This window comes from Artibeus jamaicensis, unplaced genomic scaffold (assembly GCF_021234435.1).
Source record: "Artibeus jamaicensis isolate MK-2021 breed Jamaican fruit bat unplaced genomic scaffold, CSHL_Jam_final contig_3150, whole genome shotgun sequence".
NCBI classification, from domain to species: Eukaryota; Metazoa; Chordata; class Mammalia; order Chiroptera; family Phyllostomidae; genus Artibeus; species Artibeus jamaicensis.
The window spans coordinates 211334-275892 of record NW_026521728.1 but is presented as its reverse complement, the minus strand read 5'-3'; the positions used below and the strand labels follow the sequence as shown (position 1 = coordinate 275892).

The following is a 64559-nucleotide window of genomic DNA, read 5'->3' as shown; positions in this document are numbered from 1 at the left end:
CCTGTTATTTTTCCTAATTTGCCTTTGCATAGCCTTCACTTCTTCCTCTATTTTGTCACCAACTCAACCATTTCTGTGACTATCCTGATTACCAGTGTTTTGAATTCTTAATCCGATAGTTGGCTGTCTCTTCATCCCAGTTCTATTTTTTGTAGCTTTGATCTCTTCTTTCATTTGGGTCATATTTCTTTGTCTTGGTGCACCTGACATGTTGTAAGGGGTGGAGCATTAGGTATTCACCAGGGCGGGGCAACCCATGTGGCTGCAATGTGGCACTGACTGTGGGAGAGGAGTCTCAGAGGGGAAAATGCTGCTTGATCAACTCTTGGTTAGCTTTCAGTCACTTCTCTTGCTACCCACAAGCACAATGGGCCCTTCTGGAATAGATTCCCAGGTGGGTAGGCTTGTGTATGTTCTAGGACCCTGTGGTTCTCTTCAACGAACTCTCCTGTGAGGCTGGATGTTTCTCCTGTCACTGCACTCCCCGCAGATTTTTACAGCCAGAGGTTTTGAAGCTTTATTTCCCCACATTGGAACCCTAGTTTGCATGGTCTATCCTCCCTTCCTAGTTGTTCCTCCCAGTTTATCTGCACGCAAATGTGGGACAATCCAGTCCACTAGCCACCGCCTTGCCGCAAGTCCTCTCCACCTGGGCTGCCTGTCTCTGCTCCTACCTGTCTGGATGGATGTTTCTTCTTTAATTCCTTGGTTGTCAGACTTGCAAACAGTTTGACTGTCTGGCAGTTTTGGTTATTTGTTTTTAAATTTGTTGTTGTCCTTCTTTTGGTTGTGAGAGAAGGCAAAGTGTTTCTACCTACGTGTCCTTCTTGGCCAGAAGCCTAAACATTTTCTTTTGATAGCATTATTAGACCAAGAAACCAGATAATATATACCTTGATTTTAATGAGAAATTTGGTACTTCTTAAAACTTTCTTGGATAAAATCAAGAGATGATAGTTGATGATACTATACTATAAACAGGTGAATTCATAACTATTTAAATAACTGTAACCAGAAACATTTAGGATCTTGCTCCTCAGTATACATATATCATTAGTTTTGGCTCATATAAACTGTTGGAAAACTTCTCTATAGGTTTGGATGTTCTTATATCGACATAATAATGTATTCATTTCCTCTATGCCTATAGTGGGTTGAATTGTGCCCTTCCCAAAACAAACAAAACTATAACCAAAGAATATTAATTAATAATACCAGCCCCGGCTGGTGTAGCCCCGTGGATTGAATGCAGGCCTCTGAACCAAAGGATCGCAGCTCAATTCGCAGTCAGGGCACATGCCTGGGTTGCAGGCCAGTTCCCAGTAGGGGACCAATGAGTGGCAACTGTACATTGATATCTTCTCCTTCTCTCCTTCCCTTCCCCTCTAAAGATAAATAAATAAAAATAATCTAAAAAACCCCAACAACATTGTTTAATAAGTTAATGCCAATTAGTACAAAAGAAAGAGAACTAAAAATTTAGCCATTTTTGGTGCCATGTACTTTTATAATTAGATTAATGAATATTGATCCCTTTGGTCCTGGATCATTCTTTTAAATTAAAATTTGGCCTTGACTGGTATGGCTCAGTGGGTTGGGTGTTGTCCTGCAAACTGAGAGGCAGCCGGTTCAATTCCTAGTCAGGTCGCATGCCTAGGCTGTGGTCGTGGTCCAGGTCCCTGGTTTAGGCCATGCAAGAGGGAACCGACTGATGTTTCTTTCCCTCTTCCCTCTCTACCTCCCCTCCCCTCTGAAAATAAACTCTTTCAAAAAGTTTTGATAAAGACATAAAATTACAAATGTCTACCACTCTGTACAAGTAACTAGTATAATAGTAAATGCTATATGATCAAATCCTATTTCTATTTTTTTAAAAGATTTTATTTATTTTAGAGAGGGGAAGGGAGGGAGAAACAGGGGGAGAGAAACATCAGTGTGGGGTTGCCTTTCATGTGGCCCCCACTGGGGACCTGGCCCGCAACCCAGGCATGTGCCCTGACTGGGAATTGAACTGGCGACCTCTTAGTTCACAGCCTGCGCTCAATCCATTGAGCTACACCAGCCAGGGCTGATCAAATCTTATTTTTAAAAGATATGAATGCTCTGGGCTAAAACTACCTATCTAAAATGTAACAACTATAAATAGAGCTGATAAATTGCTCAGTAAATAAAAAAGTTCTAGAGATCTTTTGCACAATGTAAATGTACTGAACAGCACTGGACAGTACACTTAAGAATAGTTAATGCCATGGCTAGGGCATCTTCCCAGTAAACCAAAGTTGCAATTCAATCCCTGGTCAGTACACATATAAGAATCAACCAGTGAATGCACAAATAAATGGAACAACAAACTGATGTTTCTCTCTCTTTCTCCCTGTTCCTTTCCCCTCTCTCTAAAGAAATCAATAAAAAAAATTAAAAAATGGTTAACATGGTAAATTTTGTATTTACCATAAAAATGAAAAAAAAAATTACTAAAAATATTTACACATACCACTGCAGATTGGAGGTTCAAGAGTGACCCATAAGAAAACAAACAAAAAAGGTGTGATTATAAGCCAAAACTCAACCAGGCACAATATGACAGGTAAAATTCCCACTATCTCATGCATGCAAAACATGCTGTACAACATGAGCACTTGAGATCTTGCTTCCTGACACTGTCCTCAGTTTGGTTCAAATAAATGCTTATAGAAACAAAAACAAAAAAGAAATGTATACAATAATCAGTCTGTATACAGAATGGCATTTTCAGCCCTAGCTGGTGTAGCTCAGTGGACTGGGCACAGGCCTACAAATCAAAGGATTGTGGTTCGATTCCCAGTCAGGGCACATGCCTGGGTTGCAGGCCAGTTCCCAGCAGGGGATGCACAAGAGGCAACCATACATGGATGTTTCTCTCCCTCTCTCCTTCCCTTCCCCTCTAAAGATAAATAAATGAAATCTTAAAAAAGAAAGGAAGGAAGAAAGAAAAGCATTTTCACTTCTGGGCACAATGTTTTAAAAGAGCAATGACTGACTCCTACTGGTGTGGCTCAGCATGCTGGGTGTCGTCCACAAACTGAAAGAGCACTGGTTTGATTCCTAGTCAAGGCACATGCCTAGGTCGTGGGTCAGGTCCCCAGTTAGGTGTGTGCAAGGGGCAATCAATCGATGTTTCTCTGGCACATCAATGTTTGTCTCCCTCCCTTCCCCCCTCTCTAAAGGTAAATAAATAAAATCTATAAATAAATAAATAAATAAATAAGTAAGCAATGACAGCAGGGTAATAATATTATAAAAAGCTCGTTGAGGCTTATGGGAAGGAAAATATTTAGTCCAAGGATGTCTATCCTGCAGGAAAGAGGATGTACAGGTAATATAAAGTATTTATGTATCTGAAGAGTAAACTGTAAAAGGGGGATAAAAACTTATTTTTGCCCTGGCTGGTGTGGCTTAATGAACTGAGCACCAGCCTGCAAAACACAGGGTCGCCGGTTCAATTCCCAGTTGGGGTGCGTGCCTGGTTGCAGGCCAGGTCCCTGGTTGGGGTGGGGACAGTGAGAAGCAACCACACACTGATGTTTCTCTCCCTCTCCTTTCCCCTTTGTCTAAAAAAATAAATAAATAAAATGTTTTTAAAAACCCTTTTATTTCCCATAACAAAATTGACAAATACGTTAATATTACAGAGATGTAGATTTTTGTTTAAGCTTTAATAACTTGAGAAGTGTAAATGCTATAAATATATAAAAATTAAAAGTTTATTTAAATTTAATACTTTGGGTTGCAGGCCAGGTCCCCAGTAGGGGGCGTGCAAGAGGCAACCACACATAGATGTTTCTCTCCCTTTCTCCTTCCCTTCCCCTCTCTCTAAAAGTAAATAAATAAAAAAGAAAAGGAAGTGGTATTTGTTCCCATAGCAGATACTAGAAGCTTGCAGAGGTGACCATCAGAGACATTACAGATATCATTCTTAGTGTTCTTCATTTTTTCCATATTTTTCTATGTCACACAATAAAGTAAGCCTCCTGATGTACATACACAATAAATAAATATGGGTAACTGACAAAAAAGATTCTTGTTTGAATTAGGTAGTTTTTAAAATTCCTCTCAATTCTAAGATTTTTTTATTTAAAAAATTCCCATAAAGTTTGGGCCAACCTTTATATTAACTACAAGAAAGGGCTTAATTCAAGTATGAACAACTACTATAAAAAGTACCGTAAGAGGATTTTTTTTTAAGTAAAACCAAGTATTTTTAAGGAGTAAAACAATCTTAGAAAATGTAATTTCAATCCAGGAATAGTTCTTATAGATGGTATCATCCCCTGGAATCAATTTCATAACTGACTCATTTCTAAATTATAAGTTCCTGAAATTATTAAACCTTTGATATGACATTACCTTTGCATGCTTCAGTTCTAACTCTGCTAGTTCCACTAAATTTTTTCTGAATGCCGCAACTCTTCTCGTCTTAAAATCTATGAGTTCTGTGAATGAAAGAAATTAGGATTAACTATTTAATTTACATACCAGTAGTACAATGCATACCTTATTAAAGGTTAATATAACAGTACCTTGTTTTGCAGATTCTGATATTTTTTCAAATTTCTGACAACATAATTGCTGGGACATTTCAGCTTGTAGAACGTCTTTATTTTTTGCTCTTGCTTTATCCAGTGCTTTATTAGCATTTTCATAATCCACTAGTGACCTAGATCTTCGATAGAGGAGATCCTATAGAACAAAATACTTCACAATAATATATGCTGCACATTTCTGGTAGTTACACTCAATTACCACCACCACCACCGCCACCACCGCCACTACTACTGCCTCTGCTGCCACCAGCACCACCTAAATGTCCTCAGGGATAAATTCGCAAGCCAATTACTCTTATGCTTTTTTTTTTTAATAACAGCTTTATTGGGTTATAATTTACATACCATATAGCTCACTCATTCAAAGTGCACAATTCACTGGTTTTTAGGATGTTCACAGAGTTGTTTAACCATCACTACAATCAATTTCATTTTATTTTTTAAAAGAGTTATTTTTAGAGAGATGGGAAGGGACGGAGAAAGAGGAAGAGAACATCAACATGCAAGAGAAACATCAGTTTCCTCTTGCTCTTCACCAACTGGGGACCTGGCCAGCAACCCTGGCATGTGCTCTGATTAGGAATTAAACTGGTGACCTTCGGTTTGCAGGCTGGTGCTCAGTCCACTGAGCACTTTTACTTTTCTTGATAGTGTTCTTTGCCACACACAAATTTTTAACTTTAATAAAGTCTTAGAGTTTATTATTTTTTCTTGGCTGCCCTTCAGGTATCATATCTAAGAAACCAATACCTAATTGAAGGTCACAGAAATTTATGTTTATGCATTTATTTTAAAATATAGCTTTGGTCCTTGGCCAGGTAGCTCAGTAGGTTACAGCAGCGCTCTGATACTCCAAGGATGCAGGTTTGATCTCTGGTCAGGGCATACACAAGGAGCAACCAATGGATAAGTGCATGGGTGGAATGGCAGATTGATGTCTGTCTGTCTCTTTCATGAATCAATAAATAAAAATATTAAAAAATATTAGTTTTAAGTCTTACATTTATGTCTCTGGTCCATTTTCAATACATTTTTATAAACGATGGAAGGAAAAAGTCCAATTTTATTCTTTCTCACATGACTATTCAGTTGTCCCAATACCACTTGATGAAAGTCTTTCCTTTTCTCCACTAAACTGTCTTAGTGTCCTTGTCAACAATCAATTGACTGTCTCAGCAAACTAGGAACAGAAGAAACTTCAACTTGATAAAGAACATCTACAAAATACCTACAGCTAACATCACACATAGTGGGGAGAAATGATAAGCTTTCCCACTAACATTAAGAAGATAAGGATGTTCCATATCACCATTCCTTCTCAACACTGTATTGGAAGTCCTAGCTAATGCAAAAGGAAAATGAAATAAGACATATACAGATTAAGAAGAAAGAAATAAAGCCATCTTTGTTCACAGATGACGACTGTTTATATAGAAAGCAGAAAAAACTCACAGTTATTAACAACCACACCTAAAACAAAAGCAAATTAAGAGGACAGCTACATCAGGAATGAACCATAGAAATGAAGATCACATGGAGGGTCAGCAACAGGGGAGTGGGAGGAGAAGGGGGGAGAAGGTATAGAAAATAAGTAGCACAGACAGTAGATAGAAAATAGATAGCGGGGAGGGTAAGAATAGTATGGGAAATACAGAATCTAAAGAGCTTGAGACACATGTTCATGAACTAAAGGGGGGAGAATGGTGGGGGAGAGGTGTGCAGGGTTGGAGGGGAATGGAGGGGCGGAAATAGAACAAATGTAATGGCATAATCAATAAAATAAAAAATATTTAAAAAAAAGAAAGCAGAAAAAAATCTCAAGAAACTCCTGTATTAATGAATGAGAATAATGAGGCTGTAAGGATATAACAAAATATACAAGTCAACTGATTTCTTATATTCCAGCAAAGAACCAGTAAAACTGGAAATAAAAAAATACCATTAGTACTCTAGAAAATGAAATACTTAAGTATTGATCTAACAAAATATATACAAAATCTATATAAGGAAAACTACAAAACTGATCAGAGAGATCACAGAACTAAGTAAGTGGCGAGGCCGGGGTCAGGCGGCTCTGTTGGTTAGAGCATCATTCCAATGAGCCAAGGTTGTGGGTTTGATCCTGGTCAGGGCACATACAAGAATCACCTGAGGAATGCAATTGATTTTTCTCTGTAAAATTAATACAAACATTCAAATAAAAAAATAAATGGAGAATTATTCCAGGTGGATAGACAGGGAGACTCAATATTGTCAAAATCAGTTCTTTCCAACTTGAGTTACAGATTCACAGCAGCTATATTTGTAATAGCTGGAAACTTTTTATGTGGATATCAACAAAAGGATTCTAAGTTTATGTGGAGAGGCAAAGGACACAGAATGACCAACAATACTGAGGGAGCAGACAAATCAGATGACTCACACTACCTTCTTGAAGCCTTACTATAAAGCTACAATAATGTAAACAGTGTGGTGGTGGAAAAAAGTAGACAAATAGATCAACAGAACAGAACAGAGCCCAGAACTGCACCCACAAAAATATAGTCAACTGATCTTTGCTGACTATAAAGGAGCAAAGGCAATACAATGGAGAAAAGCTAGTCTTTTCAACAAATTGTGCTGGGAAAACTGGACATTCATATACAAAAATTAACTTGGGAAAACTGGACATTCATATACAAAAATTAACTTAAATTACAGACCTACATATAAAAAAACAAAACTATAACCCAGAAGATAACAGGAAAAAATCCAAGTGACCCTGGGTTTGGTGATGACTTTTTAAAATTTATTTTTAAAGATTTAATTTATTTTTTAGAGGGAGGGAAAAGAAAGAGAGTAAGAGAGAGCCCTGGCTGGTGTAGCTCAGTGGACTGAGCGCGGGCCTGCGAACCACACGATCGCGGTTCGATTCCTAGTCAGGGCACATGCCTAGGTTGCAGGCCAGTTCCCAGCAGGGGACTCATGAGAGGCAGCCATACATTGATATTTCTCTACTTCTCTTCTTCCCTTCCCCTCTCTAAAGGTAAATAAATAAAATATTTTAAAAAGAAAGAGAGTAAGAGAAATATTGATGTGTGGTCACCTTTCCCACATCCCTCGACCTGGACCAGCCACAACCCAGGCATGTGCCCTGACAGGGAATTGAACCAGTGACCCTCTGGTCTGCAGGTTACACTCAATCCATTGAGCCACACCAGCCAGGGTTAGTGATGACTTTTTAGACGTAACACCAATGACATATCTATGAAAGATGTAATTGATAAGGTGAACTTCATTAAAATTAAAATTTTCCACTATGCAAAAGACACTGTCAAGAGGATGAGAAGACAAGTCACAGAACAAAGACAAAATATTTACAAAAGATGTATCTGATAAAGGATTGCTACAAAGAACTCTTACAACTCAATAATAGGGAATAAACTCAATTAAAAAATGGACTAGCTAAGGGCCATTTTTTTACTTTATTTATTTTAAATATATTTTATTAATTATGCCACTACAGTTGTTTTATTTCCCCCTTCATCCCCCTCCACCCTGCACAGCCCTTCCCCACCATTCCCCCCCTTTAGTTTATGACCATGTGTCTCGAGTTTAGATTCTATATTTCCCATACTATTCTTGCCCTCCTCCTGTCTATTTTCTACCTGCTGTCTATGCTACTTACTCTCTGTACCTTCTCCCCCCTTCTTCTCCTCCCACTCCCCTGTTAAGGGCCAATTTTTTAAAACAGACATTTCACAGAAGAAGATACATAAATGGTAAATATGTGAAAAGACACTTCATTTACATCGTATGTCATCAGACCAATGAAAACTAAAACAATGAGATACTGGGTAGCTCAGTTGGTTAGAGTGTTGTCCTGATAACAACAAAGTTGTGCGTTCTATCCCTAGTTAGGGCATATACAAGGATCAACCAATGAATGCATAAATAAGTGGAACAACAAATCGATGTTTCTCTAAAATCAGTTAAGACAAACAAAAATCACACATCTGTTAGAACTGCCAAAATACACAACAGCAACAACACACTGACAAGAATGTGAAGCAACAGGAACAATCGTTCATTGCTAGTGGAAATGCAAAATAGTAGAGCCATTTTGGAAAATGGTTTGGCAGAACTAAACACACTTTCCATATGAGCTAGCAACTGTGTTCCTTGGTATTTATTCAACAGTTGAAATTTTATGTGTACCCTCAAACCTGCACATGAACATTTATGGCAGCTTTATTCATAATTGCCAAAACCTGGAAGCAACCAAGATGTCCTTCACTAGGTCAGTGGATAAATAAACTTGGTAAATCCAGGCAATGGAATATTATTCAGTGCTAGAAATAAATGAGTTATTAAGCCATGAAAAGACATAGAGGAAACTTAAATGCATATGACTAAGTGAAAAAAGGGCAATCTAGAAAGGCCAAACTATATGACATTCTGGAAAAGACAAAACTATGAAGACAATTTAAAAAAAGACAAGAGTCAGGGGGAAGGAGAATGAATAGACTGGAGTACAGAGGATTTTTAGGGCAGTGAAATTATTCTGTATAATACTTAAAATGGTAGATAAGTGCTGTCACACATTTGTCAAAACACATAGAATGTACAACACTAAGAGTGAACTCTAGTATAAACTATGTTCTTTGTTGTTTGACTTCTTTCACAGTCTTTTGAGATTCATCCATGTTGTTGCTTGTATGAGTAAGTAGTTCATTACTTTTTACTGCTGAGTTACATTCAATTATATGGCTATACCCCAATTTATTTATCCACTCACCTCCTGGTGAATTTTGGGGCTGTTTTTGCCAGTTTTCAGCTATTACAAATAAAGCTGATGTTAACATCTGTAAAGACATGTGCTTTCAAATACCTAAATGAGAATGACTAGATCACAGGGCAGTCTATGTTTAATTTTTAAAGAAACGGTGACACTTTTCCAAAGTACTGTATCATATTTCCACTAATAGTGTGTAAAAGTTCCAGCTGCTATAATTTTTTAGAAGAATTTTTTTCATTTTAGCCATTCTAATTAAGGTGTATAGTGATACCTCATTGTAGTTTTAATTCTTACAATTAAGTTTCAATTCTTTCTTGTGGTTATAAAAAATGTGGATTTAGGGGGCTTCCGCCAAGATGGAGGCGTAGGTGGAAGCACTGTGCCTCCTCCCACAACTAAGTTTAAAAATAACAAAGTTTTAGCAACAAAAACACAGCCAAACCACAGAAAATTGAACTACATGGAAGTCTGACAACAATGAACCCTTCAGTCAAACTGGTAAGAGGGGCAGAGTCAGCAGCAGAGCCAGCAGCAGAGCGGGGTCAGGCAGGAATGATCCACCAGACTGACCCAGGCACGCAACCCAGATGCGCCACCAGCTGTGGGCGGATCCCAGGTGTGGAGAAGCGGGTGGACCCACTGAGGACGGATCACGGTCACACATTTGCGCACAGATAAACCGGTGAAGGAGCAAGCAGTGAGACGGACGGTGCAGGCCACAGCAGCGGGAAGCAGCAGAGGGAACTGCCATTGTCCCTCTCTGACCCCACCCCCACATACAGCATTACAAACCAGTGACCTGGGTGGCCCCTCTCTGACCACGCCCCCACATACAGCGTCACAAATCAGCAACCTTGGTGGCCCTGCCCTGGTGAACAACTAAGGCTCCACTCTTCATACCTAACAGGCATAAACAGATCAAAACATGGCTCAAGAACAACTCAGAGCCCCAGAGCCAATAAATCTAAGCAATGAAGAAATAGCCAAACTTTCAGATGCACAGTTCAAAACACTGGTGATCAGGATGCTCACAGAACTGGTTGATTTTAGTCACAAATTAGAGGAACATATGAAGGCTAAACTAATTGAAATGAAAGGAAATACACAGGAAACCAATAGTAATGGAAAGGAAACTGGGACTCAAATCAAAGGAGTGGACCAGAAGGAGGAAAAAAATGACCAAACAGAAAAGAATGAAGAAACAAGAATTCAAAAAAAATGAGAGGCTTAGGAACCTTCAGGACATCTTTAAACGTTCCACCAGCCAAATTATAGGGGTACCGGAAGGGGAAGAAGAAAAGTGACATGTGGAAAACTTATTTGATTAAATAATAAAGGAGAACTTCCCTAATCTGGCAAAGGAAATAGACTTCCAGGAAATCCAGGAAGCTCAGAGAGTCCCAAAGAAGTTGGACCCAAGAAGGAACACACCAAGGCACATCATCATTACATTAGCCAAGATTAAAATGGAGGAGACAATCCTAGAAGCAGCAAGAGATAAGGGGACAGTCACTTACAAAGGAGTTCCCATCAGACTGTCAGTGGATTTCTCAAGAGACCTTCCAGGCAAGAAGGGGCTGGAAAGAAGTATTCCAAGTCATGAAATCCAAAGACCTACATCCAAGATTGATCTACCAGCAAAGCTTTCATTTAGAATGGAAGGGCAGATAAAGTCCTTCTTTTTTTTAAAATATATTTTATTGATTATGCTGTTACAGTTGTTCCATTTCCATCCCTTTTACCCCCCTCCACCCTGCACACCCCCTCCCACCTGCATTCCCCTCCTTTAGTTCAAGTCCATGGGCTGTACATATAAGTTCTTTGGTTTCTGCATTTCCTACATTATTCTTAACCTCTCTCTGTCTATTCTCTATGCTACTTATTCTCTGTAACTTCCCCCCGCCTCCCACTTCCATTACCTGCCTATAATCCTCCATGTGATCTCCATTTCTGTGGTTCTTGTTCTGGTTGTTTGCTTAGTTTGTTCTTGTTTTTGGTTTTTTTTAGGTTCAGTTGTTGATAGTTGTAAGTCTGTTGTCCTTTTACTGTTAATAGTTTTAATTTTCTTCTTTTCCTGAGATAAGTCCCTTTAACATTTCATATAATAGGGGCTTGTTGATGGTGAACTCCTTTAACTTTACCTTATCTTAGAAGCACTTTATCTGAAGTGCTTCTCAGATAAGATCAAATTCAAGGAGTTCATCAACACTAAGCCCTTGTTATATGAAATGTTAAAGGGACTTACCTAAGAAAAAGAAGATAAGAAAGATGAACAGTAAAAGGACAGCAAACTCACAGTTATTAAGAACCACACCTAAAACAAAAGCAAACTAAGACGACAGCTAGATCAGGAGCAGAACCATAGAAATGAAGATCACATGGAGGGTTAGCAACAGGGGAGTGGGAGAAGGAGAAGGGGGGAGAAGGTACAGAAAATAAGTAGCATAGACGGTAGGTAGAAAATAGGGAGGAGGGCAAGAATAGTAGGGGGAATATAGAATTTAAAGAACTTGAGACATGTGGTCACAAACTAAAGGGGGAATGGTGGGAAAGGGGTGTGCAGGGTGGAGGGGAATGAAGGGGGGAATAGAACAACTGTAATGGCATAATCAATAAAATATATTTTTTAAAAAAGATAATAAAATGCCAATTAAACATTTGGTACATAAAAAAAGACAACTGGAAATAATTTTAAAACCTATTAATAAGGGATTGGTTAAATAAACTATGGTGCTCTGATATAAATGGAAAACTATGCAAACCATTAAGAATGATGTAACTCTATAGAACTGTACACCTGAAACCTTTATAATTTTATTAACTAATATCACTCCTATAAATCCAATAAAATTTTTTTAAAAAGAAAAAAAAAGCTGTGGTATATTTACACAATGTAATACTACTTGGTTGAAAAAAAAAAAAAAAGACAGAAATGTTTCCTTTTGCAGCAGCATGGATGGACCTGAAGAATATTATACTAAGTGAAACAATCCAGTCAGAGAAAGACAAGTACCACTTGATTTCATTCGTATATAGAATCTAATTAACAAAACAAGCTAACAAACAAAACAAATACACTCACAGATACAGAACAGACTGACAGGTGTCAGAGGGGAGGGGTGTTGTGCTGTTGGGTAAAAAAGGTGAAGGAACTAAGCAAAACAAACCAACAAAAACATATCACAGACAAAGAGAACAGTATACTTATTACTAGAGGAAAATGGGGGATTGGTGGGAGGTAAACGAGGGCATAGAAAGGTTAAACGGTGATGGAAGGAGGAGTTGACTTGGGGTGGCGAACACACAATACAATATACAGATGATGTGTTATAGAACTATATATCTGAAACCTATGTAATTTTATTAACCAATGTCACCACAATAAATTCAATAAAAAAGAGAAAAACCCCAACAATGAACAATACAGTTACCTTAGCAGCTTGAGATTCTCTTAAGTAATATTTTAAAAGGTCAGAAAGTTTGAGGTCCTCATCAGCAGACACTCTTGCTTCTATTTTCTGAAAAAGGCAAAAATTGGGCATTTAATTATCATTTACATTCTACACTCAGTATTTTCTTAATTACAGTAAGAAAATCAAAGTTATAAATAATAACTATGACCCACTAATTCCCCTTCTAGTTACGCACACCCAACAGAAATATACATTTATGTTCAACTAAAGATATACAACAATGGTCTTAGCAATACCATTTGTAAAGAGCTCCTAACTAGAAATCTCTACCAAAAGAACAGATAAATTTAGGTATATTCCTGCAATGGGATACTATATAGTAATAAGAATGAAGAAAATATACCTACACATAACAACAAGGGTAAATCTTATGTACATAATGAAACCAGACATAAGCAAATGTAAACTGCATAATGCATTTATATAAAATATGAAAATAAAATTAATCTATGCTGTTAGAAGCTAGGATAGTAGTTAGCCTTACAGGAGGTGGTAACTCAGAAGGCAGCTGGAGCAGGGGACAGGGCATCTGAGTTGTTGGCAAGTTCGCTTTTTTCCCCTTTTTAAAAATTTTATGTGATTTAATTTGGTGTATTCAGCTGTAGGAGTAAAGTCATTGAGAAGGTGTATATTTTACTTTTTCCCATTCGAAAACAGGTTTATTGATTTTTAGGCAGAAGAATGGGGGGAGAGAGAGAGAGAAAGATAGATATTGGTCAGTTGCCTCCTGTATGTGCCCTAACCATGGATGGAACTTGCAACCTAGTTATGCCCTCTGAGCAAGAACTGAACTGGTTACCTCCTGGTGTACGGGACGACACTCCACCCAACTGAGCCACGCTGGCCAGGGCAATGTTCTCTTTTTTGGTTTGGCTGTTCATTACATAGGTAATATAAAGTTTCACTGAGAAGTATACTTCTAATAGATGATCTTTCCTACATGTATAGTATACTTCAATATAAAAATTTGAAGCTTCTAAAAATATTACTTTATGGAGAAATAAACTTATGGAACTTTTTAACCTAACAGATAAAAGCATAAACACAAAGTACAAAGGGGGACTCCAAAAACCCCCGGCATTTACCTATAAAAATTGTATATTTATTCTTACATGATTAAACTTCAGTAACCTTTAAAGTATTGTCCATCTGATACATTACTTCTATTGAGACGTTTTCCTCCACTGCTCAAAACAGTTTTTGAACTCATTGATTTTGATGCCTTGAACTCATTGCTTTTGCTGTATTTTTGTTTTACCTCTTCAACATTGGCAAAATGTTTCCCTTTAAGGACTTTTTTCATCCCAGGAAACAACAACTAAAAGTTGCTTGGGGCAAGACTGAATAAACAGGGAGGGTGGGGTACAGGGATCATGCCATTTTGGGTCAAAAACTGCTGAACACTCCGTGTGATATGGGCAGGTGTGCTCATAAATCATGAAGTGGGCACACTTTGAAAGAGTCTTCAATAAAATTTCACTGAAATCAAACTCAGCCTTTTACAACACCACCAGCTCGTACACTGATACAGATGGGTTCCCAGAACACTCACTCATCTAGCAGGGGAAACTTGTATGTACTACATTGGGCCTGCTCCCTAGAATAGAATTGTTTTTTGGGGGGAGCCCCCCCATATATACTCAAGAGTGATGTAGCTAAATCAGTTTAGATAAATTTAGATTACATACTTTTAATATAGCTCTTCTCTTTACATTAAGAAGTAGGGTATGTGTCCCTCCCCTTGAATCTGGGCTCTGAGGCTGTTTGACCAATACAAAAGGATGCTGTGCCAAGGTTCGAGGCATAGGCCTTACAAAACTAGCAGCTTCCACTTCCAATCTTCTGGGATGCTCACTTTTGGAACCCAGCCACCATGTTATAAAGAAATCTAAACAACTCTGGAAAAGCCAGGTATAGATGTTACAGCCAACAGGCCTAGCAGAAGTCCCAACTGACAGCCAGTATCAACCCCAGACATGAGTGGAAGAGCTTTCAGATGATTCCAGCACCCAGCCTTATTATCTTCCCTACTGAGGTCATCACAGAGCAGAGGCAAGCCATCACTGATGTACCCATTCTGAATTCCTGACCCAAAGAATTCATTAGCATAAAAAATGGCTGTTGTTTTAAGCTACTGACTTTTAGGCTGCTTTGTTACACAGCAAAAATAACCAGAACAACATGCAAACTCTAAAGGAAATAAGGATTGTGGTAGCCATGGAAATGTGCCACTCAGAGCTTGTTCAGGAGAAGCTGCTTGCTGCAAGAAACATAGTTGCTGATACTCCCAACTGCAACTTTTCTGAATCCAGAAATCATGTTCACACCACAGCTATGTTCCATCCTCCCCTTTTTGTCTTAACTGTACCCAGGCAAGGATAAAGCAGTAGCACCAGCCCATTCCTGCCTGGTGCAGGAATTCCTCTAATGGGCAACTCTGGCTCAAAGACTCCCCCTTTGACCTGAACAAAACTTTCTCAGAACTATGCTACAGTCTGAAACTCTTCCTACCTAGTCCTGTTTCCTCTGCCCCCTTCTTTCACAGGAGTGGACCTTCACTGTGGTCTGAGGGCTCTTCCTGCTCTTTCCTCTCTGCTGCCCACAATAAATTTGCACATCTAGTCCCATCTTGACATGTTTCTAAAAGAACTGACACAAAAGGCTATTTTGATACATATCCCTATTCTTATGATGTAAACACACACATAAAAACCCTCTAACTGCCCATAAAATGCTCATTGGTACAAATATCAAAGGCAGAATAATGGACTATCTGGACCCCAGTATAACAACATGTATATATTTAAGGACTTTTTCCTTTGGGAGAATATCTTCTTTTCTTTTACTTGTCTCTACCACATTATCACTCAATTGAAAAGATCATGTTGAAATCAGATTTTTAGAATAAACTAGATACTACCACTCTCAGCTAACCACCATTAAACATCTAGAAACATTTTCATTATTCTTCAAATTATAAAAACGTTAACTATTATTGTATCTAAGACTGATCCTGGAGTCCTGACTGGTGTGGCTCAGTTGGTTGGGCATCATCCTGCAAAGCAAAAAAAGTTCACCAGTTCAACAACCCCCAGTCAGGGTGCGTGTCTGGGTTGTGGGTTCAGTCCCTGGTCAGGGTACGTAGGAGAGGCAACCAATCGATGCTTTTCTCTCACATCGATGTTTCTCTCCCTCTCTCTAAAAACAAAAAAATAATATGAATTATTTAAAAAAAGACTGATCCCTATGAACCAAGATTATTCAGTATTAAATTATTATTACTATGAATGAAACCTTTTGCAGTTGTATACTTGATACAACTCATGTTTAACCCAGTGTACCAAGGGGGATCAAAAGCAATACAGTCTTGGTACAGTTATGATGAATCTAAGACTTTTTTCTCACTTACAAAGCCCCAGGAAAGGATTATTCTTCATAAAAATAAATCTAGTCTCCATAATGAACATGTTTTATGATCAAGAATATAAATATCCACATAAATACCAAAAGGCTGTTACAAAACCTGAATTTCTTAAAAAACTCTCACATTCTCAAATTTAAGTGTTTCTTCATCCTTTTGATGTGTAACTCATCTTCCTCAATAAAGCTAAACAAGTTAAACACGACTGTATGCAGAGATTTAGATGATCAAAGGTTAATAGTACTTACTCTCGTTTTATCAAACAGTTCTGAAACTTTGAGAAAAAACCTGGAAGAGAAAAATATTTCATCAGAAGCTACCTTTAAATAATTTTTCATTTCAAACATTCAGATGATACATAATGACCCAACTATATGAATAATGAGCATTCTTGTCTTATTACAATAATATTTAATGGCCTCGCTTACTTCATTTAGTTTAACAAAAATATCTCTGTACTTCCACCCATAACAAATGATTTGAAATCTGCTATTACAGAAAAAATGCCCATTTCAAGATAACAGCCTAAGTTATGCATTAAAACCTAAAATTTTCATCTTGATATTCTTTAGTAATATGCCACATTAATACTAAATAAAGCCTATACTTTCAAAATTCTCCTCCCCACTGACAGCAAGAAGTGTCCTTCCTTGGTTGAGGACTAAAAAAAAATTTTTAAACACTGATTTATAAGGAAAACACAAGTTGGAGCAGTTTTTGAAGCTATCTGATGGTTATGTTTTAAACATTTTTAAATAGGGCTTCTTTGTTTTGGTAAATAACAGAAATCAATAACCAATTTATCTCAGAATTCACTTTCACTTTTAACTAAATAGCCTGTGTCTCCAGTGCTGACAACCAACTATATGCATCCCAAAGCCAAACTACTAAAGAATATCTGTAAAATATGTTAATTATAGATGACATTATAATTGGATTAAGGCAAATACGACTGAAACCGAACGCACAATTTTATGAACTTCACTTTACTAAAAAGAACTTGCTTTAACAGGGTCAAGTCAGATAACACAGAGCAAGGTTGACCTTTTTTTCTTATCAAAAAATTAAGAACTAATTCTTTGGTAAGGCAGTGTGTTAATTAGTGTAAGCCATGGTGCTTTGCTTTGCTGAAAAACTTGGATCTTATACATCCACTGAGAGGATATACTAGAGAAAAGTTCAAGGACGTGGTTTAGAGAAAGGCATGAACTTAGAGAAAGGCACGAAAAGTTTTTCCACTTAACATTTAAAAAAAGCGAATTAGCCCTGACCCATGTGGCTCAGTTGGTTGTACGTCATCCCACAAAGCTAAAAGGTTACTGGGTTCGATTCCCAGTCAGGGCACCTGCCTGGGTTGTGGGCCAGGTCCCCAGTTGAGGCACACGTGAGAGGCAAGCAATCAATGTTTCTCTCACACATTGGTATTTCTTTCCCTTCCTCTCTTTCTCCCTCCCTTCTCCTCTAAAAATAAAGTAAATAAATCTTTCAAAAATAAGTGAATTATTCTTCAGTGAAGAGTTGGGTTTAAACAATATTATAGGAGCAACTGAATACTAAAGTGAAAAACTAGCACAAAGTAAATAAAGGAGAGCTGTGTAAATGAACTTCCAGAGAGCGTTTCACACTAATATGCAGAACAGCTTCCTCATCCACCCGACTGCTCTAACATTCACTGAGCTATAAAAGCTAGAATAGCCAGCCTCGTAAAAAAGTACAAATTGGTAACTCTGACATAAATCCTGTCTCATCCTCTATCTCTTAAATACACACACCCTGACACATTATCATCAAATAAAACTTTGTAAAGGTTAAAAATATATATATTAAGGTCTACTGCAAGAGAAAGGGAAGGGAAAAATTGTCATGGACCTAGGTATATAAAGAAGCTCTTTGTGTTTTGACAAAAATTATTCCAAAATGTCCACTAGGTCTTGAGTATTTATTGTGTGCCCAGGCTGCCAACAAAGTTTGTTTTATTTTATATTTACTATTTAAAAAAAAATTAGAATCCTTACTTGCATATATCTGTAGAATCCTGAGTTCCTAAAGCATATAATGAAGAACCAATTCTATTGTAATCATCTGCAGCACCTATGGAAAAAGTTTAAAGAATTTAATATACTTATTCATTGATTGAAAAATACTGAGACTTACCTGCCAATGTGTAAGTAGTATGGTATACCTTAAATCTAGTTAAGGAAATGATAAAAAAACCAAAAATATGATGAATATTATATTAGAAATAAGTACAAACTACTTTAGATGCAAAGGAAACATGATTTCACCTAAGTCAGGAAAGGATTTATAGACACTAAGGAATGAGTTTGAGCTTGTAGAACGAGCAAATCTTTACCAGGTAATGTGGAAGGGAGAGCATTTTGGATAAAGGGAAGAGCATGGATCAAGGCCAAGGAAGTAGTTATAAAAGAGCATACTACATTCAGAGAGCCTTCTGGGACTATGTCACTGAGGGGTACAGTAGGAACAGATGGACTTGAAGATGAAAAAATAAACTGGAAGCATCTTGAAGAAAAAAGGTTTTTGTAAGCCATGATAAAGTTTAAATCTGACCTTGTAGACATGGGTGTTATTAAACACCTTACGATCATAGTAGTAGTAAAATCAAGGTTATAAGAACAGACACTATACTTGATCTAAGCCAAAAGACTAAATAACGATCCTGGTAAAGATTTTATATTAAAAAAATATACTGCAACTAGGAAACTGCTGTGTCAGGCACGGAAGGCCAGGATCAAGACAGTGGAACCAGTAAGCGCACAGACGAACTAATAAAGCTGAAAGATATTTAGGAAATGTAACAGGCAGGATCTACAAACAGTAGACCTGATGTAGGAGGGGAAATTGTGGACCTTGGGAAGCTAGATAAATGGTGGCACTATTACCCTTGGGTACTAGAAGCAAAGTACTAAACTTTAGCATAACACTTCCTAGGGCTTGCCCTAAAGGACAATGCACTTATTGAGAAAAGATTGTAACTGATATGTTTATTTGGTTCAGAGAAAACATAGAATAGTGCAATGGTTAAGAGCATGGACCTGGAACCAAACTGCCTAGAACCCAAACCCAGCTTCCCAACTCACCAGCCATATGATCTAAGGCATATATATCACTTAACCTGTCTGTGCATCAGTTTTCTCACCTGGAAATCAGGATAATAATGGTACTCACCTCATATTATTATTTGGAGAATTAAATAAGTTAATAAATGTTACTATATACCCAGCACATAGTAAGTACAGTGCTAATTAATGAATTCAAGACATTTCTAAAGTAAAATTCCCCCCTATATTAGCAGTATTATTATAAGACTTTAATGTATTTATTCCCTAATGAAACAGTAATCTTTACATTATATTTTCTCATATTATACAAAGTATATTAAATTGGTAAGGGTAAAACTGATCTTTTATGAAGAAACTTTTAGCCCTGGTTGGTGAGGCTCAATGGACTGAGTGCTTGCCTGTGAATCAAAGGGTCACTGGTTTGATTCCCAGTCAAGGCACATGCCTGGGTTGCAGGCCAGGTCCCCAGCAGGGGGTGTGTGAGAGGCAACCAATTCAAGCATCTCATACATCCATGTTTCTCTCCCTCTCTTTCTCCCTTCCCCTCTCTCTAAAAATAAATAAATAAAATCTTAAAAAGAATTAAATAGTAGGATCCCATTTTCTATCTAAACTTAAGGGTAGTCATAATAAATATACTCAATATTAATACAAACATTTCACATTTACAAAGTGTTTTTGTTTTGGGGGAAAAGGGATGCTCATGAGTTGGGGCTGGGGCCTGGTTATGTGGGTTTCTCAGGAAGGCAAGAAGGGTGCAGATGGAGCCCACAAGGTGTGCTGTGTAAGTTCACTGTGTGGGGGAAGTAAGCGCAGGTCCTAATGGATTAGCTGCGATAGTTTTTCTTTTTATTTTTTTCAAAGATTTTATTTATTTATTTTCAGAGAGAGGAGAGGGAAAGAAACATCAATGTGTGGCTACTCCCCGTATGCCCTCTATTGGGGACCTGGCCCACAACCCAGGCATATGTCCTGACTGGGAATTGAACTGGCAACCCCTTGGTACACATGTCAGTGCTCAATCCACTCAGCTACACCAGCCAGGGCTGGAATGGTTTTTCTTAACAGAGGAGTAAGAAGTATTTTATACTTAAGGTAATTTTTTAAAACAATTTTATTTATTTATATACTTACTTACTTACTTATTTACTTATTTGTAGAGAGGGGAAAGGAGGGATGAAGAGAGTGAGAGAAATAGCAATGTGAAACATTGAGAGAAACATCAATCTGTTGCCTTTTGTATGTGCCCTGACCAGGGACCGGCCACAGCCCAGTATTGCCTGTCCCAGCAGGCAGTCTCACTGGTTACCTTTTGCCTTGCAGGACAACACCCAACCAACTGAGCCACACCACTCAAGGCACCTTAATGTCATTTTAAGAAATAAGGAAACTAACACAAGACCAATTATGTGACTTGTCCAAGGCTCCAAAAAAAATCAGTAATGAATCTAGAAAGAGATTCGAGTTTCCCATACTTAGTTTATAGCTTGTAATAATTAAACAGGCAAGTATAAAATTACTACTTCATCAGCAGAAACATTCAAATCACAATGATATAAAAAAGTAAAATAAAAAAATAGGGACTTCTGGCCAAGATGGAGGTGTAGGCGGAAACACTGTGCCTCCTCGCACAACCAAGTTCAAAGACAACAAAGTTTTAGTAACGAAAACGCAGCCAAAACACAGAAACTTGAACTATATGGAAGTCCAACAACAACGAACCATTCAGCCAGACTGGTAAAAGGGGCGGAGTCAGCGGCGGAGAGGGGTCGGGCAGGAAAGATCAAGGCCAACCCAGGAGCTCAAGTAGCGGTTGGCGGATCCCAGGCATGGGGTGGCAATGGGTGGACCCAGTGATGGCACGAGGTGGCTGGCTGACTGCGGTCACACATTCGAACGCAGATAAACCAAGTGAAGGAGCGAGCAGTGAGACAGACCACTCAGGCCAGGGCCCCAGCAAAGGGAATTAGAGCCTGAAAGCACCAACTGGAAAGACTTTTGGGGTCAAGGTGCTGGGAGAGGCTCCCAGGCTCACAGAGAGTTCGTTGGAGAGGCCCACAGGGCCCTGGAGGGTGCACAAGCCCACACACCCGGGAACCAGCACCAGAAGGGCCCAATTTGCTTGTGGGAAGCAGCAGAGGAGACCAAAATCTGAGAGAGAGCGTGGAGTAAGTGCCATTGCCCCTCTCTGACTTCGCCCCCACATACAGCCTCACAACCCAGGGACCTGGGTCCATGGCCATGGTGAATACCTCAGGCTCCGCCCCTCATACATAACAGGTGCGAACAGACCAAAACATTATGGCTCAAGAACAACTCAAAGCTCCAGAGCCAATAATTCTAAGTGACCAAGAGATAGTCAACCTTTCAGATGCACAGTTCAAAACACTGGTGATCAGGATGTTCACAGAACTGGTTGATTTTAGTCACAAATTAGAGGAACAAATGAAGGCTAAACTAATTGAAATGAAGGGAAATGCACAGGAAACCAATGGTGATGGAAAGGAAACTGAGACTCAAATCAATTGAATGGATAAGAAGGAAGAAAAAATGGCCAAACAGAAAAGAATGAAGAAACAAGAATTCAAAAAAATGAGGAGCTGGGACTTCTGCCAAGATGGAGGCGTAGGTGGAAACACTGTGCCTTCTTGCACAACCAAGTTTAAAAACAACAGTTTTAGCAACAAAAACACAGCCAAACCACAGAAAACTGAACTATACAGAAGTCCGACAACAACTGTTCAGCCAGACCAGTAAGAGGGGCAGAGCAAGCGACTGGCCGAATAGGGTCTCGCAGGAAAGATCTCCCGACCCAGGCAAGCAGGCAGCTGTGGGTGGATCCCAGGTGTAGGGTGGCAGTGGGCAGACCGAGTGAGGGCGCAAGGTGGCAGGCTGACAACGGTCACACATTGGTGCGCAGATAAACCAGCGACAGAGCTAGCAGTAAGACGAACTGCGCAGGCCCCAGCGGCGGGAAGCAGCAGAGGGGACCACCACTGCCCCTCTTAGACCCCACCCCCACATACAGCGTCACAACCTAGTGACCTGGGTGGCCCCGCCCTGGTGAACACCTAAGGCTCCCCTCCTCATACGTAACAGGTGCGAACAGACCAAAATATGGCTCAAGAAGAACTCAAAGCCCCAGAGCCGATAACTGTAAGAGACCAAGAAATTGCCAACCTATCACTGGTTGATTTTAGTCACAAATTACAGGAACAAATGAAGGCTAAATTAATTGAAATGAAGGGAAATGCACAGGAAACCAATAGTGATGGAAAGGAAACCAATAGTGATGGAAAGGAAACTGGGACTCAAATCAATGGAGTGGACCAGAAGGAAGAAAGAAACAACCAAACAGAAAAGAATGAAGAAACAAGAATTCAAAAAAATGAGGAGAGGCTTAGGAACCACCAGGACATCTTTAAACGTTCCAACAGCCAAATTATAGGGGTACCAGAAGGGGAAGAAGAAGAGTGACATGTGGAAAACTTATTTGACCAAATAATAAAAGAGAACTTCCCCAACCTGGCAAAAGCAATAGAATTCCAGGAAATCTAGGCAGCACAGACTCCCAAAAAAGTGGGACCCAAGAAGGAACACACCAAGGCACATCATCATTACATTAGCCAAGATTAAAATGAAGGAGAGAATCCTAGAAGCAGCAAAAGATAAGGGGACTGTCACCTACAAAGGAGTTCCCATCAGATTGTCAGCTGATTTCTCAAAACAGACCTTACAGGCAAGAAGGGGCTGGAAAGAAATGTTCCAAGTCATGAAATCCAAAGACCTACAACCAAGATTGCTCTATCCAGCAAAGCTTTCATTTAGAATGGAAGGGCAGATAAAGTGCTTCTCAGATAAGATCAAATTCAAGGAGTTCATCATCACCAAGCCATTATTATATGAAATGTTAGAGGGACTTATCTAAGAAAAAGAAGATAAAAAAAGATGAACAGTGAAAGGACAGCAAACTCACAGTTAGTAACAACCACACCTAAAACAAAAGCAAACTAAGAGGACAGCTAGATCAGGAGCAGAACCATAGAAATGAAGATCATATGGTGGGTTAGCAAGAGGGGGGTGGGAGAAGGAGAAGGGGGGAGAAGGTACAGAAAATAAGTAGCATAGACGGTAGGTAGAAAATAGATAGGGGGAAGGACAAGAATAGTAGGGGAAATATAGAATCTAAAGAACTTGAGACACGTGGTCATAAACTAAAGAAGGAGAATGGTGGGGGAGGGATGTGCAGGGTGGAGGGGAATGAAGGGGGGAATAGAACAACTCTAATGGCATAATCAATAAAATATATTATTAAAAAAAATTAAAAATGAGAGGTTTAGGAATCTCCAGGACATCTTTAAACATTCCAACATCCAAATTATAGGGGTACCAGAGGGGAAGAGGAACAGCCATGAGTGAAAAACTTATTTGAACAAATAATAAAAGAGAGCTCCCCCAATCTGGCAAAGGCAATAAACTTCCAGGAAATCCAAGAAGCTTGAAGAGTCCCAAAGAAGTTGTACCCAAGAAGGAACACACCAAGGCACATCATAATTACATTACCCAAGATTAAAATGAAAAAGAGAATCCTAAAAAGCAGCAAGAGATAAGGGGACAGTCATATACAAAGGAATTCCCATCAGACTGTCAGCTGATTTCTCAAAAGAGACCTTACAGGCAAGAAGAGGCTGAAAAGAAGTATTCCAAGTCATGAAATCCAAAGACCTACATCTAAGATTGCTCTATCCAGCAAAACTTTCATTTAGAATGGAAGGGCAGATGAAGTGCTTCTCAGATAAGGTCAAGTTCAAGGAGTTTATCATCACCCAGCCCTTATTTTTTAAAAACATTTTAATTAATTAATTAGATTGATTTATTTTAAATTTTGCTTATTTATCTTTAGAAGGGAAGGGAAGGAGAGAGGAAGAGAAATAGCAATGTATGTTTGCTTCTCGTGCTTTCCCTGCTGGGAACTGGCCTTCCCAGCCAGGCATGTGCCCTGACTGGGAATCGAACCGCTATCTTTTGGTTCGCAGGCCCGCGCTCAATCCACTGAGCTATGCCAGCCAGGGCATCACCCAGCCCTTATTTTATGCAATGTTAAAGGAACTTATCTAAGAAAAAGAAGATAAAAAACATGTACAGTAAAATGACAGCAACTCACAATTATTAACCACCACACCTAAAACAAAAACAAAAATAAACTAAGCAAACAACTAGAACAGGAACAGAACCACAGAAATGGAGATCACATGGAGGGGTAGCAACAGGGGAGTGGGAGGAGGAGAGGGGGGAAAAGGTACAGAGAATAAGTAGCATAGATGTTAGATAGAAAATAGACAGAGATAGGGCAAGAATAGTATGGGAAATGTAAAAGCTAAAGAACTTAAGACACATGGACATGAACTAAAGGCGGGGAATGAGGGTGGGGGAGAGTGTGCAGAGTGGAGGGAAATGAAGGGGGGAAATGGGACAACTGTAATAGCATAATAAAACATATTTTTTTAAAAAGAAAAAAGAATGAAAAAAGAAAGCCATCATTTACAAAGCATCAAAAATAATTAGGAATCACTCTAACTAAAGATCTGCACAGTGCAAAACACAAAACACTGTTGGGAGAATTTAAAAACCTAACAAAATGGAGTGTATGCCATATTCATGTATGGAAGATCAACTTAAAAATGTCAATCTCTCCCAAAATGATCTACAGATTCTATACAATTTCAATCATAACCCCAGCAGGAATTTCTGTACAAAGTGACAAGCTGATCCTAAACTCTGTATGCAAATGGCCCTGCCTGGTATGGTTCAGTGGATTGAATGCTGGCCTACAAACCAAAAAGGTTGTGGGTTTGATTTCTGGTCAGGGCACATACCTGGGTTGCCCATTGGGTCCCTGGTTGGGGATGTGTGAGAGACAACCAACTGATGTATCTCTCACATCAATGTTTCTCTCTGTTTCTTTCTCCCTCCCTTCCTGCCTCTCTAAAAATAAATAAATGAAATCTTTAAGAAAAGAAAATAGACCACTACTGACCTATTAGCTAAAATTCAAAAAGATTGATTGTCCTTGTTAACAAGGATGAAGAACAACTCTAATGCGAAGCTGGTAGGAATGTAAAATGGTACAATCATTCTGGAAAAAAGTTTGACAAGTTTTTTAAAAGTTATACACCTACCACATGACCCAGCCATTCTACTTCTAGGTATCAATATTATAGAAGAGAAATGAAAGCTTGTATCTATACAAAGACTTAATAAAATGGCTCATGTCAGCTTTATTCATAAAAGCCAAAAGCTAGCAACAACTGAAATGTCCATCAACAGCTGAATCAGGATAAACTATCATGGTATATCCATATGACAGAATACCATTCTGCAATACAAAGCAATGAACTACTGATACACACAACATGGATGAATTTAAAAATAACTGTATTGAATTTCAAAGCCAGACAATAAAGTGTACAGATTCTCATTCCACTTGAAATACAAACTAATCTATAGAGGCAAAAAGCAGATCCATGGCGGCCTGGAGACACGGGTGGGAAGAGAGGTATTACAAAGGGACCCAAAGGACACTTTTGGTGGTGATAGAGATGTTCATTTGACTGTAGTGATTTCATACATATGTCAAGTCAAAACTTATCAAAATTAAATAAATTTTTAAAAAACTTATCAAAATGTATACTTTGAACATTGTATCTTATTGTATACTGTATCAAGTGTACAGTATAAAGCTACTTAAAAAAATTAGCCCATTTTGCATTTTGAATGGATCATTTAAATACACAATTTTATGATATCATGCACTTGATGATTTGTCACTAATAGTATCATTAGTTTCAGACAAGTCTTTAATTATTAGGAAGCAAGCTCATGATAACTACTGAAGAGCCTGGCTTCTATGACTGCAACAAACATTGTCACTTAAAGTTACATGCTCACTTAGTGAATTTTTAAGAAAATGTCTACCAAATACTGAAATCTGAATAATCATAGCCTGTCAGCCACTCTTTTAAGTAAAAAGAATGTTTTATGAAAAAAGTAGCTAGCTCAGTTTCAACTCAATCACTAAAATGCTTTATGTGTAACCCAAATTTCATCACTCAGAATATAAAAAAGTACACTCAAGGAAGATTTTTTACAGTTAATAATTTTTACTGCTTCAGCAAGGACATTCTTAATTTAACATTTTTTAAACTGCAAATGCACTGAGGGAAATACAGTGACTGTTAGTACAGTTTGATGCCACTGCCTTAATCTGTGCTAAGGCAACAGCAATTTTATTCATCAAGGCTTTTGCATTGTGAGTATAAATGTTAACATGGTGAAAAGGGCCAAAGGCATCATAATATTATTATAAAAACAGTTTTGACCTCACAAACTTGCTAGCAAGGGCTTTCAAGTCAAGGCTTCATTGACCACAGTTTAAGAAATGCTGCTCTATATCAAGACTTTTTACAAACTGTAAACAACACAATAACCTTATATGTAATTATTCCATTAAAAATACAAGTTTAGCCAATACAAGTAAAGAAAAAACCTTACTTTTGTGGGATCTTGTCATCCTGTCAGATTTAGCAGATGCATCCTTCACTCGGTTATGATATTCTAAAAGGAATGTTCGTTCATGCTCAAAGAAATCATCTACATCCTATACGATCAAAAGAAAATACAAACTTTTCACTTATTTGCTTTAGTGTAATATGTAAGCCATTTTGTTATCATTATAATCATAAAAGATCATCAGTAAAACAGCAGTGCTATCTTCTAATAATCAGACGTTATACTGATTTCACTAACAAGTTCAGACTTTTAACATATGTGAATTTCTATCTGTCAAGTAATAAATCTTCTATGGTTTTGCCACTGGAGCTTAGAGCTCCCCTAAGGCTCATATTCACAGGTTGTACTCTGAAACGCATTCCTACTCATGCTCTGCCTCTACCTCCAAATACGTGACTGCCTGTGGGAGTGACCAACTGGTTTTAAGAAAAAAATTCTGATAGTCAAATAAGTCTATTTCTCCTGGTCTATTATGTATACTATGGCCCATGTATACAATGGGCCATTTCAGAAGGCCACTAAGCCTCTGGTCATTAGGACCCTGACTGCTTTGGGGAACCTAGCCAAAGCAACTATTTGCAACCAATTATTGTATCAACCACTGTCTTCAACCTTTTTAAAAAAAACCAAAATGAGATAAACATTAAAAATAAATATTATTAACAATGCTTTCTTCCCTTCTAAAATGCCCATTCTTTATTGAAAAAGCACCAGCTGAAATGATGTAATTCAAAACCCAAATCAACAGAACACTAGAAGAAAAATTAATTTAAATCTAAATCTAAATCTGTAATTCATGTGTACCAGTTTTCCTGACTGTATAAATGGAAGTAACACTATCTAACTTGCAGGACTATAGTGAAGATTAAATAAAAATATTGTGGGTTACCAAATATCACACTGTAAATGTTAAAAAAATGCTAGTTATTACTTTATTATCCTAATCAATACAGTGGTTTGCAGTAAATGCTAAGGAAAATGTTCAGTATTATGTGCATAATATGCATCAAAGTGGAAGCAAGCTGAGTTCTTGTTATAAAGTAGCCGTAGTACATGCATAGTCAGTGTGTCCACTGACCTGTCTCTGAAAAATCAAAGTATATAGTACTTGAAGTACTTGAAAAATCAAAGTACACATCAAATAAACAGTACCTCACTTCTAAGTTTCATTGACGATGTATCTATAAAGCAGGTAACGATGACAAACTATATTCCCACTAAGTAATTGCTTGAAAACATAATATAAGCCTTTTCCTCTTATACTTTAATAAGAGTCTTCAGACAAGTGAAGTCTTGTACCATTATTAGACCATTAAGAAAAATTTAGATTATTTAGGTAAATAACTTTGAAGTATTTTCACACATATTATCTCATTCAATCTTTCCAACAATCCTGTGAGCCGCGTGATATTATTAACCACATTTTGAAAATGGGAAAACTAAGATTCAGAGAAAGAGACTTTTCTCAAGGACATATAACTACTATGAGACAAGACTAAAACCTCAACTTAGCTCTTCTAATTCCCAATCTGAACCCAGGTCCGCCCCTAACACTGGTAAGGCCAAGAGCAAGTGTACAAATGAAGGCAGTCCCTGTTTGGGCCCTACCCTGCAGCTCTGCAGGGCACCCAGAGAGACCTCACGTGCATGTAGCTGGACAGTCCATCCTGTACACTGATCTTCCCTGTGCCATTCCTCTACCCAGCTGTCCCACGGTCATCCCCTGACCACCCATGGAGTGCACACACCAGTGTCACAGTCTACCCACCAGAGGATGAACTCAAGGAAAAAGCCCATGTAAGGCCTGGAGGAAAGCTTGGGATTTGGCCAAGGAAATACAGTATTCTAGATAACTGGAGCACAGTCTGCTTTGAAGGGAAGAAGCTCCAAATCCCACTGGACCTGTGGATCTCTCACCCTTGGAGAAGGGCACTCTCTAAACAGTGTGCCGGGAGCAGGGGGCCCAGTTTCTCAGGCCTAAGGATTCTACTGCCCAACCTTCTCTTTTCCTCCAATACAACCTTCTGTACATCTATCAATCCAGCTTCCTCTCAAAAGGAGTAAATTCTCAAACCAATACTCCTGTTCATCAAATAAAATCTTACCTTTACTCCTGAAACAATTACTCCATCTGCTGATTTAACCATGTTTTTAAAGAAATCTTCAAGTTTCTCTTTTTTATTTTTTCCTCGCACACTCAACTAAAAGAAGGGTAAACAGAAGTTAGCATTTAAAAAATTACAAATGGGAAGTTATGTCTCCTCTATTCTATGATGGCAAAACGGCAATCCCAAAAGAATCCCAGTTTTTTAAACTTGATAAAGTAGCAATTTTATCATGTAGATCAGTGATTTTCAAACTTTAGAGAATTAAAGAGAAGTTTGCCCTCACCCCAAAATTCAGATTTAGCTGATCTACAATAAGGCCTAGGAATCTCAAATTTTGAAAGTATATTTAATAATAATTCTGTGGCAAGTAGCCCTCTCACCATACTCTGTCAAGCACTACTACATTAATGTAAAAAACACTCAGGAGTTCCATTAAACATAAAATGAACTGATTTACAATATACCATCCTATGATTCTGTAAAAGCTTTGAAAATATATTCTGCAAATTTTTCATTCTAAATTCATCCAAGTATCATTTCCTGTCCTGTTTTTGGTGTCAGCAACTTCTAGTGCAAGGGACACAAAACATGACTTTGAGTGGCATGAATGGTTATCTAAAGGCAAAACTGAGAAGCAGCTAACTCTGACTTTACCATTTGTTGTATCAGGGTGTCCCATAAAGGACTATCCTCTCTAATTTCCTCATCTGCTGGTGTGGCTTCAACGCTCACCTTTATGTAAATAACTCACAAATCTCTTACTACCCCTAAGCTCTTTCCTGATCATTAGAGCCAATTGCCTATATCATATCCTTACATGGAGATTCTGCTAACCTCACTTTTGGTGAGTCTAAAACAGTACTCATTATCATCTAAACTCCAAAGTTTTCCTCTTCCTGGTTCCCTATTCATGGACCCAACCAATCTCTCACACTCCTACATACTCCCTAAAACCCCATACCTCTCATTAAAAATCTTGAAATAATCTACAACTCATCCCTCTCTCTCATAGTTCAAATTCTACCAGTAAATGGCTGAAATCTGTCTCTTTACACTACCACTGTCCTGGTAAATGTCCATATTATCTCTTGCCTAGACTACTACACGGGACTAGTAGCAACATCCTTCACCTCAATCCTATCCATTCTGCTGCTTTGGAATACTTTTCCAATCAAATTTTGAGCATCTCTTCCTTACTCAATAACAGTTTCACAATGTTCAGAAAATAAAAGCCAATCTCCTTAAGTATGATATTCAAGATTTTCAACAATCTGATTCAACTTAGCTTTTCACCCACTACCCTACCCCCACAGAACCTTACGTTCCAAACAGTTCTCTAAAGAACCTCTGAACTTTTAGGTTCCTCTGTACCTGAAATGGTACCTCCCCTCCCACCAAAACTGCTATCCAGACTTAAACATCCAAATTAAAAGGCATCTCTGCATGTAACCCTTCCAAATTAGAATTCACTACTCTATCTTCAGGCTTCCCAATGCACATTTACTTTTTAACTGCATTTTTGGGGGGGATATTAATTCATTCATTTACTCATTTAACAAACCAATGTACATTACATTGTATATTACAGCCATGCATTATGCTAAGTGCTAAGTATCTAAACATATTTAAGAGATCCCTGTTCTTAAAGTAACTTATGGTATACAGGAGGATACAGGGAAGTAAACATAGGATTACACATATAGTGTGAGCAGTATAATGTTAGAGGCATCCATAGCGCACTAGGGGGACCACCCAAGGAACTCAATACAGACTCAGGGAGTAAGAAAGAAAAGACCAACTAAAGATTGAACGACCAGTCAGGGGCAGCTTCAATAATCCAGATAAAGACTATAAAAGTCAGAACTAATCTTTAGGTCTGGTGGAAGAAGGAAGTGGACACATTCCTAATACAGTAAAGGAGTAACACAGATGTGATTTGGTGACTCCTAATACAAAGAGGGAGTAGGAAGAGTCATGTGTAATTTTCAGGTTTTAAGGAACTGGGAGGTGACGGTACCTTCCTTGAAATAAAAAACATAAAAGGAGGCATAGGTTAAAGAAGAGTTCAACTAAGGGTAAAATGCAAAGGGGACATCTAAATGGAGCTTTTCAGGAGGCTGTCTAATATATAGAGCTGGGACTCAGGAGTGATACAGATTTATACGTTAACAGCACAGTAGAGAATCTGAAGCCATGGGAGCAGATGAGATACTCATGGATAATTTATGGAATCAGAAGTCTAGAGGTTCCTAGAAGTCTAGAGGAACCTCTATACTTGAGAACTCAATGAGGAACCTTGAAAGCATCAGACTCAAATGGATGGCTATCTGAGCAGTACCCACAGAGCTAAGAGGAAAACTCAGACGAGATCCCAAAGATCCAGAAGGACATGGGATCCAGCATAGTTAGAAAAACATCTTAGTCAAAATAAGCACAATGAAATACATCATATTAATAGAATAAAGGACAAAAACCACGCATGATCATCTCAATAGCTTTATTTTTTTTTCATGGTAAAAGCATTTCATAAACTAGGAAAAGAAGGGAGCTTCTTCAACCTGATAAAGGACATTTGTGAAAAATCCACAGCTAACATCACACTTAACAATGAAATAGTGAACACTTCCCTCCTAAGATCAGAGACAAAACAAGGATGTCTACTCTTGCCTCTATTTAACATTATACTGTATGTTCCACCCAGGGTAGTTAGGCAAACAAAGGAAATATTATGAAGGACATCCAGATTGGAAAGGAAGATGTAAAGGGGAAAAAAAAAGAATGTGCAAAAAAATGAGTATGGCTGCCAAGGTGGGTGAGGGTTGTGGGGGGTATAAAAACATCAGAGATTTGGGAAGAGGGGAGAATAAGGAAGAAGGTACAGGGAATAATGGTAGGTACAAAATAGACAAGGGGAGGTTAAGAATAGTACAGGAAATGGAGAAGCCAAAGAACTTATGTATGACCCACAGAAATGAACTAAAGGGGGAGAGAGGAATGCTAGTGGGAAGGGAGGTGAAGGGCAGAGGGGAATAAAGAAGAGAAAAAAACATGGGACAACTGTAACAGCATAATCAATAAAATATACTTAAAAAAATTTCTGGTATTTGACTTCTGATTGGCTTCTACTCCCAGTGAACAAGGTGAGGATCTGATCAAGATGAACTGTTTTGAGTTGAAATAAGCTTTCATGGAAAATGAGAAAGAGCGTCAAAAGTCATAATCTTGTTATAAACGATAGAGCAGGCACTCTAGGCTAGGTGAGAAAGAAGTAACGACATAAGAGTTGTTGACAAAGTCAAAATGCAGGAGAGGTCAAAGAACAACTATAATGGGTTTAAGGAAAAAGAGAGCTATAGGACAGAGGCTATGTTTGGAATCCATAATATTAGGGTTTAAGGACTCAGAAGGCAAGGTGCTGGGTGTGACCACTGAGGAGTTAGCAAAAATGGAATGGAGGCTGGGATGTTAAATAGGTTAAACACTTAATCTACTATTTATTAAGTAGACTAAAACTGTATCTACTAGAAACAGAAGAGGCACAGCTACATAAGCAAAGCAATCCTACATGCAACCATTCCTCATAACAATGACCACTCCCCATACAAGTAAATGCTGAAACAAGTTTTCCCAGACCTCACAGATGCCCCATGCCTTTTTAGATTTCAAGAAACCCTAGCTCTACTTCAGCAGCTCATCAGTCCCATGACCCTCTGAAACACAGATAATAGAACAGCACAGATTTCTTTTCCAGCACCACTGAACTGAATAAAGATCTGAGAAACAGTATTAGAAACAAGATTTAGGACTTCCACCAAGATGGAGGCGAAGGTGGAAACACCCTGCATCCGCGCACAACCAAATCTAAAAACAAAGTTTTAACAACAATAAACACAACCAAACCACACAGAAAATCAACAATACGGAGTCCAAGGACAACGAAATGCTCAGCTAAACCGGTAAGAGGAGTGAAGCCAGCAGCGGAGCAGGTTGGCAAAAAAGATCCCCGACCAGGTGGTGCGCAAGCAGTCGAAGGCGCAGATCCCAGGTGCGGGCTAGCTACGGGTGGACACAGGGAAGAGGTGCGGCTGGCTGTCTGTGGTAGGTGGAGCATTTGCATGCAGATAAACCAGTGAAGAGGCGAGCATTGAGACCTCACGGTGCAGGGCGCGGGCTTGAACATTTCCGCTCAGATAAACAGGCCGGGATGGTGGGACGGACTGGCAAGCAGAGAGGACCGCCATTGCTCCCTCTCTGACCCGGCCCCCACATACAGCGTCACAAACCAGTGACCTGAGTGGCCCCGCCCTGGTAAACAACTAAGGCTCCGCTCCTCATACTTAAGGGGCACAAACAGACCAAAAAAGGCTAAAGAACAACTCAGAGCCCCAGAGCCAATAAATCTAAGTGATGAAGAAATAGCCAAACTTTCAGATGCACAGTTCAAAACACTGGTGATCAGGATGCTCACAGAACTGGTTGATTATAGTCACAAATTAGAGAAACATATGAAAGCTAAACTAATTGAAATGAATGGTAATGCACAGGAAACCAACAGTAATGGAAAGGAAACTGGGACTCAAATCAAAGGAGTGGACCAGAAGGAAGGAAAAAAATTACCAAACAGAAGAGAATGAAGAAACAAGAATTCAAAAAAATGAGGAGAGGCTTAGGAACCTCCAGGACATCTTTAAACGTTCCAACATTCAAATTATAGGGGTACCAGAAGGGGAAGAGGAACAGTCACGAGTGGAAACCCTATTTGAACAAATAATAAGAGAGAACTTCCCCATTCTGGCAAAGGAAATAGACCTCTAGGAAATCCAAGAAGCTCCAAGAGTCCCAAAGAAGTTGGACCCAAGAAGAAACACACCAAGGCACATCATCATTACATTAGCCAAGATTAAAATGAAGGAGAGAATACTAGAAGCATCAAGAGATACGGGGACTGTCACCTACAAAGGAGTTCCCATCAGACTGTCAGCTGATTTCTCCAAAGAGATCTTCCAGGTGAGAAGGGGCTGGAAAGAGGTATTCCAAGTCATGAAAACCAAAGATCTACAACCAAGATTGATCTATCCAGCAAAGTTTTCATTTAGAATGGAAGAGCAGATAAAGTGCTTCTCAGATAAGATCAAATTCAAGGAGTTCATCATCACCAAGCCCTTATTATATAGAATGTTAAAGGGACTTACCTAAGAAAAAGAAGATAAAAAAAGATGAACAGTGAAAGGATAGCAAACTCACAGTTATCAACAACCACACCTAAAACAAAAGCAAATTAAGAGGACAGCTAGATCAGGAGTGAACCATAGAAATGAAGATCACGTGGAGGATTAGCAACAGGGGAGTGGGAGGAGAAGGAGGGAGAAGGTAGAGAAAATAAGTAGCACAGACAGTAGATAGAAAATAGAGAGGGGAGAGGATAAGAATAGTAGGGGAAATACAGAATCTAAAGAACTTGAGACACGTGTTCATGAACTAAAGGGGGGAATGGTGGGAGAGGGGTGTGCAGGGTGGAGGGGAAAGGAGGGGGAGAATAGAACAAATGTAATGGCATAATCAATAAAAAATGTAAAAAAAAAAAAGAAACAAGATTTAGAAAAACCTTTTATTTTGGAGCCTATAATCTACAACCTACTAATACACTTGCTATTAGTTAAAGAATTTTCCAGCCCATCTTTTCAGACTTTCTCCAAAAAGCCTGAAAAGGCTTTTTACTGATATTAAAAAGGTTGTTATAATGCATCAACATCGTCTTTACTAATCACATATTAGTTTGTAAGAAAGAAAAATAGAGCAAGTAAACACTATACTCACCTTCTCCCATAATCACTGCAAAATTACACACACAGAACCATCATTGGGAACTACCTGAAGTCTAGCAGAAGAGAAGCCCTATAACTAAGGATATACAAAAGAAGCCATGTAGAGACTGGCAGGAGGGACTGAGATGCAAAACGGACTGTTTCCATGGGGTAGATAAAAATTGAGAGGGATATCTTGACCACAGAGGCACCCCTGAGGAGCAATTAGTTCCAGCCCCAAAAGGAAGTCCCCGTAACTTCTGGCTCTAAAAACTGGAAGAGATGGAGGATAAGACAGAGGGCTTCTGGAGTCCCAGGTGTTCCTCTTAAAGGGCCCATGCACAGACTTATTCATTGGCTTTGAGCTCCACCGGTGGTGCAGCACATTGCAAGGCACCAAGAACATAGAGGGAAGAACTAAAAATGTCTGGCTTTGGGTCAAGAGTGGAGGGACAGCTTTCTCCCAGATAGAAGCACTGGTAGAAGCCACTGTTCCTTTGCTGAGCCCTTCCCCTATAGATGAAAGCTGGCAGTATGTCTGGGTTTCCATCAACCTGGCCAACACTCTTCAACTGGGGACCCGGCCTGCAACCCAGGCAATGTGACCTTGTTGGGAATCAAACCAGTGACCCTTTGGTTCACAGGCTGATGCTCAATCCACTGAGCCACACCAACCAGAGCTGAAACATTAATCAATTTTATAACCCCCTTTCTTTCTTTTTTTTAATGTTGCCTTTAAAAAAATCCTCACCTGAGGACATGTTCCTTGATTTTAGAGAGAGAAACATTAATGTGTGAGACACAAACATCAACTGGTTTCCTCATATACCTGCCCTGACTGGGGATTGAACCTGTAACCTTTTAATGTACGAACTGAGCCATCCAGTCAGGGCTATAACCCTGTTTCTTTTATTTTTTTAGATTAAAATTTTTTTATTTAGACAGTGGGGAAGGGAGAAAAACATCGATGTGTGAGAGACACACCAATCAGCTGCCTCTCACATGCTTCCAACTGGGGACCTGGCCTGCAACCCAGGCATATGCTCTGACTGGGAATTAAACTGGCAATCTTTTGATTCACAGGCTAACACTCAATCCACTGAGCCATACCAGCCAGGGCTAACCTTATTTCTTTTCTTTTCTTCTTCCTTTTTTTTTTTTTTTTAAAGATTTTACTTATTTACACTTCCGGTCAAGATGGAGGTGTAGGTAGACACACTGTGTCTCCTCGCACAACCAAAATTTAGAAACAAAAAACCCACCAGAACTGACAGAAAACCGAACTGTATGGATGTCCGACAACCATTCACCCAGACCAGTGAAAGGGGCGGAGTCAGTGGCTGGTGGAGAGGGGTTGAGGCAGGAAAAAGTGGTGGCTGGTGGGCGTGGGGAGGCAATGGGCAGACCCAGTGAGGCACGCAAGGTGGCTGGCTGACTGTGGTCAATATTCACATGCAGATAAACCAGGCGAAAATGGGGAGTGAGACAGACCATGTAACTGAGGACCCCAGCCCTGGAAAATAAAGCCTAAGAACACTGACTGAAAACACTTGTGGGGGTTGAGGTGCCGGGAGAGACTCTCACCCTCACAGGAGAGTTCATTGGAGAGATCCACAGGGTCCCAGAACGTACACAAACCCACCCACATAAGAATCAGCACCAAAAGGGCCCAATTTGCTTGGGGGAAATGGCAGAAGGGACTGAAATCCAACAGAGAGCAGAACAGGAGCCACTGTTCCCTCTCTGACCCCACCCCCACACACAGTGTCACAACCCAGCAACTTGGGTTGCCCTGCCCTGGCGAACACCTAAGGCTCCACCCCTCACTACATAACAAGTAGGACCAGACCTCCCCCCTCAAAAAAAAAAAAAAAAAAGGCTCAAACGGAAGAACAGATCAAAGCCTTAGAGCCAATACCAAGAGACAGCCAACCTATCAGATGCACAGTTCAAAGCACTGGTGATCAGGATGCTCACAGAACTGGTTGATTTTAGTCACAAATTAGATGAAAAAATGAAGGCTACACTAAATGAAATGAAGGAAAATGCACAGGGAACCAATAGTGATGGAAAGAAAACAAGGGAGTGGACCAGAAGGAAGAAAGAAACAACAAAACAGAAAAGAACAAAGAAACAATAATTCGAAAAAGTGAGGAGAGGCTTAGGAACCTCCAGGACATCGTTAAATGTTCCAACATCTGAATTACAGTGGTGCCAGAAGGGGAAGAGAAAGAGCAACAAATGGAAAACTTATTTGAACAAATAATAAAGGAGAACTTCCCCAATCTGGCAGAGGAAATAGACTTCCAGGAAGTCCAGGAAGCTCAGAGAGTCCCAAAGAAATTGCACTCAAGAAGGAACACACCAAGGCACATCATAATTACATTAGCCAAGATTAAAATGAAGGAGAGAATTCTAGAAGCAGCAAGAGAGAGATAAGAGGACAGTCACCTACAAAGGAGTTCCCATCAGACTGTCAGCTGATTTCTCAAAAGACACCTTATAAGCAAGAAGGGGCTGGAAAGAAGTATTCCAAGTCATGAAATGCAAGGACCTACATCCAAGATTGCTCTATCCAGCAAAGCTCTCATTTAGAGTGGAAGGGCAGATAAAGTGCTTCTCAGATAAGGTCAAGTTAAAGGAGTTCATCATCACTAAGCCCTTATTATATGAAATGTTAAAGGGACTTACTTAAGAAAATGATAAACATGAATAGTAAAAAGATAGCAAACTCACAGTTATTAACAATCACACCTAAAACAAAAACAAACTAAGCAAACATGGAGGGTTATCAACAGGGGAGTGGGAGGAGGAGAGAGAGGGAAAAGGTACAGAGAATACATAGCATAAATAGTAGGTAGAAAATAGGGGGAGGGCAAGAATAGTATGGGAAATGTAGAAGCTAAGGAACTTATGATGCACTCTGGCTGGTGTAGCTCAGTGGATTGAACGCAGGCCTGTGAAGCAAAGGATTGCAGTTCTATTCCCAGTTAGGGCTCATGCCTGAGTTGCAGGCCAGTTCCCATCAGGGGAAAGATGAGAGGCAACCATACATTGATGTTTCTCTCCCTCTCTCTTTCCCTTCCCCTCTAGAGACAAATAAATAAAATCTTAAAAAAATAAAAGAACTTATGACACATGGACATGAACTAAAGGGGGGGAATGTGGGTGGGAGGGGGTGGAGGGGAATGAAGGGGGGGAAATGGGACAACTATAATAGCATAATCAATAAAATATATTAAAAAAAACAGTTTACTTATTTATTTTTAGAGAGAGGGGAAGAGAGGGGCAGGCATAGAGAAACATCAATGTGTGACAGATACATTGATTGGTTGCCTCTCACATTCCCCCTACTAGAGACCTGGCCCACAACCCAGGGATCTGCCCTGACTGGGAATCAAAAGGCAACCATTCGGTTCACAGGCCGGCACTCAATCCACTGAGTCACACCAGCCAGGGCCAGGGCTAACCCTACTTCTTAAGTTCATAATTCAGGATGAAAACCAATGTCCCATGTGGTAACATGGAGTACTGTTATTTTTTCATTTAATCTACTCAAGTTCTACTGAAATAATATGCTGCCACTGAAAAAGTATCATTTCAAACTGCCTTAAAAAATAAGAAAATTGTAAGAGAAGGCCTTAGCCTTAAGCCTTTTCTAACTACTCCCTGCCTTTTCCAATGACTCTTTAAAATAGTACTTTTAATCAATTCAATACTCACATCTTGATTATATTCCAAGAAGACATGAAAATTTAAATCTTTTCTCAAAATAGGATGTGCTGCCACGCGACACAGGAACACTTCATGCATTGCGACAGTCTTCTTGAATATGGCCAGATATTCACTGGAAACAATACATACGATTAAAGGTAAAACACTACATTAACTAGGAAATCATCTGCAATAATATTTTCAGCAAATACTCTGAATTCTAAATGCAAAATTAGAGATACAAAAATATAATCCAGGTAAACAAAGGTTTTAGTTGGACTGTTAATAAAATATGTAAAATCCAGCTCTGAAAAAGGCTTCATGCTAGTTAATAGTATTTATGACATTTAAAGGTTAATATTTTGGGTTTTATGAATCTTCCTTTCTATGTAAGTTGATTTTAAAGGTAACTACAGGGGTGTTTGATTTCAGCTTCAGAGAAAGTATACAACAAATTGCTAGATACAACCTTAATGATTCAATTTCTTATAAATACCTTCATATAAAAAAATATCAAAACCCAAACCTAAATAAGCATATTTTCAACAGTAATAAATATCTTCATCTAATGACCCAGAAACACAAGAAAAAAAAACACACCATGAAGAGACTAATTTTTGCCATTACATCAAAGCACTGTGCTTAGAATATTCTAATATCAGTGAATCACAGCGATCCTGCGGTAATACATGTCAGTTTGAAAACAAAAACAACACCACCACCACTCAAGGGAAAGGCCCGATATTCTTGCTTCAACTACGTGCAAGGAGGATAAGTTTTACATACCAGCAAACCAGCAGGACCAATGTTGGGAGAAGTTTGATCTCTGTGAGGGTAGTCATTCAGTGAAGACAAAAAAGAAGGATGCAGAGGATGGAGGTAGCAGTAGAATAAACCCAAGGTTCTCTGTTATCCAACCCCTAACCAGACCACAAAAGAATCATGATCAGGGCCACTGGAAAACCACAGATTCTTCAATATTATTGTGCTCTGCTAATCTGCAGCCTCACAAACTATAAAAGTAAATATGTGCTATCAGACTACTGCTTGCACCCAGCATTGACAGGATTCTTAAAATATCTGTCACCTTACTCTATGACAAAGAAGACCTACTCTGCTAATTCATCTGGTCAAGAGAGTCTAGCATTCTGAAGAGGAGTCTAGCAGCAGGGTGAATATATGCTTAAAAACTAAAACTAAGTGGAAGAGGAGAAAGAAAAAGTGTGAAGGGGACAAATGACCAGAAAAAGAGTGAGGGGAGTGATGACAATGCAAGGAAAATTATTTCCTTGAATAAGTCTCAAAATATAAAAAAGCAATATACAGCAATTCCAAAATTAAATGTTTAATAAAAGGGAGAAATATTCTGTATTTTCAGCAAATATGCTAAAAATGAAATTGAATGGTCTCAACTACTCAAAGATTTAATACATTTCTAGTATATATGCAACTAATTATCATATAATAAAAACATTTTAAATCTATTCTCTTCCCTTCAGCCAGAAGCTAGAGAAAGAAAAAAGGGGGGAAATCAGTCTCTCTCTCTCTCTCTCTCTCTCTCTCTCTCACACACACACACACATGCACACTCTTTCTCTCTCTTAAAATAAAAGAAAAAGAAAACAGGGTATATGCAGAGTTGCTCATCACACACTTCCATGAGAAAGAGAAGTGTTGGCAGTATGCATATGCACACACTGAGAGAAGATCACCAGGTTGCTAATCACTAAGGCCTTGCAAATAAAAAACAAAACAGTTTATTCTGCTTTAAAAAGCTATTATTTCCCTTTCTACTATTTTTTATAAACTTTTGAGTCCTCCATTGCCAATTTTCAGAGTCTATTTAAAACGTTAATTTTAAGAATTCTACAATGAAGACAATTATTCTATAATTTTCCTGTAGGCTCTGATCATGATCACTAACACTGGTTGTGCGACTTAAATTTGCATCTTTCAGGAAGGGTCACTGTGGTGAAATGATTAAGAGGATGGGACATTGGAGAGCAAAAAAAGGGGGAGGCATAAAACAAGCACAATTAACAAAAGCAACAACAAAAATCACATACGCTTCCAGTTCCTGTTTCATCTTTGTGAATTCCTCCTTTGTCATGGACCCTTCTCCTTCTCCAAGTTTCTGTAGTTTTTCCCTTGAAGCATCAAAATCAGGTCTTGGTGGTGCTGGAGGGATCTATGATAAGAGAATCAAATCACTAATCTTACAGACTTTTATTTCTTGCAGCAATTGTACCACAAGCCACCATAAAAGACTTCATGAATAAGAACTGGGCACCACTAAAATTCCAAGTCAGGTAGAGAATTTGATTAGGTTTAGAAATTAAAATCCTTGAGATTGTTCATGCCAAGGAAGAAACATAGCAGACCATTATTTTCTAGTATTAGAATATTAGTTCCTAAACTTTAATCTGCACATTCCTATATAGCAACCTATAGTCCTCAAATGTATATGCATATTAAGCTCTGACTACACACTAAATAAATATGTAGAGCAAATATGAACATCATTGTCAAAGGTATGTAAGTGGCCCTGGCTGGTATAGCTCAGTGGATTGAGCACGGGCCTGCGAACCAAACAACCGTGGTTCGATTCCCAGTCAGGGCACATGCCTGGGTTGCAGGCCAATTCCCAGCAGGGGACACTCGAGAGGCAAACATACATTGATATTTCTCTCCCTCTCTCCTTCCCTTCCCCTCTAAAGATAAATAAATAAAATCTAAAAAAAAAGTATGTAAGTGGTATGATCAAATACAAATTTTTTAAAAATATTTTATTTACTTATTTTTAGAGAAAGGGGAAGAAAGGGAGAAAGAGAAGGAAAGAAGCATCGATGTATGAAAGATACATTAATTGGCTGCTTCTCGAATGCCCCTGTTGTAGATTGCTCTGTCTAGTTTTAAGAATTGTATCTCTACCCCTTGTAGCTAAGGGCAAGAGATGATCTCTGGAATGCCAGCCATGGGAGACAAAGCCTGTCTCAGGTAGCAACAGAGGTTGGTCAGAAGTCAACGACCGGTAAGACCCCTCACAGCGGGGCGGGGGTGGGGGGCAACCTAAGCCAGACTCGATCACCTGGGAGGCCTTCATGGAAGGACTCAGGGGGCTGCAACAGAGAGCAATGGACTCTCACCCCCCCCCCACCAGCTTTGTCAAAGCCTGAATCCCCATGTTCTCTGGGAGAAGTGCTTCCTGGCTCTAATCCCCTTAAGCCTGAATACCTGCTGGGGAGAGGTGCAGCTCCTAGCCTGGCCAGAGCGTGCCCTGGGGAAAAATCTGGCATCACGAAGACTTGCTGATAAACCTGTGAAATCTGCTCTGCTAAGAATGCTTTCATTCATCATATGATAAAGGTCCAAGAGGAAATGAGTATGTCTCCCAAAGTTTCTGCAACTCTCTTCCTGACAGACACTCACTCAGACTGAAACCCTCAGACCTCTTTGAAATGTTATCTACTGTTTGATCCTTGCCGCCCTGTATTCCTGTGTATTACAACCCAATAAAAGGCTATGGAAGAGGGCGCTCGGGGCCTTTTTCTCCTCGGAGAAACTGGCCGCTGCTGGCCTCTTTCTACCCAGAGAAACTGGCCACAGCCCACTCCTCCATCCCCCAAAAGATCTCATCTCCTCTCGGCTGTATTTATTCACTCACATGTGTCCGTGGCACCGGGGGGACCTCAAGAAAGAAGTTGCCCCAACATGCCCCCAAACAGAGACCTGGCCCACAAATCAGGCATATGCCCTCACTGGGAATCAAACTGGCAACCTTTCAGTTCACAGGCCAGTACTCAACCCACTGAGCCATACCAGCCAGGGCACAAATGTATTTTTTAAATTAATGAATTCATAGTACCTTCATGCTACTCTGTGTTTTATTATTATTTTTAATTAATGAGTGCTAACAATAAGATGAAACAAGGTATGTTAAAAGGGTTCCTGGATTGGAGGAGTGTACCAGAAGCAGAAAGCACTGGCTTAAAAACAGGAAAAGAACAAGACACGGATTACTTATTTCATTCTATTCACCCACAGTAAGGGAATAAATAAGCACTTACCTTAAAAAAAGTCCATAAGAGAAATATTATTCAAGAAAGGCTATAAGAAAAAAGTTAACTTAGGAGCAAGGGCCTACAAAGGGGGAACTTCTAAGGGGAAATGGTGAAAATTAAAGACAGCAGGTAAGAAAAGAAGAAGAGTTAAGCAGGTAAAAGGTTAAATAAAAATGACTGTTAGAAAAGGGTTATACCAAGTAAAACAACAAGGAAACAAGCATCAAGATAGTCTGGCACACACTGTTGAGGCCTGCACATGGCATCTTTTATGAGCCAGGCATGATGCTGACTGAGCAAAGAGCATATAAAGATAATTAAGACATGGTCTTTATTATCTTTGTAGAGTGTTTAGTGTATAGAAGGAGTAAGTAGTAACAAAATGCCACCAGTCAAGAAGATGAGGAAAAAAAGGTGGGGATAACACAGGAAGAGAACAAGGAGTTTCTAGGTTGGCGAACACAACTGACATGCTGGGAAGGGGAGGGACGGGCCTTGACGAGGGCCTGACAGCTCTGTGCCCTGCCCCCTTCCCACACCTTGTCCTATGCACTCTTCCACTGGTTGTTCTTAAAGACTTTTATCCTTTATATAAACTAGTAATTGTATGAAAATGAAAATGCACTACCAATTGTCCACCATTTGCAGAAAGAGAAGCAAATGACTGAGAAGGAGTGGCCACAGGATGGAGATGGAATCAGGTCAGGATGATTTCAATGAAATCCAAATGTGGTCAGCAGCTGGGATGATAGCTGAGGCACAACATCTGGTACATATTTAAATGAAATAACCTCTTAAACAGCCCTCCACCTCTCAATGTAATCTACCTATCTGAGGGCTCAAATCCAGTGTGGTTTGTAACAACCCTTTAACTCCTAAGATAAACCTGTTACAACTCTAATACACAGTAAGAATTTAAATTTAAAGGAGGGAGCATAACATATCCACACTTCACACCTCCAAACAAGGCAATTCGAGATTAAATGTGGTAGCCAATTATGTCTCAATAACTGGCAATTTTTGAATTGCCTTGAACACTAGTTCATTAAAAATGCTAAACAAGATTTCAACATGAAATATCTATAAAGTACCTAAAAATGGGATTAAAACAACCTTAACACTTACAATGTAACCAGCATAGTCTTCGTTTTCAACGAAGGAATCATGAAGCCAGATAAATTCCTCATGTTGTCGAACAACAGAAAACTCATTTTGTTTAAAATTTGGCAATGAACTCTGCGAAGATAGAAGTTCTTGTGAATAAAAATTAAAATTATACTACAAAGCTTTTAATAAACATTTCATCATTACTTAAATGTTATTCTATTACTATATACCGAACTCAACTATTCAAACAAAGGAAAATAGATCTACAACCTGAAAATGTGCCTGAAAGCTGAAATCTAAAATGAAAACAGTTTGTAAGACAGTAATTTGATTAACTGAAGGAACACAACAAAATTGAAAACTGTGATAAAATATATTAATAAAAGTCTAAAGAAAATTAAATCTGTATTATACATGTGTGTTCCACTAAAACTTTATTTACAAAAACAGAAGGCAGCTAGATTTGGCCTGAGGACCCTAATTTGATGACTCCTCACCTATAGTAATATCTTTACATATCTTCTCCCTCTTCACAATCAGCTGCCAAAAGAAGGGAAGTGAATATACCATGTGCAGAAGAACACACCTTTTCACAGGAAGTACAGACTGGTGCAGAAAACATCATGTCGACCCTTTAACCATCACAGACTCTAGTAAACGTTAGTGAGAACAAAGACCTGTTTCCTTACAGCAGAAAGTTTATTAGCACAATACGTGCTGTAGCAACATATTCAAACACTTAGAATTTTACTCCAAGCTCCATCTCTATGCAAGTGCTGCTATTGTTTTGTTTCTTTCAACTACTCATGTTGTAAGTCACACGAGTTTAATACTCGGGGAAACTAAAACAATTCTAATTAGATATATAGACATGTATGTTTTAGTTTTTCCACAAACACAATTTGTATACATAATGTTGAAAAAGAGGTAAAGTGTTTGAAATCCCAAGAGAAAAACTCCTCAGCAATTCCTAAATGTATTAAATACAATGCAAAGTTGCAACTCAGTTAAACATCTTAGAAATGTTGTAGCACTTTAGGGAGAAAAAAGGCAGCATTTCATAAGTGTGTATGTCTGCTTATTGCAGTAAGTCCCTTAAGTTTTGACTACTCGTGCAATGTATATAGCGCATTTTGCTAGTGCTGTGCACTAAATATTCCTAGCATACAGTAGACACTTCGTGTCTAGTTTTCTTCTTTTGAAAAAAATTTATTTTAATTGTTGTTTAAGTACAGTTTTCTGTCTTTTACTCCCATCCCAGCTCACCCCCCACAGTGCTCCCCACCTCCCTCCCATTTCCACCCCCACTTGTTTTTGTCCATGTGTCCTCTATACTTGTTCCTGTACATCTTTCCCCTGAAATTCCCTCCCCTTTTCCTTCTGGTCACTGTCAGCCTGTTCTCAATTTCAGTGTCTTTGGTTGTATTTTGCTTATTTGTTTTGTTGTTTATTTTTCAAGTACTGTTTCACTCAGTATTATTTTGTATCAGCTTCTAGTGTACAGCATATGATTAGACAATCATAGTCTTTATAGTGTCCCTCCCCAATATTTCCAGTGCCCACCTGGCACTACACATAGTTACTACAATATTATTGGCTATATTCCCTATGCTGTACTTTACATCCTGTAACTATTCTGTAACCACCAATTTGTACTCTGCAATCCCTTCACCTTTTCCCCCAGTCCTTCAACCCCCTTCCCTTCTGGCAACCATCAGTCTGTTCTTTGTCTAGGATTCTCTTTCAATTTTGCTTGTTTACTTTATTCTTTAGATTACACATATGAATGAAATCACATGGTACTTGTCCTTCTCTGATGGACTTACTTGACTTAGCATAATATCCTCTAGGTCCATCCATGCTGTTGCATATGGTAAGATTTCATCCTTTTTTTATGATTCATTCTTAATGTTAAAATCTTTAAAAAGTACATTTCCCTAACACTCTTTTTGTTAAAATAGCAGCAATGAGTTATAAACTAAAAAAAAACTTCTTTCTGCCAAGAGTTGGAAGCAACCTAGGTGCTCATCAGTAAATGAATGGATCCAAAAACTATGGTATATTTACATAATGGAATTCTATGCAGCAGAAAGAAGGAGCTCCTTACCCTCTGCAAAAACATGGGTAGAACTGGAAAGCATTATGCTAAATGAAATAAGCCAGGTGGTGAAAGACAAACACCATATGATCTCACCTTTAACAGGAACCTAAACAACAAAACAACAAGCAAGCAAAATATAACCAAAGACACTGAAATAGAGAACAGGCTGACAGTGACCAGAGGGGAGAGGGGAGAGAATTTCAGGGGAAAAGGGGAAGGATTTACAGGAACAAGTATAAAGGGCACATGGACAACAACTAAGGGGGGTGGACGTGGGAGAGAGGTGGGAAGCACTTGGGGCTGGGATGGGAGTAAAAGACAGAAAACTGTACTTGAACAACAATTTGAATGAATGAATGAATGAATGAGTGAGTGAGTGAATGAATGAATGAATGAATGAAACAAAAACCCAGCACAGGTGCTCCAGCTTTGTTTTAGAGTAACATTAGTTAAATGCTGTAAGCTTCAATACCTTTTATGCTAAGTAAAATGAGATAATAACAATGTTTGTGTCTTAGAGTTGTTATGAGAATTAGTGACATGTAATGCAGGCAAAGAACTCATGCAGCAGGTGCTCGGTCATTGTTAGCTGTCGCTGGGGCTCAGTAATCAGCATTGGGAAATTTCTGTCTGTATGCCTTTGAGTTCTTTCTCTTAATTATACATATAGTGTTTTGAATATTGGAATCATGACAAGTAAAAACTATCCATCCAAAACCCCCCACAACTTTCTAATTATGTTCAAAACTGAACTTCCAATCAATGTTATTACATATGTAACATTAGCATAATAAAGAGCTAAAATAATACAAGTATAGAATCACATTTACCTTTGTGTGAACAGTGAATTTGACTTTATCTCTCTCACTAAGAGCATCAGAAATGTCCACCTGCAGAGCAGCATCACTTTGAAGATCTACATTTATTGCTTTAAGCTAGAAAAAGAAAACAATACCTTAATGAAAATTCTGTGGGCTTTTATATTATTTTTACCCTTCTCCCAGATAGTAAAACAACACAAAAAACTAAAGTAACAAAAGAATCTTAAATCTAAAAAATAAAACTAAAATCTAAAAAATAAATGTAGTTCATTTAATCTACATACATATTCTACAGCAGATACTTTGGGTATATTACCATCTTAACTAGTTTTTGTTCTATACCATTCAACTATACTTTGCTTTGTATAAGTCAATGTGTTAACTATGATTGATTCATTAGTTTCACACCTAAAGTAAACTATTTTTCAAGAAGACAGCTCATTAAAGTTCAAATTCTCTAAAATTAAAGAAATACCTATGTTTAAGAACAAGAAAAATAATTTTAAAAAACCAAAAATTGTAACTATTCGTTATTTTAATTTGGGCATATACAATGAAACTATTAAATACAGTTAAATATATTACACATAAGTGCTAAAAAATCCTAATATATAGCACTCAATAACTACTGTGATCTGAATTAAATTTCACATCTTATTCTCTAAGCTTCAGCATATTAGAATAATTGGATGTGGTCTCCTATTTAGTACTTACATTTACTTGTCTATGAAAAGACTCTTCCACTTATAATCTTAAATTTCATTCATTGTCATTCCCCTTTAAACAAATAAGCATTCTAACATGGTTGGGTAATTTTGAGACTTACAAAAGAATCAAATACACTAAAAGAGAAAATAAGTCTCAGCCAGCTTCAAAGATATAAAATATTTAAAGTCTAATTAACTAGCCTGCTTCAATTACTCCAGCTGTAAAACCCAGAACTCATACTGACGATCTCACCTGGTTATTAGCATTTCAAATTTCATTTACAAAGTAAATGGAAAAAATACTGGCAACAAAACAGTTTATATTCTATGAGCACAATTATATTTTTTAAAATGTATATATAAATTGCTTATAGGAAATGAAACAAAATGAATAGCAATGGATCTTCTTTTTTATATATTCCTTTTATTCTCTCAATTGTCCAAAATATGCACATATTACTTTTATAAATAGGCTAAAAGCCTTCTTTAAACAGAAATCTTGTAACTTATTAAAAAATTAATTTTAAGTTTTTCATTAAATAAAGTTAATCTTATTAGTAATGAAAAAAGTAACATTCTATTTCATGTTTTGCACTATTGGTCCTAGACTGAGTAGATGCTTTAAAAGATAAATACCATTACATAAAGTTAAACTTAAGAGACACAGGAGAAATTAATCACTTTAATTTGCATGACATTATGATGGATTTAATATAAATTTTACTGATAACTTTAACAAGTTTAAGTTAAATTTCTATCAGTATTATTTTTTTATTGCAAAGTTTGTGGGGGGGTTTTGCATTTTACTGTTTCTTGCTATTATAGCTGTCTCATTTTTTTCCCCTTTGTCCACCTCCACCCTCCCCATTTAAAAATGATGTACATAAAACTGGTATTGGATCAGGCCAACATGGAACTGTAGGTACATATGCTTCACTTCTTTGCATAACCAAAAGAAGGACAAGAACCAACTTAAAAACAAAAAACAACCAGAACTACCAGAAAATTGAACTGCATGGAAGTCTGACAACCAAGGAGTTAAAGAAACATTCATCCAGACTGGAAGGAGAAATGGAGATGGGCAGCCAGACAGAGACAACGTGAAGCAAGGCAGTGGCTGGCAGACTGAGCAGGTGAGGCAGTGGCTGGAGGACCGGGTGATCCCACATTCATGTGTGGGTGAGCCAGGAGAAACAACTGGGGAGCAAGATATACCATGCAACCCAGGGTTTCAGCTTGGGAAACTGAAGCCTCAAAACCTCTGGCTGTAAAAACCCGTAGGGCTGTGACAGCAGGAGAAACTCCCAGTCTCACAGAGAACCCATTGAGGGGTTCTCTAGGGTCTAGGACCCATAGGATCCTAGAACATACACAAGTCCACCCACCTGGGAATCAACACCAGAGCAGCACCTGAAAGAGCACAATCCCCTTGTGGGAAGCGGGGTAACTGACTAAACGCAGTGACAGCTAAACAAGCAGCATTTTTCCCTCTCCGACCCCTCCCCCACATACAGTTTCACAATACAGCAGCAACGTGGGTTGCCCCACCTGGGGAAATACCTAAGGCTCCACCCCTTATAATGTAATGGGTGTGCTGAGACAAAAAAAATATGGCCCAAATGGAAAAATAAAAATAAAAACTCCAGAAAAAGAACTAAACAACGAGACAGCCAACCTATCAGATGCAGAGTTCTAAACACTGGTAATCGGGATGCTCACAGAAATCATTGAGTATAGTTGCAAAATAAAGGAAGAAGTGAAGGCTATACAAAGTGAAATAATATACAGGGAACCAATAGTGAAGGGAAAGAAACTGGAACTCAATGACATGGAACAAAAGAAAGAAAGAAACTTTCAACCAGAACAGATTGAGGAAACGATAATTCAACACAATGAGGAGGCCTAGAAACCTCTGGGACACCTTTAAATGTTCCAGCATCTGAATCATAGGGGTGCCAGAAGGAGAAGAGGAAGAGAAAGAAATTGAAAACTTATTTGAAAAAATAATGAAGGAAAACTTCCCCATGCTGGAGAAGGAAATAGACATATTAAGCCAAAGAAGTTAAGAGTCCCCAAAGAGGCTGGATCTAAGGAGAAACACACCAAGACACATCATAATTAAATTACCCAAAATTAAGGATAAGGAGAGAATCTTAAAGTCAGCAAGAGCAAAAGAGAGTTACTTACAAAGCAGTTCCCATTAGACTATCAGCTGATTTCTCAAAAGAAACCTTACAGGCAAGAAGGGCTAGAAAGTATTCAAAGTCATGAAAAGCAAGGACCTACAACCGAGATTACTCTATACAGCAAAGCTATCATTTAGAATGGAAAAGCAGATAAAGTGCTTCCCAGAGAAGGTAAAGCTAAAGGAGTTCATTACTACCAAGCCCTTATTATATGAAATGCTAAAGGGACATTTAAGAAAAAAAGATAAAAAATATGAACAGTGGCCCTGGCTGATACAGCTCAGTGGATTGAGTATGGGCCTGCAAACCGAAGGGTCCCTGGTTCAGTTCCCAGTCAGGGCACATGCCTGGCTTGCAGGCCCTGTCCCCAGTCTGGGGCATGTGAGAGACAACAACACATTGATGTTTCTCTCCCTCTCTTTCTTCTTCCCTTCCCCTCTCTGTAAAAATAAATAAATAAAATCATTAAAAAAATATTAACAGTAGCCCTGGCTGGTGTAGCTCAGTGGATTGAACGTCGACCTGAGAACTAAAGAATTGCGGTTCAATTCCCAGGCAGGGCACATGCCTGGTTTGCAAGCCCGTTCCCAGCAGGGGACACACAAGAGGCAACCATACATTGATATTTCTCTCCCTCTCTCCTTCCCTTCCCCTCTAAAGATAAATAAGTAAAGTCTTAAAAAAAAAGTGCACTTTGTCTCAATAAATTTGAATGTAACAGAATACAAAAAATATTAACAGTAAAATGACAAACTCAAAACTATAAACAACTGGACCTAAAAAACACAAACACAAACTAAGCAAACTAGAATGGGAACAGAATCACAGAAATGGAGATCACATGGAGGGTTACCAGTGGGAAGGTGGAGCGGGGAGAATGGAGTAGGTTAAGAATAGTATAGGAATTGAAGCAGCCAAAGAACTTACATGCACGACCTATGAGCATGAACTAAGGTGGAGGGGAGGGGATGCTGGAGGGATGGGGGGATGCAGGGCAGAGGGGGAGAAAGGGGAGAAAAAACATGGGACAACTGTAACAACACAATCAATAAAATATACTTAAAAAACTAAAAAACTGTTATCATACTCATTGCTACATGTAGCCCAGTCTGACAAAAGAAATGAAATAAAAAGTTGGCTGGAATTACAAAGAAGTTTTCTTTCATTTTCCATTTATCTCACTGACTTTCCAATACTGGAAACATTAGAGAATACTTTGTTTTTTGGTGTTCTTGCTTCTGTTTAGTTTTATTTAGGTCTTCGTACCTCTTCATACCTCTTCTCCAACCCATTACCATAATTCTAGTTTAAGAAAACTGTTTTCTTTTTTCTATTTACTCATATTCAGCCTCCCCCCAAAATATCCACATACAAATCCTTGGAACCTGTGGATGATACCTTATTTGGTTAAAAAAAAAAAAAAGGACTATTGCAGGTGAGATTAAATTAAGAATTTGGGGATTTATAAAAAGGAGTCATAAAGCTAGCCAATATAATAAAATAGTCTCCACACCAATACAAAAATTTCACTAAAAACTAAACCTGCTATTTTATTTCTTAAATTCTAGATGCATATTTGTCACATTTTAACATATCTGAAACAGAAACGCCTTGTAATTGATACAAATCATGGTTTTTCGCTTAGTGGTATAAAAGAAAATATATCTTCCAATCAATTGTACCCTAGATTTGATAAAATGTCATATTGTATATTTAGTGTTAATTACATAAAATATATGGCATATTTCCTTCTGTTTAAAGAAAAGTCGATGATTTTAGGGCATTTTTTTTCTTCTGAAATAGACGTTTGAGAAAAAACATCAGTTGGCTGCCTCTTTTGCACCCCCTACCGGGACCCCGCCTACAACCCAGGCATGTGCCTCAACTGGGAATCAAACTGGTGACCTTTTTGGTTTGCAGGCCAACACTCAATCCACTGAGCCACACCAGTCAGGGCACAGAGCATTTTTATTAGGGAAAAAAAATCAAAGCAAAGAACTTGTGATTCACCAACACTTAATTAACTTTCTATAACTAGTGAGGTCAGTTTAAGGAAATTCTAATTAGACTACATTCACTGATTTAATCCTTATCTGGGCCAATAAACATTGTACTTTCTTTTGCCAGAGACCAACTAGGTTAAACACTTGTGTCAAGACCAAGAGAAAGATTAGCCCTGGCCGGTACACCAAAAGGTTGTGGGTTCAATTTCCAGTCAGGGCATATGACTAGGTTGCAAGTTCAATCCCCGGTGGGTGAGCCTACAAGAGGCAACCGATTGATGTTTCTCTTTCACATTGATATTTCTCTCTCTCTCTTGGATGAGGATTAAAGAAAAAGAGAGGGAGAAACTAGAAGAGAAAATGGATTAAGCAACACAAATATAGTATCATTAGAAAAATAATTTAAAGACACTGCCCTATCATCAATAGAATAATTCTCTCCATGTATTTATTCAGTAAAGAAGCCGTTCACTACTAGCTTACTACACTGACTCATTTACTATAAAGCATCTACCAGAGGCCATGGCTGGTGTGGCTCATTGAATTGAGCACAAACCTACAAACTGAAAGGTTGCTAGTGCCATTCCCAGTCAGAGCACATGCCTGGGTTCCAGGCCAGGTCCACAGCTGGGGGATGTGAGAGGCAACCAATGGATGTATCTATCACACATACTGACACATCGCTCTCTTTCCCTCCCTTCCCCTCTAAAAATAAATAAAATCTTTAATTTACAAAAAATAAAGTACCTTAGAATCATTCCTAAAATTAGTTTTTTTCCAGAAAAGCAAATATATATAGATGGATAACAGAGGAAAACATGAAGAAAAATTACTCTTACAACAGCCTCCCAATTGATCTCTTGCTTCTGCCCTTTTCCCTCTTCAATCTATCCCTTATAGAGCTACCAGAACAATCCATTAAACTAGAAAGTATTCGTCTGCTCAAAATCTGGGAGGTTCTTGCTTGAAGAAAAGCCAAAGTCCTTACCGTGGATCCCCAGGCCCTGTATAATCTGCATCTGACACGCTGCTATGGTAGCGGCATGGTATCTGGGGTCTCAGACTAAGCTGCTATTCCTCTGACTCATATGGCCTGTTCCTTATCTCACAGACAGACATGCTGCCACCTCAGCAGTCTTTGCACTTACTGTTCCCTCCACCCGGAACATCCTGCCCCCAGATACCTATCTGCACGGCTCACTCCCTCATTTCCTTCAAGTCTTTACTGAAGTGTCACCTCAAGGAGGCTTTGCCTGGCAGGCGACCCTAGCTAAAAGTGCAACTCACACCCCTCCCCCTGTAACAATTCCGAGCCCTCCCTTGATTTTTCATAGCACTTGTTCACCATCTATTATATCTTATTTATTGTTTTTTAATGGTCTTCCCTGACTAGAATGTCAGTTCTATGAGAACAAAGATTTTCATTTGTTTTGTTCACTGCTATATTCCCAGGGAGAGCCCCCAACAAATATTTGTTGAATGGAAAAGGTGAGCAGAAAGGAAAGTGGTAACCATAACAAGGCTAAGAAAGTATTTCCAGGTAATGATACAATCAATTAAAAAAATCCATGAGACAGACAGAAGTAAATTCCATTAAGTTCACTATTTCAGGTCCAGAACTTGTTTAACTCCTAGCACAGTTAAGATTTCTGAAATCCTGTAATATATTGTTTACATTATTACTCTATCTTCTGTATACCCAGCAGTCAAACCAATGGTTTATTACACATACATTTTCTGGAAACTGGTATTTGCAACCAGATTTCTGCTCATATACCATACCAGGTACAACAAAACTTTCTAGGATCACATAATAGGTCACTCCAATGTCTTTCTTGCTGGTTTCATCAACTCCCATTGCTCTTTTGCCATAACTGACTTGCAAATTCCCTTGTTTAGGATCAACTGTACCATCAACTTTGCGCTTACATTTTGAGAAGCTGAAGGTGGCTAGAGAAAAGTTACAACTGGTGACTTTGCAACCAGATTTCCCCATACCAGAAACAATAAAACATTACTAGGGTAGTAGTACTAATGGTATTTAGCTATGCATTCCCTCCAAGCCAGAGTTATATTACTGACAGTATATATATATATATACACACATATACATATACATATAAAACCCTTTACTCTTTAGAGAATATATACTAATGTGACTTTATTCAATAAACTGTTTTTACAGTTTAAACTGTTTTTAGCGGTCTTTTGCAAACAACTGTCCTAGGCATTGTGGAGGGTGTAAGGTAAACAAAAAAACTGCCTTCAAGAAATCTATTTGTAGTGAGGAAGACAATATTACGTAATAAAATGCTCTCACCACTTTTACTGTGTATACTTTGACCTTATCAATCCCTCTAGTCCTGTGATCTTTCCACGTATTTCCAGTCTGTTAACCCCCTCGTTGCTTTCCTCCTTTTCCAGTCCACTCACATGTCACTGCAACACCTTTCTTACTAGTCCTACCAACTCACATTGCTCTTCTGCCATACCAGGCTGGCAAATTCCCACACTCAGGATTAGATGACCATTAATGTTTTCTTTTTTGAGCTGCTGAGTGTGGCTAGAGAAAAGTCATAATTGTTTATACTATAAGTTAATTGTCTCCAAATTACATTAGGCTCTTATAACTACTCAACAGTCCAAAGCAGATCTGCTCAGCTCCCCTTTTTTTCATAACTTTTTTATTGTTGTTCAAGTACAGTTATTTCCATTTTTCCACCACTCCCCCACCAGCTCCCCTTCCGATTCCCTTCAGCAACTACTCCAAACTTTTACCACCTCAACCCTTTACCACATTTCCATCCCCACCCTCAACACCTGACCTTGCTTCCCACACCCCAAAGAAATAACATTAGCAGCTGTTTTCTCCTCACACACATCAGTAAACCTTTCCACAAGTAAATCTAGCCTCATCATCTCCACATTCTCAGAAGTGGTGTCCTGTGGAGGGCCGAAATGCCTGTCCGCCTGAGCATTTCATCTTCCTGTCTGCTCCAGGACCTGCTCATACACTTCTCTTCCAAGGTAGCCTTGATCTCACAAAACCCTCGCATACTGAGTACCTAATGCCCAAATCCAGTTTGGGAATTCCCAAATCCAGTTTGGGAATCCAGAAGAATTTCAGTCTTCTTCACCTCTCTGCAGTATTCCGCTTTGGTGATCATTCTGGCCACTCCCTTGTAACTCTTAACTTCTGGGGACTCCTCTCATTCTGCTCCTATGCTCTCTAGTCCTGCCAACTAGCCTATTTCTTCCCCTTGGGCCTTAAATGTTGGTTTCCTCTGGGTGCTATCTAGCCTTGGAAATCTTAGCCATTCTTGACTATAACTCCTAAATTTGTATCTTCAACTCAGAACTGGTATTCTAAGTTCCTACTCACAATTTCAAGTTACCAAGTAGACATATCCACCTGAGTGTATTCAATTAAACAACTGAATGTCTTCAATGTGCCAGCTATACCCTAAGTGCTAGGAATAGAGCAATGAAAAGACACAATCCTCACCCTTACAGACCCTACATTCTAGTTTAGCAAGGAAGAGATCAGATGCCTCACAGGTACTTGAAAGTAAACATCTGAAATCAAACTTATTATCTACCTTCTAACTCTGCTCTTCTATATCCCTCATTTTCTCCTTCTCCTATGCCCACTCCATGTATTTTTTAGTCATATGTCCTGTCAATTCTATCTCCTAAATATCTCTTTGCTATGTCCCTTCCATCCCCCCTTTCACTGCCTTAGTTCTAGCTCATCTGGACTCATTGCAACAATACCTACTGATTGGTTTCTCTGCTTTCTAAAAGGAAAAGCCAATCCACCACACCATCAGAGTAATTTACAATGCTAATTTCACCTGGGTATAAATCTTTCCAGGTTAAAATACTTCAGAAGGTCTCCACTGCCTGGAGCCTTTATCATTATGCACTTTATACTCTATATAGTATTGCTATTTACCCTGCTTCCAGTAAGAACAAGTGCTCCAAGTAGGACCAAATTATCTACACATGCCTCTCTGCATTATCTGGAATGCCTGAGTTTGATTCCAGCTTGTACTGGCTATGTGATCTTGAGCAAGCTCATCTCTGCTACCCCAGCTTTCCTTTCCAAAGTGGGAATAATAATAGCAGCTACTTCGCAGGGATGAGAATTAATATATGGATGGTCCCTGGCATGCAGTAAATGTTTTATCAGTGTCTAGTTATCATTTTATCTTCACTATCCCGCCTCCAACAAAGTTAAGCACCCTCTCCATTGTGCTCCTATTGCACTTTATGTTAAATCCCTCATTACACTGTGATGGTCACAAGACAAGAATTTTTCTCTGCCAACAGAATCTATGTCACATTTTTATCTAAAATAACTACCAATGAGTGTACAATGTGATCATCTAAAATAACTACCAATGAGTGTACAATGTGATCAAGCTAAATGCTGTGCAGGTACAAAAGAAAATGCAAACATCTAGGTCAAGTCTTGAAAGTCGAATTTCAAGAGAAAAAAAGTGAAAAAAATAAAGCACTCCACAACACTGAAAACCATACATAAAGCAGACAATAAAGTGCAGAAAGAGGTGCCTGGGCAGTGACAAGTAGACTAGAGTATGCCTAGAGTGTGTGTCTGGGGAAAATACTAAGAAATGAAGTCAGCCTCGAAAGGGTTATGAATGGTGTTTAATTCTAGCCTAGGGAATTTGGACCTTGTTGCAAAAAGAATTGGGTCCATTAAGTCCTTTTGGCTAGTGGAGCTATAAGATTTGCAAAGCCTGGATTGGAAAGTAGTAAGACTGCACACCAACCAATGACAGGTAAGGACCTTAACTGGGGCCATGCAAATGAAAGACAGGATACATGACATTTCTGAGGCGCCTCAGTGCATGTCCTGATATGGGAATGGAGTGTATGTTTCTGAGGTTTTTTGCTTGCACGACTGGGAAATTATGATATTATGAAGCTAAGGAATACAGAGGAAGGAACAGGGCTAGGAGTCCAGGAGATGTGTGGCTACTCCACCTGAAGTAATTTTGAAACAATATACTTAAATTCAAACCAAATGCTAAGAGAATTAAGACATCACGCTGGCACCCACTGCTCTTATTTAAGAAGCACATGAGAGCAACTGTGTCTAGTTCAAAGGGCTCATTTGTTTCCTAAATAACATTTATTTATTTGGGAAAAATACCCTATTATGTAGAGGTATGGCTGAAAAGATTAAAAAGTGACCAATAATTTTCAATATTGTGTATTCTTAAAGTTTGTCTTTTAAGTTTCTCACAAAACAATACTCTCTTAAGACTGTAAGATTCTCTATCTCAAATATGATGAAAATCTAAAGCTGCTTAAAAATTTATTTAAACATATTGACTTTAATTCTGCTTACTTGCTGCTTTGAATGAAATGCTTATATTATTATTTTTGAATCCATACTGTCCTCTCTGCAATTCATATCAACTGTGCACTTCATGCTTTTACTCCATTGAGACTCTATTAAAAGGCTGACCAAGGTAATCTAAACCATAAGTGCAACATCTAAAAGTTCTCATTATGGCAATCTATTTCTATCAGAACAAGCACAATACAAGGAAATTTAAAAGGCTAGCTATTTCTATTCCTGAAATGAGGAAACAGCAGGATAACTTTGTGCAGCTATAATCAAACTCCAGTGCACAATGGGATCTTCTTGGGTTCTTGTTTAAAAAGTAGTCTTCTGTTCTCCTCCCCCTTCAAGAGACTGATTTACTAGGGCACAGAGCCAGAAACTTGTTTTTCTAACACCCAAAGTGATTCTGATGCAAGTGTTTCAATGCCACTTTGAGAAATACATGCACTGGCTCTGATGTCAAAAACACAGTTTTGAGCCTGGCTGGTGTGGCTCAGTAGATTGAGTGCTGGCCTGTGAACCAAAGGGTCGCAGGTTCAATTCCCAGTCAGGACACATGCCTGGGTTGCAGCCAGATCCCCATTAGGGGCACTTGAGAGGCAACCACATATTGATGTTTTTCTCCTACTCCCCTCTCCCTCTCTCTAAAAATAAATAAATAGAATTTTAAAAAATAAAAAAAGAAACATAGATTTGAAGTCCACCTCTCTTACACTGGCCATGTGATCTGAAACTTACTTTCTTTAAGGTTCAGATTTTTCATCTGTAAAACAGGAAGACTAAAATCTTCACAAGGACAATGAGACAATATAATGAGAAAATACTTAGACAGTGCCCAGCTAGAATTATGATTCACCCTGTTCCACAGGGCAAAAATAAGAAAGATCTGAACATGCATCCATATTCATCATGGTCTTCTAAATGCTTTCTAATATATGGTAATATTTTCCATTTTTGCATTAAAACTTTCAACCACAAGATTCTACAAGACCTCCTGGTCAGGCACGTTCTTTGTCCTCCTCTCCCTTTAATTTTTTTAATGCATGGAAAATGTTTTTGGACACATTACTTAAATGGTTCCAGTTCCATAAGTAATTCTTACCAAAGGCATAAAGCCAGGAACACAAATGTTTACTGGAAAATACCCTACATCAACATAAATATTAAAAAATTAATACTTTTACTGAACACTATATTTTTACAAGGGAGCAAATCCTGTGTCCTGGTAGACCACAAAAATAAGACACAGTTGTTATCTAAAAAAAGAAAAGGCCAGCCCTGGCCGGGTGACTCGGTTAGAACATCTTCCTGTCCACCAAAAGATCATGCTGGTTTGATCCCAGTCTGGGCACATACAGGAGGCAACTGATTAATGTTTCTCCTTCACATAGATGTTTCTCTCTCTCTCTAAAATTGATAAAAACATATTGTTGGTGAGGATTAAAAAAACAGTAAGGAAAGAAAAGGCCATATGCTTTATATTTAGAAAATTCAGTTTGTGCTATAATCAATTAGTTTCTTTTCACTGAAGAACTCTGCTAGTTTCCTCTATTTAAAATTCAAAATACAGCCCTGGCCGATGTGGCTCAGTGGATTGAGCCCAGGCCTACGAACCACAGGATTGCAGTTTGATTCCCAGTCAGGGCAAATGCCTGGGTTGCGGGACAGTTCCCGGCAGGGGCGCAGGAAAGGCAACCAACCATACATTGATGTTTCTCTCCCTCTCTCCTTCCCTTCCCCTCTAAAAATAAATAAATAAATAAAATAAAATTCAAAATACAATTTGCAAGTCTACTGTCTTACCCCAGAAGATACATATACATTTTTACGCAAACTATATATTTTAAAATTAATCAGAAACTACAACTTTCAGAAATAACCACAAATCCTATGACGTTTTTGCACTGACTAAACATTTTAAATGATGCTTTTGTGTAAACTGAGAAATTAATTAATCATTTATCAAGTAAAAAGTATGCAGCATTCTCTGCATCTGTCTTATCCTTTGAAAGCTTTATAAAGGTCATTAGCGAATACTACCTTATATCTTATTTTTTAAAAATTCTAAAAGAATATTTATCATCTGCCAAAAATCTACTACTAGATGTGTCTCTCATATTACCTAAGATAAATAAGTAAAAGCAAAATGGAAAACTAAAGTGCAGGCTGATAAATGCGAGGGAATCATGGAACTTTGCTGAGCTGCAATCACCTTATATCAGTATTTTTCAAGTGCTCACTTGCACAAGGCACTATAAAGATTACCACCCTTCAGCCAAGGCAAATGGGGGGAAAGAGTGGGAGGGAGAAATCGGAGCCCTGAACGTCCTTTCTAAAGTAGAATGCAATTCGCCTCAAAATAACACCAAGGTAACTCTGCAAAAGGTGTTTATTTTGGACATTAAGTAATGTGAGCTACATACTGTGGGCTATAGGCACTTGGCAAAATCTGGTAGGATACTGGAGAAGAGTTAAGATTCGTTGTCTGTAATATCTCTCACAAAGAATAATTTAGAACAAACCTGTACTATTATGTTACAGAGAGAATGAAGGGTGGGCGGGAGCAGATTTGAGATCCACAGGGGAAATTGAGGGTGCCGCCCGGAAGGTCTGAAGATGGGTTTTCGTAGCCCCAAAGTGGCGAAGGAAGGTCAGGGTCCGACTCCAGATTCTACTTCCCCCACCTGCACCCTGGCCCGGGAAGGGGAGGAATTCCACTACAGGGTCCGAGCTGGGGTCGGGGGTCAAGAGAGCGGCTGCGGGACCCCGAGGGGGGAAAGGCCTGCAGGAAGGTGGTGCGGTGAGGAAACCGAAAGGAGGCCTGCCGGAAGGGGTGTAGCGCTGCCCCGGCCCTCCCGAATATCACACCCCAAGTCCAAGGGCGGGGAGGGAGGATCCTACAAGCTACGAGGTAGAACTTACTCCTCGGTCCTCCTCCGAGAGGAAGTCGGGGCCGTCGTCCAGGCCTTCCTGCGGGATCGAAGGGGCCCGGCGCCCGGGGAAAGGATGGAGTGAGGAAGACACAAAGGGAGACATTAGTGCCAGGCCGGTGGGGGCCCCCACACCCGCCCCGCGCCCACCGCCCCCACCGTGGCGCCTGGGCCCCGACGCTCCAAGAGAACACCCACCATCATGGCTGCTCCAAGGCAAGGGCCAGCGCAGGCGCTCAAAGCACCGGGGATCTAGAGGGAGCAGACCGCAGCTGGAGGGGGCGGGGCCTTGGAGCAGCCCCGCCCTGCCTGGGCGCTGGGGGCTGGGGTCCATGAGCTAGAAGACGGAAGGAGGGGCACTGTGTCCAAGGTCAACCCACCCAAGTCCGAGGGCCGGTAGGCCGGAACTCACGCTCAGGCGCGTCTTGTGGCAGACCCGCTCCGACGCAGGAAGAGCTTACCGCCAGCCACACCAGGAGCTGTCCAGTTCTCTCTGCCTGACGGCTGCAGAGAAAAACGAAGCAAGCGCCCTCCGGAAGCCACAATAAATCATCTAATCTTTGTATTGTGCTACAGGATAATTAATCCCAATTAATATTTTGCCAGCGTAGTTGCGGGAATCAAGGGCCTTCACGCAATCGGGCTGTAATCAAGTTTTTACTGGTGGCGAGGTAATAAGTACCTGAGAGTTTAGGGCACGAGTGGTTGAGCACTATAAAAATGAGCTGTTGGCATTACAAGAGTATTACTTTCCTTTATACCAAGAAATGTTCCAGACCTACTTTAACTGTCCAGCTGTGTAGCACCACACTGGTGTCCGCAGTCACTTCAAACAGCAAAACAAAACCATTCCTTAACATCAGACCACTTTACATACATGCAATCCTGTGCTTCCATTCAATTAATGGTATCTTTAGATGTTCAGGCCAAAAACCTCAAAGTTTTGAGGTTTTATTCAAATCCCGCCCCTCCCTGATCACACCATCTAGTAAACATATCTTATTGCTTCTGTGATTGATTATCTGCGTACTTCTTAAATTGGTCTTGTTTCTCCCAATGCCCTTCTACAGTAATTACCCTCAGGATCTCTCCTCTGGATATTTGCAATATTCTTTTAATTTTTCTTACTTCCATATCTCTTTCCTCCATTTTACACACTGCTGCCAGTGTTCCTCCTAAGACACAGATAGCTATTGATGATTATACTACTACCTTGTTCAGAAATCTTTACAAGTCTCCATATGTAAAAATCCAGCTCCTCAGCCATTGTTTTTAGGCCCTCCATGTTTGCTTCTCCCCCTGTTTTACCAGGCCCATTGTCCTATCTTATTGACTGGAAGTTCTCAAAACAATAACACTAAATTTACAAATACTTTCATGAGAATTTGTAGCTTTCATTTAGTACGTAAGGAGAACTGAGGCATAGAGAGGGTTGGGGCAGGTCAGTAACTCTGACCCAACAAGGGTTACTCTGCAATATGAGCAGGATGACTTCATTTTTTTGTCTTTGCTTTTTGTTTCCCAATGCATTGTAAGACATAGTAATGTTTTTCACTGGGAGTCATGAGGCATCATTCGATGTCAGTGTGATGATGTGACAGAAGGAATGTTCTAGTAATTTGTTGTTTATTAAAAAAAAGCTAATATTGCCTAATGATCTGTTTGTGGATTGCAGGTAATGCCTATAAAGCTCCACTTCCTAGGTGGACAGAACAGTGAAGATACAATTAGTGAGTGTACAATGGATAGAAGGGCCAGGTGTGTTTCTATCGACAAAGGTCAGAAAGTGTTATTTATAGTGGACCACCTCAGAGACCTCTGATCATTAACCAGTGGCTTTACATTTCAAAAATTAAGCCAAGTCCAGAAACATTTCACAGAAACATTGAAATTTTTCAAATGCTGAACTTTACTATCACTAGTTATGAAAAACAGACAGGTTTTAAAATGAGTAGCCAACAAAATGATCAAAAAAGACATATAGTAATTACTGTAGTTAAAATCAATAGCTGAAAACTCATGAGTAGAGAACCCAACCTTGAAATAATTAAGTTGTTTGTTAATATCTGAGCCTTCCTTTCTGAGCAAAGGTCTCAAACTGTATTTTGTTAATGATAAAAAGGAATTGTCAGTAACTAATACTAACAGCTATCAAAAAGGCAATAGAAGCTAAGGAATATCAAATGAAAAGAAGTTAAGATAAGCTCATATAACTGCATTTTCTACTAAAAAATAAATAAATAAGATATTAATGTTGAACCACTCCTCTAAAACTTTTAACCAAATAATTGGTCTTCATCTTGTTTTGATAGATTTCTATAAAATTACTTATTTTTTTAAATTTATTTAGTTATTTTTCAAGTACAGTTTTTTTTGTCAATTTCTCCCATCCCAGTCCCCCCTCCACCCCATCTCCCCACCTCCCTCCCATTCCCCCCCTACAGTCCTCATCCCTGTGCCTTTAAAATTACTTATTTCTGTATAAATATCATGAGCAAATTATGTTGAATCACAATGTGATTCTTCAAAGATTTACCTACATAAAAGTAAAATGTTATAATTTGGAATAGTTTCACAATGGTGTGCTTCAAAAACAGATGTATCAGACCCTGACTGGTATAGCCCAGTCGACTGAGTGCTGGCCTGCAAACCAAAGGGTTGCAGGTTCAATTCCCAGTCAGGGCACATGCTTGGGTTGTGGGCCAGGTCCCCATTTGGGGGCATGCAGGAGGCAGTCACACATTAATGTTTCTCTCCCTCTCTTTCTCCTTCCCTTCCCCTCTCTCTAAAAATAAATAAACATAAAATCTTAAAACAAAAACAAGTGTGTTAGAAGATTTAGAAAAGAGTAAAATTTTAAATAATTAGTGAGATACTTTTAAATTTTGGAAATCAAAAATTATATTTGCCTTGAACATTTTTGTCAAACAAAAATCAAGGTTTTAAAAATATATATTTTATTAATTATGCAATTATAATTGTTCTATTCCCCCCTTCATTCCCCTCCACCCTGCACACCCCTCCCCTACCATTTCCCCCCAATTTAGTTTATGACCATGCGTCTCAAGTTCTTTAGATTCTATATTCCCCCTACTATTCTTGCTCCCCTATCTATTTTCTAACTACCATCTATGCTACTTATTTTCTGTACCTTCTCCCCCCTTCTCCTTCTCCCACCCCCCTCTTGCTAACCCACCATGTGATCTTCATTTCTATGATTTTGCTCCTGATCTAGCTGTCCTCTTAGTTTGCTTTTGTTTTAGGTGTGGTTGTTACTAACTGTGAGTTTGCTGTCCTTTCACTTTTCATCTTTTTTATCTTCTTTTTCGTAGGTAAGTCCCTTTAACATTTCATATAATAAGGGCTTGAGGATGATGATGAACTTCTTGAATTTGATCTTATCTGAGAAGCACTTTATCTGTCCTTCCATTCTAAATGAAAGCTTTTCTGGATAGAGCAATCTTGGATGTAGGTCTTTGGATTTCATGATTTGGAATACTTCTTTCCAGCCCCTTCTTGCCTGGAAGGTCTCTTTTGAGAAATCCGCTGACAGTCTGATGGCAACTCCTTTGTAAGTGACTGTCCCCTTATCTCTTGCTGCTTCTAGGATTGTCTCCTTCATTTTAATCTTGGCTAATGTAATGATAATGTGCCTTGGTGTGTTCCTTCTTGGGTCCAACTTCTTTGGGACTCTCTGAGCTTGCTGGATTTCCTGGAAGTCTATTGCCTTTGCCAGATCAGGGAAGTTCTCCTTTATTATTTATTCAAATAAGATTTCTACTTTTTGCTGTTCCACTTCCCCTTCTGGTACCCCTATAATTCGGATGTTGGAATATTTAAAGATGTCCTGAAGGTTCCTAAGCCTCTCCTCATTTTTTTGAATTCTTGTTTCTTCATGTTTTTCTGTTTGGTCATTTTTTTTCTTCCTTCTGGTTCACTCCTTTGATTTGAGTCCCAGTTTCCTTTCCATCACTATTGGTTTCCTGTGCATTTCCCTTCATTTCAATTAATTTAGCCTTCATATGTTCCTCTAATTTGTGACTGAAATCAACCAGTTCTGTGAGCATCCTGATCACCAGTGTTTTGAACTATGCATCTGAAAGTTTGGCTATTTCTTCATCGCTTAGATTTATTGGCTCTGGGGCTCTGAGCTGCTCTTGAGCCATGTTTTGATCTGTTCATGCCTGTTACGTATGAGGAGCGGAGCCTTAAGTGTTCACCAGGGCGGGGCTACCCAGGTCACTGGTTTGTGACTCTGTAAGTGGGGGCGGGGTCAGAGAAGGACAATGGCAGTCCCCTGCTGCTTCTCACCACTGGGGCCTACTTGGTCTGTCTCACCGCTCGCTCCTTCACTGGTTTATTGCTCTCGAATGCGTGACCACGGTAGCCCTCAGTGGGTCCACCCGCTACTCCACACCTGGGATTCGCCCATGGCTGCTGGCGCGCCTGAGTCGCTCGCCTGGGTTGGTCGGGTGGATATTTCCTGCCCTACCCTGCTCTGCTGCTGGCTCTGCCGCTGGCTCTGCCCTACTCTTACCGGTTTGGCTGAAGGGTTCGTTGTTGTCAGACTTCTGTGTAGTTCAATTTTCTGTGTTTTGGCTGCATTTTTGTTACTAAAACTTTGTTGTTTTTAAACTTAGTTGTGCGAGAGGGTACGGTGCTTCCACCTATGCCTCCATCTTGGGGGAAGTCCTCTGGGTTTTTGTGGAGCAGATGCTTAGAAGTGGCCCTGCA

General features: G+C 39.1%; 1 protein-coding gene across 2 annotated transcripts; it reads right to left on the bottom strand.

The window, feature by feature from the left end:
- Positions 1-4329: 4329 nt before the first annotated feature.
- On the bottom strand, positions 4330-60237 carry SNX6 (sorting nexin 6). Of its 2 annotated transcripts, XM_037136075.2 has the most exons (13): positions 60024-60237; positions 59818-59865; positions 46632-46736; positions 43719-43829; positions 40599-40720; positions 38542-38665; positions 29012-29107; positions 26889-26994; positions 18270-18345; positions 16503-16542; positions 12792-12878; positions 4560-4719; positions 4330-4472 (listed from the first exon to the last, which is right to left on the bottom strand). In XM_037136075.2, the coding sequence occupies exons 1-13, from the start codon at positions 60027-60029 to the stop codon at positions 4345-4347; spliced, it is 1209 nt and encodes a 402-aa protein (XP_036991970.1). In that variant the 5' UTR covers positions 60030-60237; the 3' UTR covers positions 4330-4344. The 2 variants fall into 2 exon arrangements, with proteins under 2 accessions (XP_036991970.1, XP_036991968.1); XM_037136073.2 differs by lacking the exon at positions 60024-60237 and having other exon boundaries at positions 59818-60010.
- Between the last annotated feature and the right edge of the window lie 4322 nt (positions 60238-64559).

What these genes read in the sequence shown, in the direction of transcription:
- SNX6 (XM_037136073.2), bottom strand. Translation starts at nt 59,931, where the DNA reads ATGTCTCCCTTTGTGTCTTCCTCACTCCATCCTTTCCCCGGGCGCCGG. An exon ending in GATGACAAGATCCCACAAAA is followed by an intron (nt 18,346 to 26,888) that starts GTAAGGTTTTTT and finishes CTTTTTCCATAG; the next exon opens with GTGCTGCAGATGATTACAAT. An exon ending in AACTGTTTGATAAAACGAGA is followed by an intron (nt 12,879 to 16,502) that starts GTAAGTACTATT and finishes TGCCTTTTTCAG; the next exon opens with AAAATAGAAGCAAGAGTGTC.